The 72,089-nt window shown below is 47.2% G+C and overlaps 1 long non-coding RNA gene across 2 annotated transcripts; it reads left to right on the forward strand.

Annotated features, from left to right (window-relative positions):
- Positions 1 to 19,637: 19,637 nt before the first annotated feature.
- Positions 19,638 to 39,803, forward strand: LOC126492383 (uncharacterized). Of its 2 annotated transcripts, none has more exons than XR_007589575.1 (6): positions 19,638 to 19,880; positions 30,887 to 31,153; positions 32,969 to 33,039; positions 34,018 to 34,187; positions 34,286 to 34,334; positions 39,407 to 39,803. It is a non-coding gene; the product is annotated as an uncharacterized lncRNA (long non-coding RNA). The 2 variants fall into 2 exon arrangements; XR_007589576.1 differs by having other exon boundaries at positions 30,887 to 31,015.
- The last annotated feature ends 32,286 nt before the right edge of the window (positions 39,804 to 72,089 follow it).

Here is a 72,089-nt window from a genome sequence, read left to right on the forward strand (position 1 = left end):
ACCCACAGTAGTGACAGATGTACAACTGCCAACTGCGCATCTAAAGGTTCTTAAACGTGTGCATTTTAAATGGGCACTGGCCGATAATCCCGGTAAACGCGGGAGGCTGAGGCAGGAGGATTACGAATTCAAGGCCAACCTGGGCTAAATATTGCAGAAACCAAAATAAACCCAGTTACTCCTGATAACAAGGTGTTCTCATAGACCGACTGAGAGAAGAGGGGCGCGTCTCCTCTTTGAAAATCAAAGATCGAAGCTGCTCCATTCGAGTGCGGATGCCAGCAGCACATGGCGGAGACCTAGCTCCCTGCATCCTCCCAGCTCGCATCCCGGCCTCCCACGCTCCTCCTCGGCTCCGGGACTAGGCCTGCGACAGGTGCCGCCGGCTCTCGGGGAAGACCGGAGCACCCGCAGATCTCCCCCAGGGCTTCCACAGATCCAGGCCCTGCAGACAGCCCTGCAGACAGCCTCGGTAATCCCCAGCCCGCCCACGCCGCCCGAGTCCCCGCCCTGGGCCCACGCAGCGGGGCTCACCCGCCTTCCGGGCGGACGCCAACTCGAGAAAGCGCGAGCGACGAGTGCGCCTGCGCGGCGGAAGCCAGCGCAGCCCCGCCCCCGCCCGGTGCCTGAGCGCCCTCTGCCGGCCGCCAGCGGGACTCGGTGTCCTACTGGGTGCCGGCATCTTTATCCGACCCCACCCAGTTGGCCTTACCCACAGCCTTCTTTATCCGACCCCACCCAGTTGGCCTTACCCACAGCCTTCTTTTCCTCGTCTTCCTTAACCTTGGATACAAGCCCTGGAAGCCAGCTCTTCCTTATATTCCCAAGAGTGGATTGTGCTAGAATATTAGGGGTGCTCAAGATCTTTGTAAAAGCTTCTTGGAGGACTTGTCCCGAACCTCTCGTGTTGATGACCGGAATTATGTTTGGAAGGGAGTCTGCATTTTGAGTCGCTTCATCAAATTACAGTCCCACAACACCTGTCAGAAGAATACATATGACAGTAATAGGCATGCTTCTTTTCAGACTCAGCTATAATTATAATTGAGGGAAAGAATACAGAATCTCAACTCACAGCTACTGCCAGGATCATTCTTTGAAAACGAAATAATGCTGTTTCATTAAATGGGCTCTCCCCACTTGCGCATGTTTAAAGGCAGAATGCTTCTCTGAATTGACTTAAATGCAAGTTTTATATCCTGAAAGAAATAAAGATGAGTCTTTATCGGGAGACAAACGCCCTGTTCAATGAAGCTGCAAGCTTCTCGGGGCTGCTGTCTGAAAGGCAGTGATGGGACCAGTGGATAACATTGCTGCTCTTCACATGTCTCTCTTCTCTGAGACTTTTTAATCCTGTCTGTATGAAAAGCCCGATTTCCTTACACACACTCCTTGTGTAGTTGCTTTAACAAGACAGTTTCTTATAATGTCTCTTTTTCTTCATTTTTAAAAAAGAAAACATGGCTATCTAGCAGCACCCAGAACTCTATTTTCCTTCCTCTTAGGAAGCAGGGGCTATCTGTTAACAGAACTTTTTCTTTTCCCCGTTTCTTTTCTGTAATCCCATTCCACCCCCTACCAGCACCCCTCTTTTTCTCTTTACCTAACACACTACACTGTCTCCAAACCAGTGTGGGAAGATTCCGCCCCTGGAATACCCAGATAATTACCTTCATTTATTTTTCAGTATGTAGACGTGGACCAAATATATCTGAAAGATCCAATTGGGCCCTCCCTCTTATTTATCTATGCATAATCAGGGCACATCATTAGCACAGATCCAATCAATAAATCATTATACTTTTAGAGCCCTCACTAGGAACAATCTGCAGCAACACCATTCTACTCCCGAGTTCAACATTAGGAGCCTTTCACGTTTTTCAGCAATTTCACAGTCTGTTCTCTCATCCCTGCTCTTTTGTTCCTAGATCTCTGTGTTCCTGCTTCAGAAGCCTCATCCTAATACCTAGGGCTCATAAAATATTCAAGAAGCAAGCTGTTAGCTCTACCGCCAAAAGCTCCACCTTCGTGGCTCTTGTGTTACTCCTGTCTTTATAGAGATGCAGCATTTATTGTTCAAAGGAGAAGAAGAAGAAAGAAGAAGAAGAAGAAGAAGAAGAAGAAGAAGAAGAAGAAGAAGAAGAAGAAGAAGAAGAAGAAGAAGAAGAAGANAAGAAGAAGAAGAAGAAGAAGAAGAAGAAGAAGAAGAAGAAGAAGAAGAAGAAGAAGAAGAAGAAGAAGAAGAAGAAGAAGAAGAAGAAGAATTACCACAAGGAGAGGTGTAGACAGCACTCCCTTTATTTTACCAAGTCACAGTGGAAGTTTGGTTTTAAGAATAGTCCAATTGTGATTCTTTTCAACTTGACAGGAACTTTAGATTTCATTTCAATAAAAACTAAAGAATTCTTTGTGTGTGTGTGTGTGTGTGTGTGTGTGTGTGTGTGTTTTTCAAGACAGGTTTTTTCTGTATATCCTTGGCTGTCCTAGGACTCACTTTGTAGACCAGGCAGATCTGCCTGCCTCTGCCTCCCGAGTGCTGAGATTAAAGGTGTGCGCCACCACCACCCGGCTGTAAAACTAAAAAACCCTTACCAGTCCCAAAATTCACTAAAAAGACAGCAGGCCCACAACCTAATGAAAACTCAACCATTCATATGCCATTTTCTTCTACACTGAAATTTCAGCAGCTGTGTGCCCTCATGTCAAGTTGTGTGATATTTACAGGTAAACAGAACTTTAAAGACCTTTTGCTTAAGAAATTTATCACTCAAAGGTTTGCTGTATATACAGGAAATTCTTCTCACTGGGGAATTCATCAACTTCCCTAAGAAATACATGGCCACATTCTCTTGCTTTCTGAGATGTCTTTTAGCCTGACAGAGCCAAATTTGTAACACTCTGTAGAGAAAGGGGCAAGAGCCCTGGGGCTTTCAGTTTTAATTGACCTCTGAATTTTAAAAATCACGTTTATTTGCTTATTATTATGTGTGTACGTGCCGTAGAGTGTGTACGTGCCGTAGAGTGTGTACATGGTGTGGTGTGTGTACATGGTGTGGTGTGTGTATATGCTGTAGAGTATGTATGTGCCGTAGAGTGTGTACATGGTGTGGTGTGTATTGCTGTGGTGTGTGTATGTTGCCGCAGTGTGTGTATGTGCTGTAGTGTGTGTACGTGCTGTGGTGTGTGTACGTGCTGTAGAGTGTGTTCATGCCGTAGAGTGTGTACATGCCATAGTGTGTGTACGTGCTGTGGTGTGTACGTGCTGTAGTGTGTAAACGTGCTGTAGTGTGTGTATGTGCCGTAGTGTGTGTACGTACTGTGGTGTATATACGTGCTATAGTGTGTACATGCTGTTGTGTGTGTACATGCTGTGGTGTGGGGTCAGAAGACAACTAAGGGAGTCGGTTGTCTTCCACCATGTGGGTCCAGAAAGTCAAACTCAGGTCATCAGGCTTGACAGCAAGTTCCTTTACCCACTGAGCCAGATTCCTAGCCCCATTTCCAGATTTCAAAGAGAAATGATACATTTGCATGCTTTGATTAAATCATGTTATTGTCTCAAAGGTTGACCATGTAAATAATTCAAATTAATTCATAAATATACAATGGGTTTAATAAGCATGATAAAGACTTCGAAGAAAATACTTAGGGCCTTCAATCTGCCCTTGCTCCCAGTCCCCCCAGCTCAGATTTCTCTGAGCACACAGGATGAAGACTACCTTAGTGTTCTCTTTTATTCAAAATATGCAAAATTGCTATTTACCAGTTTGCAATTTGCATGACTCAAATTCTGCCAGAACACGGGGTGAGGGGCACAGGGTGACAGGTGAGTATGCCAAAAGAGATCACCAAGACAAAAATGGAAAAATCCAGTGTACAGATCTTTGCCACCCTGGGTGTTGCAGAACACAGCCCTGGCTGACAAGAGAGGTTTGTTAGTAAGACAATGGAAACATTGGGTGTGAAAGGTTACATGAGTGCTCACACGTCTAGTGTCTTTTCTTCTGTAATTACTGGGTGGGAAAGGGGGATGAGCAGAGATGCAGGATTTTTATAAAAAAGGAGTATAAAAGAGAAAGGCAGAGCCATGACTAGTCCCAGAATACTCTACAGGATGGAGACTAGTCTTTTAGGACTTTGGTCTTGTGTGACTTTCTACAGCACCATAAATCCAACCTGCCTGGCTAGAACACATCATTCTCCACCTCTCTGGTGTGTTCTCTAGTAATTTATTGACAGTAGCTACATGCGAAACCACATAGATAATTAGACACAAGCCATCTCTGGAGCTGAGTCTCCACTTTTTTGTCTGTTGAAAACATGTCTCACAATTTAAGACTGTAATTAACATATACACCCATATCCACAATTTTCATATAAATTACATTTGCAATGGAACTTTTCATAAAAAGATTAAGTGTAGCCAGACATGGAGATGAGTGACTACGAAGCCAGCACTAGGGTGGGGTGAAACAGAATCATGAGTTTGAGACAATCCTAGACTAAACAGCAAGACTTCACTAAAGCTACTGGTCCGGCCATGATGGTACACACCTTTACTCCCAGAACTCAGGAGGCAGAAGCAGGGGGAGCTCTGTGAGCTCAAGAGCAGCTTGGTTCAGTTCGAGTTGCAGGACATGAAGAATCTTAAAATGGCCACAGATAAGAATTCAATGCCAGGGGCCTGGAGAGATGGCTCAGCAGTTAAGAGCTCTGGTTGCTCTTCCAAAAGACTTGGGGTTCAATTCCCAGCACCCACACGGCGGCTCACAACTGTCTGTAACTCCAGTGCCAGGGGATTCAACACCCTCACACAGACATACATGCAGGCAAAACACCAATGCACATAAACAAAAATAAAAATAGGGCTGGAGAGATGGCTCAGCAGTTAAAATCTAGGCTCGCAACCAAAATAAAAATAAATAAATCATTTAAAAAGAATAAAAAGAGTTCAATGCCACCGAAATGAAGGAAATAATTATTAAATAGGATTAGTTGAAGAAAGAAGGAAAAAGGAAGACAAGAAGGAGGAGGAGAGAGAGACCTAGGGGCAGGAGAAGGGAGGTAACCTTGTCAATACTGTCCCTAAGAGAAAGGGCTGGTCAAGTTAAGTACAGTTGCCAAGGGAAGGGGGGGAGGGGCTGGTCATTAATGAGGGGGACCATTCTTTTGTATAGACAGGAAACAGGGTGCTCTGGTCAATCAAGCGTGTAGTTCATAGTTAACTGTCCACATTGGCAAACACATGCTGATACCCTTCTCAGGCAAACTATCATTAGAGCCCAACTCATCACAGAGACAACTGCATCCCTTTCATCTGGGCTCTCTTCTGCTCCCCGCTGCCACTCCACCCCCATTTTGTAGTTTGAGGCAGCTCAAATCTTGCCTTTATCCTGTGATAGACCCTTTACTGGGTCCTCAGGAATTCTCTGAAAACAGAGGTCAAACTCCTGGCTGCGGGGGGGGGGGGGGGGGGGGGGGGGGGGGGTGTTCCTGCAGGGTTTGAACTTCAAACTTTCAGTTCCTCTTTCTGGCCCCTTGCCACAGCCCTGTGACTTTTCAGACTTTCGAATGTACCCTGACCCTTCTGCCATTCAGCCTATTTCCCTCCCCACAAATGTATCTTCCTCCCCTTCCCTGACATCCACACTCCCACGCAGGAGCAGAGAAACTAGCCCGTCCCTGCCTCCATGGCTGGAGGCAGACTTTATGACGATACATAGGTCAGTGTGGAATCTCCCAGAAATAGTTGACACAAGGATGTGAGAACACACAGGCTATCTAGACAGGGATCTAGAAGATACTCAGTAAGGGAGTGGAGACACGAGGTTAGGCGAAAGCAGTCCATACAGGGTTCTGCCAAGCAAGGCAACACCACGCCAGACTTCACTCCTCCCTCTGGGAGTCAAAGTGGGTGGTGCCCTGAAGCATTTGTAGGACCGTCCCTTTTAGTTACTGGTTGGATGATGCTCTCAGGGCACTGACTCCCTGGTAGGGTTAGCCTGCCATGTTCTCAAGCAGAGACGCAGTTGCTTGGGGCAGCGGGAAATCAGTCAAATATGGTAGAAGGTAAGGTTCAGAGAATGGGGCAAGGTCACTGGTGATTCTGCTAGTCAGTTGACTGTTGAGTCATAAGTGTACATGCATAAGTCTGTCCATTTATGTGCCTGTACAGATTTAGTGCATGCACGTGTACACAGATGTGTGTTTGTGTGACTATATCGGGTCATATCCACCTCCCGACTGCAGCTCTGTGAAAACAGAGCTGAGCAGCAGGGTCCCTGTCAGTGTCGTGCCACACTGAAAGCTCCCTCCCCACACCCTCAGCCCTCTGCCTCACTCTGATTGAATCTATCCTCCTCCTCCAATCTGCCCCAAGCAGATTAATGTTGAGAAAATTACACAACGGAGCTGATGGGTCTGACTTTAAATGCATCCTGGATACTTCCCGGGAAGAAAATGACTGCTTTTCAGAGCTCCCACACGCCACCTCCACCCTCACACCCCGCTAACTGCCCGTGGGAAAGGTCAACACCACCAGATGAGAGCATCCCTCAGAGTTCTCAGCCTGTCTCCTCTCCCCATTACAATGAGGCATATTGCTGTGTGCCTTTGACGACTCATCCCCCCCTGTACTTCTCTCGGCTCTCTCCCTTGAGAGTTGCGGAAGTCTCTGCTGCTAGTTACTTCTGCTTCATCCCTAATTCATCTCCACACCGCCGCTTGCTCATCCTAAGCAACACACTGAAGAGGTCTAGAGCTATACTTCTCAAAGAGTGACCTGCGGAGCAGCGGTGTGAGCCTCGCTGGGAGCCTGTTGGAGATGCGGGCTCTCCACCCAGACAGCAGTGGAATCCGAGCCCACATTTAACAAGATCCCCGATGATGCTCACCAGGCTTGTGAATGTTTGATGCCTACTAAACCAGGGGCTCCATTTAAACACAAATGAACCAAACGTCAGACAACTTTCTGTGGTCCCGTTCCCCACCACACTGATTTCTTTCTCTACTCTCTCCTGGAGCTATTCAAAACATGTATACAGAGGCCCTGACAGATACCAACCTGTCTTCTAGGTTCTGAGGAGGCAGAGTAAATAAAGCATATGTGGGGGGCTGGAGAGATGACTCAGTGATTAAGAGCACCTGCTGTTCTTACTGAGGACCACAGTTCAGTACCCAGAACCCACTTTGGGCAGCTCACAACTGCCTGTAACTCCTGCTCCAGGGAACCCAATGCCCTCTTCTGGCCTGCAAGAGCAAATGCGTCCACCAAAAACATACATCAACACAGACACACATACATACACATAATAAAAAATCCTTTTAAGAATGAAAAATATATTTGGTTTCTAGCCATAAACAAAGGACATTGAGCCTATAATTAGTGATCCTAGAGAAGCTAAATAAGGAGAACCCAAAGAAAAACATATAAGCATCCTCCTGAATATTAACCTCCATCAGGCGATGAAAGGAGACAGAGACAGAGACCCACATTGGAGCACTGGACTGAAATCTCAAGGTCCAAATCAGGAGCAGAAGGAGAGAGAGCACGAGCAAGGAACTCAGGACCGCGAGGGGTGCACCCACACACTGAGACAATGGGGATGTTCTATCGGGAACTCACCAAGGCCAGCTGGCCTGGATCTGAAAAAGCCTGGGATAAAACCGGACTCGCTGAACATAGTGGACAATGAGGACTGCTGAGAAGTCAAGAACAATGGCAATGGGTTTTTGATCCTACTGCACGTACTGGCTTTGTGGGAGCCTAGGCAGTTTGGATGCCCACCTTACTAGACCTGGATGGAGGTGGGTGGTCCTTGGACTTCCCACAGGGCAGGGAACCCTGATTGCTCTTTGGACTGACGAGGGAGGGGGACTTAGTTGGGGGAGGGGGAGGGAAAGGGGAGGCGGTGGCGGGGAAGAGACAGAAATCTTTAATAAATAAATAAATTAAAAAAGAAAACAAAAAAAAAGAAAGAAAAAGAATGAAAAATAGGGGCTAAAGAGTTGGCTTGACGGCTAAGAACACTTGCTGCTCTTCCCGAGGACCAGGGTTCCATTCCAAGCATCCACACCACCATCTGTAACTCCAGTCCCAGGGATCTGATGCCCTCTTCCGACCTTCACAGGCACCAGATATGCACGTGGTCCATATGCATGCATGAAGGCAAAACACTGAAATATAAAAAATAAAACAAACATTAAAAAATACAATTAATAAATAAAGCATATGATCAATTTGTATGTTGTATTCCAGGGGCCCAGAAAATGAGAGTGGAAGAAAGAATATGAATGATAAACAACTGATCTACAGTCAGATAAAAGATGGCAGTGTGGGTGAGAGACGGCTCAGAGGGTAAAGGCACTTGTTACTGAAAAAGTGCTTATCATCCAATAGCTACTGTACCATTCTAAGTATTGTGACACTTAGACAGAGACCTAAATGACAAGCAACCACTCCACCCAGAGATGAAGAGCTAGCTCAGGGGGTACAGAGGACCTGAACTGGATCCCAAGCACCCACATTAGAGTTGGAAGAAACAGCCCCCGGCTTGCTGTTCCAGCACAGGCAGGCAGAGACAGGATGTAATCTGGGGCTTGCTGGTTTCCAAGTTTAGCCAAGTTAGTGAGCTCTAGGTTCAATGACAGAGCCAGATTCAAGAAGCAAGGTGAAAAGTGATTGAAGAAGATACCCAACGCCAGCCTCTAGCTTTGACATGCGCACATATGTGCACACACACACAGACACACTCACACACACTGTTACAGCTGTTCACGCCAGCTTACACTGCAGTCAATACCCGTCTCCTGCTCTGAACAAGACTTCCAGTGGCTTCTGTGGTATGGTAGGTCAAGGCCCCCTTTCTGCCCTTAACTTCCTAGACTTTTCAGTAGCCCCTGGGTCATCTGACCAGACTTTCCTTCTAATTGGAAACTAAGTCACCTACTTAACCCTTTCCTTGCCCCTCTCTGACTAAAATGAAATTCGAGGACTTTCCTGGATAAAAGAGGAGAAAGCAGAGATGATCAGGGGAAGAAAATTTTATTCAAACATAAAAATGCCATTCCATTTTCTTAAAAATACATTTTAGTTTCTGTCTTTTGGGTTTTTGTTTGTTTCAGTTTGAGTTCGTTTGGTTGAGACAGGGTCTCATGTAGTCAAGGGTGGTCCTAAACTTAGTATACACTCCTGAGCCTCCTGCCTCCACCTCCCTGGTGCTGGGATTGTAAGCTTTTATCTTGTTTCTTGTTTTATTTTATTTTTTAATTCCTGTATTGGCTCTGGTGTATCTGGAAGTGGGAGCTATTTCTCTGATCCAGGCACAAAGGGCAAAGCTGGCCCCACCTTTTTCTCTCTGCTCAGCTGGGCTTCCTAAGAAGGAACTCAGAGTAGCTGAGCAGGAAGGAAGGCCTGAGGGAGCTAGCTGGCCTCCCACAGCTCAGCCGTAAGAATCCAACTCCCACTTTCCCTTTTCCCTGAAGGGCAGGCTATGCAGCGAGAGCTGTGGGGAGAGCAAAATGACATTTGCTGGAAACCGCAGAACCTTCTAGGGGAGAAGGATGGATGGAGGTTATTATTAGCCAGCTTCTGCTTAGAAAGCCCCAATTCAGACCAGGGAGGTCTTTCAGGATATCAGTATAAATCCCACCACAGCGTGGGCTTCTCGGCTTCCTCAGTGCAGAAGACTGCACGTCCCTTTGGCCTATAAGAAGGGTCAGAACACTTGGGTATTTCTTTTTCATTAGTAAATATTATTAGGGTTCAACAAGAGCATATACCCTACCCACCCACTGAAGCCTCCTGACCACGCTGAAGCTTGATCCCAGCACCCAGCAGTGATGGAGCCATGACTACCAGCGCCCAAACACAGCGTCATGACCACTTGACACATGGACCGTGGAGGTCTCTGGCCCACCGGGTTCCCTCCCAGTCAGCAGCCGGCAATCTGCAGCTCCTGCCTATTTCCATAGCCAAAGACAATAGAAGCATCGGAAGATCTTTGTGATATGTGAAAATCACATGAACTTCACAGCTCAGCGGTCAGCAAGTTTTACCGGGACACAACCAGACCAATTCATTTCCACGTTGTCTACGGCGGCCTTTGTGCTTCCGTGGTGGAGAGGAGCTGCTGTGACGGAGACAACACAGTCTACAAAGGCATTTACTTATTATCGGGCCCTTTATAAATGTTAAGTCATCGATCCTTAGTCTACAGAGAGTGCTGCAATGTTTCAGCCTCACAGCTGGGGCTCAGCAAAGACCAGAGTGGAGCCCTGAGCCCTGTCTCACCCTCACAGCCCTGAGGACAGATTTACCTCAGCCCACTCACCTAACACCCCGTAAACATCCTGTTCCCTCATTTAAATTTCCTGCTGTCCCACCTCTGTGGTTTCTTCCGGTGTTCCTCTCCTCTGTAAACCACACCAAAGGTCTCCTTGTACTTTTATGACAATTTCCCCCAACCTTCAAGCAGGCTGTTCTGAATATCTCTCAACTAGAATTTGTTTACCCGATCTCCTCTCTCTCTCTCTCTCTCTCTCTCTCTCTCTCTCTCTCTCTCTCTCTCTCTGCCACAATTCTTTCAGCTCTGTCTCAGGACACACCAGTTTCCTACTTTGCATTCTAATTATTTATGCACATGTTTTATTCCCCCTCTAGACTATAAACTCCTTGAAAAATGCGTTGGCTCATTACAAAATTAGCATTCTGAGAGCCCTTATTTGCATCACACATAAGATCTCTTGTCTTCGGCAAAAAGGAGTCTACTTATGACACGTATAATTGTCACTTATCACACAAATCAATGATAATGGGGAACCAGGGCAAGGTGGCTAATTAAAACCCACGGCAAATTCTTCAAAAACTCATCTTCGTCCCCCTTCTGTTTCCACCAATACAATACAACCGGTTTATATTACATTCATTTGCCTTCTTTTTTCCTTGCTTTGTAGCTGTGTCATTGCAATGACCATCAGGCAGTTGGTCGTAGCAAAAGTATTGAGAGCGAATAACCCGAAAACTGAAGCCATGGTCAATCTAATGGTAGGAAACTTTTGTAGCATTCTTCCCAAGGAAGCTACAGCTCCTATTCCCAAGAAAGATTGATGCATATACCATCTGGGTTTTTATGATTATTATTATTGTTTGTTTTCCCCAATACTGAGATTGGAACCCAGAGCCTTAGGCCTCCCAGCTGTCTATCACCAAGAGACACTCCCAGTTCTCTGCATGCATTTGGATCTTGGAACAGAAGACGATAAATCTTTAATGTGTCCCTGATATTCTGAGTAATAGGTGAATTTAAAGTAATTTTTTCCAGTTCTCTGCACATATGCTTTATGAGGCAGGTCCTATATAGTCTATGGCCGATATTAATTCCATAAAAAATGATAAGGAAATAAAATAAATATGAAGAACCTTGTTTGCCAAGGCAACATATGTGCTTGGGATGAGCCTTTGTACCCATGACTAGGACACGCAAATACCGTGCTGGGCCCCCTTTCTTAATAGCCTCGTTTCTCACGTGCTCTTCAGAGGGAAAAATGTGACGCTAATTTAAGATGACTTATCCCGCTGAGCGCATAAATAAAAAACAGTTCAGAATCCAGAACACGACAGAGCTCCCCTTTCACGTCTAATTAAGTACTTTTAATTGGCATTTCAATTGGCAGACTGCATATTTGGGGCTGGAGAGATGAAGGCAGAGTAGACCCCTAGTAAGATACAAATGAGGAGATGTGGGGAGTATACAATCGTTTTATCACACGTGATGCAGAAATGCCACATTGGGTGGGGGGGCCAACTCTAATTCTAAGAAGAAGGGATCAGCAGTGAGCGGGCCTGTGCTAGAGGGTCTGACGGTGATTATAAAATGTCATTTAGAAAGATATTTACATTGTTAATTAGGCAATGAAGCTGATAACTGCTACTCTGTAAATTGTGCTAATTACCCAGTGCCTCGGAAGGCTTTCTAATCAGCCAGATCAATGGGCTCCAGGTTTTATGCTAACAATGCAGCCTCATCTTCCCCGAGAAGGGCCTCCTTGCAGCCCCCAGTCTGAGCCCCCACCCACCATCTCGTGCAGCGTTGTCTGTCCAGTGGTAAAACTGACTCCGGTTCCCGCTCAAGGCCCACAGTCAAGGAACCAGGTTTCACCACGTGCTTTATCTCCGGCTGTTGTTCAGGAAAGAGGCCCAAGCCTTTGTGGGCATGAAATTCTCCTGTAGCCACAGTCCTCTTGCTTCTGACAGAAAGGATCACCAGTCCCTGGCCGTGGACCATGAGGGAGCCTGATACGCACCTCTGCACTGACTTGGAGAAAGGCACACCACTTGCTTCAGTGGGCATGTATGTCCGTCAAGACAGAGTATCAGTTTGACTCTCTGGGTGAACTTGGGTTTGTTTTCAGTTAGCCAACTGGTCATCAGTATACACTAGTCTTCTGTCAAAAGAAACACATTTTTGTCTCCAAGCACTTGGTCAACCTCTCTGGTGCTGGACATCATGGAAAAGGATCTGGGGTCAGGGAGATAGCTTAGAAGATAAATTACTTCCCTGGAAAGCATGGGGACCTTAGCTGGGCCCCAGCATCCATATAAAAAGCTGGGTGTGGCGGTGCATGCTTATAATCTCAGTACTGGAGAAACAAAAATGGGTGGGTCTTGGGCTCAGTGGCCAGCTAGTAGAGACTACTTGTTGAGTTTGGGGCCAGTGAGTGACCCAGTCTCAAAAACCAAGGTGGAGCCCAGTGATGGTGGTGATGCACACCTTTAATACCAACATTCAGGAAGCAGAGGCAGGCAGACATCTGTGAGTCTGAGGCTAGCCTGGTTTACAGAGTGAGTTCCAGGATAGCCAAGGGTACACAGAGAAACCCTGTCTCAAGAAGAAGAAGAAGAAGAAGAAGAAGAAGAAGAAGAAAAGGAAATAAAAAGGTGGATGGCAAAGAACAATGCCGAAGATAAACCTATGGCCTCTACTTGCACACACACACACACACACACACGCACACGCACACGCACGCGTGCGCGTACTTGCTTACACTCATATTTGCACATGCACACACACACCCATGCTCTCACACCTTGACAATAAGGGCTCTGTTGTAAGAAGTCATGAAGACAGTCTAATGGAGAGTTTAGCTGCCTCTTGGTCAGCCACAGGAACAAGAAAGCATATGTTGGGGAGACCCAGCCATAGTTCATCTATCTACCTCACTGCATCCTATAATTTCTTTCTTGGTGGGTTTTTTTTTGGGGGGGGGCGTTGTTTTTGCTTTGTGTTTGGTTTGGTTTTGGGAGTATCTCAATGTGTAGCCCCAGGCTGGCCTCGAATTTACAATCCTCCTGCCTCAATCTTCCAAGTGTTAGGATAACAAGCGAGCAACACTACAGCATCTGGCACAACCTAGAATTCCTATCCCCTTCTTCCTCCAGCAACAAAGAAATCACCGGCTGGTAGCAAGATCATTTGATTTGCCTTTCTCCCTCCCTGATAGGTGTCCTGAAAGAGGGACGCCCTCACTCTAAGGTAGAAGGGTAACTCGCAGAGTGTAGAATCAGTCTACAAGTGATGGAGAGTTGACTACAGGCAAAGGCCCATCCATGGCTAGGGGCAAGCTGGAAGTGAAAAGCCACAGTGGGCATGAGAGAGGGCACAGTTAGGGCTGCAAGCTGCGGGACTCCACCTCTGAGCAGCAGAGTGCCTTCAGCTGTGGCAAGGGGCTCCAGACCTTCATTGCTGGCTGCCCATCCCCAGCAGGCAAAGCCTGGGAGTTCAAGGCCAGCTCCTGGGGGGCCGAGGGGGGAGCTTTGGGATGGGGCCAATTTGTAGAGTTGTTCCAGTGCTTTGATGTGTAAACTAATCATCCTTCATTGTGCTCTAATTAAACCTAAGTGGAGCGATGGATTTACTGTCACAGAGGCTAGGGCCCCTCCTGGATGGGGGAGGGGGCAGCATCTGTTGAGAGCCACCAAGCCCCAGGAGTACAGAGAGGGAGGAAATGCCAGGCTTGAATAGGAAATGAAAGGAGTTGGAAGCCCTGTCTGAGTCCAGGATGCTGGAGAAAATGAGACAAACCAACAACCTGAGGAGTTAGGGACTCTCTTCCAGGGTGTGGTCATCCTCAGCATGGAAGTCTAGACATAACAAGCTTGGGTCAAGTGAGCAAACACAAGGTGACTTTACTGTTTGCCATGGCAACATATCTCTCAGGCCAGCTGGCCTGTCACCAACAAAATGTAACCCAGTTTCCCAAGGCAGAATGCAGGATTTTCATCTCTACCTCAAATGACCAGAATGTACATACAGGAGGGCAGTGTCCAGAATCTAAAAACTGTTGGTCTTTGAGATTGGCTTTTTTCTCCCTTTGTCGGCTATCGGTCTCTTTAAACTACAACTTGACTAGAACCATGCAGAGAAGAGTGGTCTTCACGGAAGGAAAGGCAGGGAAACAGCAGAGGTAAACCCAACCTTGTGACTTGTGTCCTGGGCAGTTTGTGGCCACAGGTCCTGCTCTTTCCCGGCTCCAAAGCCCAGGGTTGAGGATGTAGACCCACACTGTGCCATCTTTCGGGATCTCAACCTGAGAATACAGACAGATTTATCTGTGGCCTCAAGGTCATTGGCACAGCCCACTCTGTAGAAAGAGAGTCAGAGTATAACGAACAAGGAAGACTCTCCTCTCCTCCACAGCTGAGCTCACTCGGCAACTGCAGCTTGAACACTAGGTCAGAGGCGTGCCAGGAGAGAAAGGCTGTGTGAGTTACAGCCTCTACCGTGGAAGAACACATAGTGGCAGAGGAAAGATGAACACGAGTGATTTTTCTGATTGCACACATGGCTTTCTTTGTGATCACAGACGCCAAAAATCTGTGGATGCTCCAATCCTTCATATAAAATGACACAGAATTTCCATATAACCCGCACATCTCCTCTAGAAGGCCTTAAGTCATCTCTAGATTGCTTGTAATACCCAGAACAGTGTAAATGCTATGTAAATACTTAATATTATTAGGCAATAGTGTCGAGAGAAATGTGCCCTTCAGCACGGATGTCATTTTTGTTTGAATATTTTCAATCTGTGGTTGGTTGAACTCGAGGATGTGAGCCTGAAGATACAGAGGAGCAACTATAATTCAATAATAGATGTACCTCAGAAAGAGAAGAATAGGTCAAGCGTATCATGAGGAACTGTCTAGACGCCTACCATGTGGCAGTATAGCAAAAGGATGCTAATATTTATTAACAGTCTTTCTAAATGCCAGGCATGATGTACAGGCATTATCTTGGTCAATGCTCACAACCACTCCATAAAGTGAGCATTATTATGCCTCCTTTTTATAAATGACCAAAATGAGATCAAAGTGTCCCTAATAAATAACATATAAAAGTGAGGCAGACATTTCATTTCTGTCTCTGCCCTCCCCATGCCCCATTATCTTCACTCTCTTTCTCTGGTAATAGAAAATTGAGCCTGGGCTTGTTGCCTAGACATACAGCCCTTTCCCAGTTTGGCTTCAGCTTTTGGGGCCACATGCCTAGGGCTTGGTAATGGATTGCCATGGATGTGATTGGGGCAGCTTCCATACACACGCATGCGCACGCGCGCACACACACATACACACACATCAGTTTTTTGAAACAGGGTTTCTCTGTGTATCCTTGGCTGTCCTGGAACTCACTCAGTAGACCAGGCTAGCCTGGAACCAGCACTCCCATCCCCTCTGAGAAAGGGTGTAATGTGCCCTCTGTCCTCAGACTTGTCATACTGTGTGGCCAAGGATAATTTTGAACTCTTGATCCTCCTGCCTCCCCTCTCCTGGTTGTGGGATCATGGGAAGGTAGTGCCACACCCTGCTGTTTTTACCACTCTTTGGTGACAGCAATGCACTATTTGGTTACATCACTGAAACAGTGACTTTTGGTGTGTCGGGCATAAGAGTCAACCAATAAAGAGGACACAGCCAAGTAACGGAAGACTCCCTAGGGGATGAGGGTAGGAGATGTGGGCCTGGAAAGCCAGTTCAGAATTTTTGTTTTGTTTTGTTTTGTTTTGTTTTTTTTGAGACAGGATTTCTCTGTGTAACAACCCGCGCTGTCCTGGAACTCACTCTGTAGACCAGGACGGCCTCAAACTCCCAGAGCTCCACCTGTCTCTGCCTCTGAGTGCTGGGATTAAAGACGTGCACCCCCGCCACCGCCCTGCTGCCAGTTCAGATTTTAACGGTGCAGAGGGAGGTGAGCAGAGGCTGTGCCTTTACCTTAACTGGGTCTGGTTTAGCAACTGGGCTCTCTCTTCTCTTCAAGTCCTAGCCATTCTTATTTATGTATGTATGTGTTTATTTATGTGTGTGTTTATTTACGCATACATTTGTTTATGTGCGCAGGTGCGTCTGCTGGTGCCATCATTCAAAGGCGAGAATAGGGCATTTCGCGCCCTGCGCTCTTCTTCACTCTCCTCCTCGTCCTTAGAGTCGAGGTCTCTCCCTGAACTGATGTTGGCCCAGGAGATGCAGATAGAAAAACTTGCTGGTCATTTCCGGACTCACGTACAGAGCTGGCTACTTATTGTGCCAGCAGGACTGACCAGAGTCAGGCTTTAGAGGAAAGATGGCTGTCAGCACTTCAAACAGAGAAAACAGACCACCTAAGCACCTCCCAATTGCATTTGCCTGGCCTGGCCATGTTTCTCTTGTTTTAAATATTTTAGTTGTGTACAAAATAATGGGTTTCATTATAACATTTTCATAATGCTTATCTTTGTACCTTGCTCAGATCTGTTTTCCACTACCCTCTCGGGTCCCTTCTGTGTCCCTCACTGGTCTTCCTCCTCAGCTCTAAACGGTCTTCCTTCTGTCTTCCTCTCTCTCTCTCTCTCTCTCTCTCTCTCTCTCTCTCTCTCTCTCACACACACACATACACACAACACACACACCCTTACTTACACACACACACACCCTTACTTACACACACACCCTCACACATTTTCATACTCACCCACCCATATGCATGTTCTCACACTCACTCACAAGTGTTCCTTTTCCCTGAAAGCATGTTCTTATCCGTGTCCTCCCTGCGGTGCTAAATGGCATCATGGTACTCAGTTACCAAAACCGAAGGACCCAGGGTACAGCCTCCAGTATCTCCTTCCCTTACACCGTGTTCCGGTAACTCCTGTCCGCTCTCTCCTCAGCCTAGCTCTGAATACAGTCTCTTCTCCCCATCTCACCACCAACCTATTCCAAGCCACCCTAGCCTTCATCTGCTTACTCCTCGGAGTGGCTGGGGTCTCTGCCAGCTTCATCATCACTGGAGAGCTGGCTAAAAATGCAAAAGCTCAGGCTTGGTCCAGCCTTCCAGGTAGGCAAGTCAGAATTTGGCTTTTAACAAGATAACCAATGACCTGTGTGCACACTGATGTCCTAGAACAGGGCCTGGAGGGGTAGCTCAGTAGGTGCTTGCCTAACCCACATGAAGCCCTAGGTTAGACCGCACCCCACTCCCCAGGGGAAAAAACATGTTTGGTAGCACGGAAAAACCAGGTGTTGTAGTATGCTACAAACTCAGAACTGGGGAGGTAGAGTTGGGAGATCAGAAGTTCAAGGTCACATAGTGAGTTTGAGGCCAGTCTGAGATACACAGAGTTCTAGAATATAGTAATGCCTCCCCCCCACGCTGCTCAATAAACCAGTATCCCTCTCCGGTGTTAGTTTGTTCCATTATAGTGGTCTGATCTAAGAATTCCACAACCCTGAAAATGTGTGATTTTTTCATGTTAAACTTTATTCTTGCCCACCATACAGAACTATAGTTCTGCTTGTTTAGAGATTTCTTTTTCCCATAAGACAAAGAGACCATTTGTTCTCTCCATGAGTTGGTAAAGGAGAATATTCTGGGCTACCTCCCTGGATATGAGAGATCATTTTCAGGGTCCTGCACTGGGGAAAGAACCCCTGCTCCAAATCCTGCTTTCAAGCAGACCCAGACCCTGTGCGCCCTCACCATGCCCTGCCCCAGGCAGTCATGAAAACACCTGGCCAGGCCACAGCTGTATTCTGGAAAAGTCTCCCAGTCCCCATCTTGAGTCTGGTCAGCAATAAAAGCCATGAGGTCTTGCTGCTGGCCTTATTAATCCCTTTTGTATCAAACTCAAACATATAGCTCTGTTCAATCTAGTTTTGTTAAGCTTTCTGATTTTACTATGAAAGTCGTGTCTGTATGTTTGTGGTAGAGCAGAGGTATGTAAAAGCAAAGGAGGCCCACTGGCCAACTTACCTTGTTTCTGGACATCAATAAAACCTGAAGTAGGGCAAAGTGTAGTTCAGCAGCAGGGGGCTTGTCTAACATGCTAAAGGTCTTGGGTTGAGTTTCCAGCAGAGCGAAACCAAAGAAGGGCTATAAGAGTCTATCCCAACCTCCTTCCCTCTGCACATTTGGGACAAACTCCCAAGCCCAGAGTCCCATGGCCCCAACTCCTTAGATCAGAGCCTCCAGCCTGCACCATCAGCAGCCTGTCAGGAGAAGTAGGCCTCTGTCTTCACAACCCTTCTTTGGTCCTTCAATCTGGCTCAAATGTCTCCTCCCCTGCCCCCTTCCCAAGAGCTCTCAAGTCACTGGGTCACCTGGTGTCTCTTCTGGTTTATTCCACCTGGAAGGATCTCGTTTCTTGTTCTATTGTGTTCTCCTTCTTTGAATGCAGACTCCTGGTAGTGAAATAAATAACCAATGAGTCTCTTTTATCAAAAACTGTGAAACTTGTGTTTAGGACAAGGGATTAAATCCTTTTATGTTTGAATCCTCCACACCCAGGAAAACCTTTGTTTACACAAAAGTCACAATTCTAGTCTAGGAATTTGATAGCCTGGAGCAGGGACCCTTGACCCCTTCCTGCTTCATTTCTAAGGTGCCAATTCTTTCCAGACTAGCCAATCATACAAGACTGTGAGGTTGACTCCTAGCCAATAGAGAAAAAGGTAAAACTGTTATGTGAATTACAATAAAAACCAAATCCCTCCCTGGCTCAGAAGAGTGAGCACACTCAAGTTTGCCTTGTCCAGACAGTCAGTTGGAATGGTGGTCTCTTTCTTTGAGACCCTTCTATCTATCTATCTATCTATCTATCTATCTATCTATCTATCTATCTATCTATCTATTTCAATTTGAGACACAGTTTCTCTGTGTAGCCCTGGCTGTCTTAGCTCTCTCTATAGACCAGGCTAGCCTTGATTTCAAAGTGCCACCTGCCTCTGCCTCCCAAATGCTGGGAATGAAGGCGTGCACCACCACCATCCATTTTACCCCATACTTATCTCTGATGACAGTACAGACCTTGGGACCTCAGGAGTCTTCTTGTTTGAGTAATAAATCATTGTACCCAGGGCTTTGTGCATGCTAGGTGCTCCATCTACCAAGCTATAGTCTCAGCCCACAAGTTCTATTTCTATCAGAAACTGCCTGGAAGCTAAAGCAATAGTAGGCATTCCTTGGACTCATTTCTGCTTGCTCTGGGAAGCCCGGTGATCTGGGAAGTGATTCATTCAGCACTGAGTGACGTCTGGGCTCATTCCTGGCTGTGTTGAGGGTTGGGCAATCTCACTGGGGAAAAACAAACAGCCCAGATCTGGCTTTGTTCTTAATGCTATTCCTCAATGCTGATGACTCCCCTGCTGGTCCAGCCTCAGGGGAAACAGTGGGAAGCTGATTGACAGCCATTAAGAAAATGGAACTGAGTGCCACACAGCAGACGTCAAGGAGGAATCCAAAGCCCAGCATCAGCCCCCAGGAGATTTCCAGCTAGAGAAAGTCTTGCCTAGTGGACATACACTGGCTGCCAGGCTAGGATGTCTTCATCCTCTTCAGTGCTCCAGGATGCAGATGGTAAGTGGGCATTACTGTGGACTGCTTATCGTTAAGATCCACGTTCTCCAGTTTCTTCATATGTAAGGCCAGGGTAACAACTGCTCCCGCCCCCACCAGGCTGTCGTGAAGGGGAGATAGGCGCGTACAAAATACTTAGAACAGTGCCCAGTCTGCGATGTTGGATGGAGTTCCATGGTTATTACCAACAGCTATTTATATGTCATGCAGAAACATTTGTATAAAAACAGCCTTTTGGCTGGGCAGTGGTGGCTCATGCCTTTAATCCCAGCATTTGGGAGGCAGGCAGTAGAAGGTGAGTTCAAGGCCAACCTGACCGTCTATAGAGTGAGTTCTAAGACAGCCAGGGCTACAAAGAGAAATCCTTTCTCAAAAAGCAAAACAAACAAATACATTAAAACAGTCTTTCCCTACAGCCAAGAAATCTTAAACCGAGAGATGCACTTCACAACACCTCTAAAATTCTAAGGGCCATTTGTGAGTTTTAGTTATGAGTACATTCTAAATCACTTTCCAGATGAAATCCAATCTAAGAATCCATTCCTACTACCTACAGTGGTAATTTGTTACTTTGGCTATCAAGCATCCACTTCTATTCCTAATAACCCATCTCCATCTTTGTCTTATTGGTCTTATTCTCAGAGCACTGTCCCCTGTGGTCTGCCCGGCCCCAGCAGTGGTCCCCCCTCCCCCCAATCCTTACCTTGGTGTGTAACCTCTGTGGTTAAAGAAACCCAAACTCCACGAATAGAATCTTCACCTCTCTTTTCTCCCCTGCACCCCACTCCTGTCTTTTCCTCCAAATGCTATTAATACAGCGAGCAGACTCCACAACTGAGAGAATCTCACTTCTCCGAAAATAAAAAGCAAACTAGGCATGGTGATGGATGCCTTTAATCCAGGCCCTTGGGAGGGAGGAAGAGGCAGGAGGATCTCTGTGAGAACAGGTACTCTACACAATGGGACCCCGACGCTGGGGGGGGGACAGGAAGGAAGGAAGGAAGGAAGGAAGGAAGGAAGGAAGGAAGGAAGGAAGAAAGGAAAGAAGGAAGGAAGGAAAAAGGCAATCATGGTCCATAAACAGAATGAAATCGGGATTCCTTCAGCTGCAGCTGGTAGCGTGATCAGAGACCATCTCCTACAGTGGGATTCTGCAGTGAGAGTTCAGACTCTGCTGAATTCCGCTGAAGGACGTGCAGAGTTCCCCAATTTCCTTGACCTTCAGTTTCTTCATATATACACATACAAATGCATACATGTGTATATGCACATATATATAATTTTTCTAAATCAGAACCTCACTCCATAGACCAGGCTAACCTCAGAACTCACAATGCTCCTGCCTCCTAACTCAGCCTCCTAAGGAGCAAGACTTACAGATATGCATATATATATTACACTCATACATGTGTATGTCGCCTGGGTGTCTCTCTGTGTGTGTCTCTGTGTGTGTGTGTTTGTCTCTGCATCTGTGTCAGTGTGTATGTGTGAGTGTGTATATGTGTACTAAAAGACACTTAAGGAATCAGTTTACAGGATGATGGGGTTGGTAAATCTGAAAACTTTTATTTAACACACCCACAAAATATTTGGACAATCACTCCTGAATTAGTGTGTGGTTATGTAACTGGATACAAATACAATTCAGCCATTGGAGAGAGCATAGAATGACTTTACATCCTCGGGGTTAAATGATTTCAACATGTCCAACCTGTGTAGGCTGAGTAGATAGCTGGTGGACTCTATCAGAGAGGCAGGGAAGGACACTGGCGCAAAGCCCAGGCTCTATTCTCGACACTCTGTAAAAGCTAAATGGTGTCATTTAGTCCTAAGAATGAGGTAATATGATTTACATGATGAACTAGAGAGATTACATAATTGCGCACTATTATGGTTTGCATATGAAATGCCCACACCTCACCCCACACCCAACCCCCTCAGGCTCCTGTGCTGAACCCCTGGTCTCCAGCTGGCAGTACTATTTTGAGGGTTATGAGGCAAGGCCACACTGGAGGAACTAGGTCCCAGTGCGTGGGCCTTTGAATGCTACTTGGATTCCTGGGTCTCTCTCTTCCTCATTCTTTGCTTCCAGCCTGCTCACAACAGCCTAGTCACCCACTCGCTCACACTCTGGACTGAAAACACTGGGGAAATAAATCCTTCCTCCATATAGCTGTTTTGTCCCAGCGATGAGAAAAGTAACTAATATGACCAAGGTCACACAGCAAGCACGGAGTGAGCTAGGATCCGCTAGCTGTCCCCTTCTTAACCAGATGGCACCTGAAAGGTCTCCACAGGACACCTTCCAGTACCCTTGACAGCTAGCGCCTTAGATACAAGGTGCCCGGCTTTGTCACTTTAAGGAAAATTCCACCCGATCGCACAAACACCGCCAGATTTAGCTACCAGCATATTTCAGAAAAAATATTTTAGGGTAGAATATCACACCCCCTCCACACTCTGCCCTCCTCTGCCACTGTCTCCCCGGGGTGACAAGAAGCCAACACCTTTCCATCTAAGAAAACTTGGCAGAGGTTCCCTCCCCATATCAGAAAGGCTCTGTTCTGCCCACTGCCACCAGTGAACTTTCCAAAAAAAGGAATGAAGTCGCACGTCATCGGTTGTGGCTTTCCTGCAGTGGGTGATTGTGTAATGTCATAATCCAAAAGGTGGAACCCACTTTCTATTTAAATAAAGACCCGGTAGAAAAAAGGTTAGGGGCTGGAGAGGTGGCTCAGCAGTTAAGAGCGCTGACTTCTCTTACAGAGGACCCAGGTTCAATTCCCTGCACCCATGTGGCAGCTCACAACTACCTGTAACTCCAGTTCCAGGGGACTCAACATCCTCACACAGACATGCATCAGGCAAAATAGCAATGCACATAAAAATAAATATTTTTTTTTAAAAAAAAAAGAATAAAAATTAGAGGGCTGGGTTATGGCTCCATTGGCCCAGTGTTTGACTCACACACACAATGGCCTGAGTCTGATTACCAGCACTACATAGCCAGGCTGTGGTTGTGCAAACCTGTAATGCCCAGCATTTGGGAGTTAGAGGCAAGACAGGAGGACCAGAAATTCAAGGTCACGCTCAGCTACGTAGACTGTTCAAGGGGGCGGACACGGGGTTGAGGAAGAGTTAGACGTAAAAGGAGGCTCCGAGGCCCTGGGCACTTCTCCTGTCTGGAGGTTCCTCCTCCCTTCTGTGCACTTCTCTCTAGGCCCCATTATTACAGAGAAGAGCAAGCATCCAACACGCTTTGGTCACAAGAGGCCATACTTTGGTCAGGCTAGGCTATAAGGAGGCTTCCTGGTATCCACACTCTGGTGTGGGTGGGTTGGGGGTAAGGACCAGGCATGTATAAGAGATGGGCGGGGGTGGAGGGGTGGGAGGGGAATTCTGCTTCCATTATGAACTCAGGATGTGCAGGCAGCTTCCAGACCAATTTTGCAGTTTGCTGGAGTTCTCCTTTGTGGTGGGTATTTTTCTTTTTCAGGAATGTGTTGGAAATCAGGAGTGGGAGGTGTAGGTCGGCAACAGAAGAACACTTGTTAGCACACAGGCTAGGGGTCACGTGCTCTGGGTTGGAGCACTGGCAGGAAGAGGAAGAAGGGAGAGGAGACCAGCAGGTGGGGCAGGGGAACTGCAGAAAAACCAAAGGCTAGAGTTTTAGTAGTGATTGCTTTAATTTGGGTAGAAGACAATGCCAATGCAGCAAGTGCTTCTGGGCACTTCTCCCTGGGGCTCAGGAGGAGCCCGCGGGCCACGCAAGGGGAAATTAAGCAGAACTTGGTGAAGCTTCACACTTTCCTATCTTTTCTTTTTTTAAAGTCATTTTTAAAAAAGATTTACCTCATTATATGTGCATGAGCATTTTGCTTGCGTGTGTGTACAAAGGTGTAACGTGTGTGACTGCTGCCTTTGGAGGTCAGAAGAGGACATCGGATCCTCTGGCATTATAGAGAGTTGTGAGTCACCATGCGGGTGCTGGGAACTGAACCCAGGTCCCTTGCAAGAGCAACAAGTGCTCTTAACCCCTGAGGCATCTCTCCAGCCCCTTGCTCCTCCTTGGTATCAGTTTGTTTCCTCTTTTCCTCAGACACTGAACTCTGGAAGCCACAGACCTAATTTAGGATCTCCTGGATGAACAAACGACTCCTCTGTGTGGAGATTCCTAAAGCCAGGGTCTACTCTCAGATCAGGGGGTGGAGGTTCTTATTCAAGGCAGGCCTGAACCCAGCTCCCGAGGGTTCACTTAATAGAACGCTGCTAGAATGCGCGAAGGAACGGCACCTTCTGGTCCCACCCTGGGGCTTGGCTGCCTCTCTTGTCATTATCTGTCAATGTCAGCATCAAATTAGGGAGAGAAACAAAAGAGGACAAGCCAAGGGCAGGCTTTTCCGGGAGTTGTGCCAAGCTGGTGAGATGAGGCAGCCAGTGCCACGTGCTGGCTGGAGGTCAGGGTTGGGACAAGTGATAGAAGAGGGTGTGGGCAGTGGCAGAGATGACACTCTGAGTCCAGGAACAGGGGTCAGTTGAAGGCAGAGGTCAGAGTTGAAGAGGTAAGTTAGAGCCAGCAGAGCGATCTGTGAGCTGTGGAGGCAGGCCAGTCACAGGGAGACACGGAGCCTGTGAACTTCTACCGGGAGCCAGGGGACTAATGTTAGGTGTGGTTACCAAACTTCTCTGATCTCTATCCCTGGCACCTACTTCAGAGCCCTCTGCATCCTCCTCATGCTTGCTGTGGCTGTGTTCTGAATGACCCATTAAGATACTGCCTGCTCTGTCTTCATTACTTCATTACTGTGATAAGACCATTGCCAAAGCAACTTAGAAAGTGTTTACTTCATTTTACGCCTCCTTCTAACTCCTGTGCATAGAACAGTGCTCAGAGCATTGCAGGCCCTTGGTAAATATGTGTGAGATGAGGAAAGGGAAAGGGGAAAGGAGGTGAAAAGAAAGGAAGAAGACAGGGGAAGAGAAGGAAGGAACCTAGCTGCGTGAAGAGTGAAAGCCGTAATCTCGTGGAGACTGTAGCGAGAAATGAAGGCAAGAAGTCCCCTCGGGCTAGCAAGATGGCTCCTCAAGTAAAGGTGCCGTAAAACTGGTGGTCTGAAGTTAATCCTCTGAACCCACATGGTAGAAAGAGAGAACTTCAACAAGTTGTCCTCTGACTTACACACAAGAGCCATGGGTGCACACACACATAAATAAATAATATAAAGAAGTAATAGCAATAAAAAAGTGTGCCCCCATCTAAAGATATTTATATTAAGCACTGTCTAAACACTATGGCACCAAGCTAAGCTAAGCCAGTCTTGTATGAGCTGCCAATTGGAGACAGCTAATGAGAAATTCCCTGTTCGGCTCACCCCAAGAGCACCACCGTTAAAGGGACTCCAGCTGAGTGAAGAAACGGGGGAGTCAGGGAGAGGCAGCAGGAAGCTAGGAGAAAGTGGAGGCAGCAGGAAACCTGGAGAAAGTGGGGTACACAGGACATGGAAAAGCAGTCAGCATCAACTGCCATTGTCACCGTAGGCCAAGTGCAGGAACTCCAAAGTGCAGGGTTCTTCACTGACGGCTTGAGTAGAGACACTTTGACAGGAAGTGGGGCAAGGGCAGAAGCAAAGGAAGATGAATGAGGGAAAGTGGAGGGGGAGGGCGTGGCGACAGTGGAGGTGATCGTTCTTCCAGGAAGCTCAGGCATGAAGGACAGAAGATACTGAGTTCTAGTGATTTTACACCTGGGTACCCAAAAGAAATGAGTGTCGATGTGCATTCCTGTGCTTACATATAAAAAAGTATAGAAAACTGTTTATCAGAAAATCTCCACAGAAGCTGAGAATCAAAACTACCTGCCTAGTCAATAACAGTAGGATAGATAAATCAGGTGTACAGTCACACATGGTGTGTAGATACATTAGAGTCTTTCCTTTTTCGTTTTTGTTTTGTTTTGTTTGTCTGTTTTTTTTTGTTTTGTTTTGTTTTGTTTTGTTTTGTTTCAGAGACAGGGTTTCTCTGTGTAGCCCTGGTTGTCCTGGAACTCACTCTGTAGACCAGGCTGACCTTAAACTCATGGAGATCCACCTGTGTCTGTCCCCTAAGTGCCGGGATTAAAGATGTGCACCACCACTGCCTGGCATTATATTAGATTCTTTTGCTACATGAAGTTCAAGAAAAGCAAGATTCATCTGGGGCTATGGAACTCAAAGTGATGATTGCCAAAAGAACTGAGAAGAGGCCCGAGGAACTCAGCCAGGGAATCAAAGAGAGTCTAAACTTTGGCATTGGGTGGTGCTCTGTTGACTTAGACATATGTGAAAATTGTGTGTGTGTGTGTGTGTGTGTGTGTGTGCATAAATTACAGATCAAAGCTGGAGACTGGGAATGGAACCCGCTGCAAGGATGCTTGCTTGTTTTGCATGCACGAGGCTATGTTCTATTCCAGCACTGCCAAAACCCAAACAAACTAGAATGGTCAAATAGCACAGCTGTTGGCCGACAGCCACCCAGCTAACAGGAGTTGAGTCTGTTCTGGAGTTAGGGCCACTGAGCTTGGCTCAAAGACAGAGTCTGAGCTGAGAGTACAGCCAAGTGTCCTCCTCTGCTGCCCTTTACAGGGTCCCGGTGGGGATTGTGACCAAAAGTTCCCCAAAGCTCTACCTTCCACCAAGCCTCCCACAAGGCTGACTAACTGGTTAGAACTTCATTTATGATGGAGAGTTTAGAATGTTACAAGTCCAGAACCAAATTATCTTGGACCATCTGTAGTTCTCTTAACAGCCATTTATTGGGGTTGGAGAGATGGCTCAGAGGTTAAGAGCACTGACTGCTCTGCCAGAGGTCCTGAGTTCAGTTCCCAGCAACCACATGGTAGCTCACAACCATCTGTAATGAGATCTGGTGCCCTCTTTATAACAAACAAATAAATCTTTAAGAAAGTATATTTAACAGCCATTCACTGACCCCTCTGTATATGAGTTAATATCTTTGTTATAATTATGTAAATCCTTTGGGATGTACAGACACTTAACTTCGCCAACCAAAAGATTAAGAATGGGTACAGGTAACATCTGAGATTTTCTCACTTTCTGTGAATCACCTACCTAATGCTTCTATCAATGTATCTGCAAAATGCTTAGATTCATGGCTTTCTTTGTTATGTCACTATAAAATCCTCATCAAACTGTGGCTACTTTGGTAGATGGAATTTAGAATGACATAAATCTATGTTCCTGGCCTGTGGTCACTCATATTTGGTTCCAGAATCAACCATCTCTTATCCCCTTTGGAATCAGAGTTCATTCAACATAATCAAGTGAATTCCAGGTGTGAGATTTTAGATTTGTACATACATTATCAGCCGTCTCTATAAGCCTGCGATCCTGTTTAACCTCAACATCTTCCTGGGTTTCTGCCATTTCTGTCCACTGTTAAAATATACCAAAAGCTCTCTGCAAGTCCTTGTTGTGTCCTTCAAGATTAAAAAAAATGTATCAGTCATTAAAGCTCAAGAAGCAGGGAAGAAAATGATGTTTTAAGATCCAAGAAATAAGTCCAAATGTTCAGTTCCGAGTCACCAGGGTGGGCAGTAGAGTCAGTGTCTCTCTTTTTGTCATTCGTCTGCAGGTGCTCTGTGCTCCCAGAAGTCAGACTTGCAAGTGACAGACACCACCTTGCTCCAGGCTGTGTCTATGCATTTGGTAGAAGAAACATTCTAGATTATTCTTGTGTATGTGCGCATGTTCGTGGGTGGATGAATGTGCAAGTACAGGTGGAGGCCAAAGGTCTCAAGGTTTTTATTTATAATTTTTAACTTATATATTATTGGTGTTGGAGAGAAGGCTCAGAAGGGATTTCAACTGCCCAGCACACCCCAATATCCTTTCTTTGTCTCTCCCATAGTAACAGAACTTTCAGCTTAGATACACGGCCTTTCAGAATAAAGACTACATTTCCCAGGCTTCCTTGCACCTCAACGTAATCATGTTTAGATTGAAAAGGATGACAGATGTTAGATTCTGGAAAATTCCTATCCAAGATACCTCATCACTTCTATTTACCTTCTTTCTTTTTCTTTCCTCTCTCCTACGCTCCGGAACATAGAAGTTGCCTTGAACCACAAGGGTGATGACTATCCCCAGGTGTTTGTAGGGCAGTTAATTGAAGAAGGCCTTGGCAGTTGAGGAGCTGACTCAGCACACAAAGTGACTGCAGTGCAAGTGGGAGAGACTGAGTTCAAATCCCCAGAATCCACGAAAGCCTGGTGCCTGGTATGCGCTGGGAGATGGAAATAGACCGTGGGAGGGGGAGACAAGCAGAGCCTGTGGGCTTAGTGGCTAGACCATCTAGCCAAATGACAAGCATCGGGTTCAGTGACAGATCCTGTCTCAAAAAATAAAGTGGAAACTGGTCATAGAGGTGCACGCCTTTAACCCTAGCACTCAGGAGGCAGAGGCAGGCCAATCTCTGTGAGTTTGAGGCCAGCCTGGTCTACAAGAGCTAGTTCCAGCACAGCTAGGGCTGTTACACAGAGAAATCCTGTCTCGAGAAGTAAATAAATAGCCAGGTAGTGGGGGTGCACGTCTTTAATCCCAGCATTTGGGAGGCAGAGGCAGGTGGATCTCTGGGAGTTTGAGGTCATTCTGGTCTACATAGTGAGTTCCAGGCCAGCCAGGACTGTTACACAGAGAAACCCTGCCTCAAAGATAGATAAATAGGTAGGTAGGTAGATAGGTAGGTAGGTAGATAGTGATTGATAGAGTGTTAGGGATGAGAAGGAGTCACAAATTAATAGACCACCAACTCAAAAATAGGTATCTCAGCAAACAGGTGTCTCAGCAAGGAAAACACACTTTTTTTTTTTTTTTTTTTTTTGCAGAAAGGCGCATAGCCGCAACAAGCCAGAGAACAGGTATACGTGGCTACAACAGCCTCTGTCTTTTATCCCTAAGGGAAAGGGAAAGTTGTCTGTTCCTCATTGGCTGAGTGATTTCTGCCAGAGACAGGTAGGAGACACTCATGACCGCCAGCACAGAGCCCTCAGTAATGGGCTGTGCTGGGGAATGTCAAAAGGAAGGAGCTTCTTACATGCAAGGCCTAATGGCCAGCAGTTGGCTTGTCCATTTTGTTTGTTTGAGGCAGGGTCTCAAGTAGCCCAGGCTGGCCTCCAATTCACTGTGTGGCAGAGAATGAACACCTGATCCTCTGCCTCCACTTTTTAAGTGCTAGAATTACAGGTGCAGACCTGGTGATACTCAGCTCTTACAGACTGAGCTCCAAGCTAGTGACGACCCAAGTGCCTGGCTTTAATACAATCCAAAAGGGAGACACCAGCTGAGCTCCAGCTCTGAGCACACAGGTAAATCCAGGGTGCTAGAGTCTGTATATGAAGTGTACTCCATAGGCTTCTATGTTTGAATGCTCGGAACCAAGATGGTGGCACTGTCTTCAGAGCCATGAAACCTTTAGGTGGGGGACACAGAAAACAAATTCTGGCAGGCCATGAACACCCTCTAGCCAGTCATGAAGAGGACCATCGCAAGTCTGAGGTGTGAAAACCTACTGCAGAGCGCCATGGGGCCCAAGAATTCATAGCCTCTAAGTATGCATCACACTAAGCGCTTCACTGGAGTAGAGTATGGGCTTCCTCCCTTTCACAGCCTTCCCGTCACTTTCAGCAAGTCTCTAGCTCAAAGAAGCCTTCTGCTATTTCACAGACCCTGGGCCGTGGCCCCATGCCTGTCAGAGGCAAAATACTGGGGATAGAAGATGGCTGGGTGGGAAAGTGCCTACCAAACGAGCATGAGAGGCTGAGTTCGAATCCCCAGAACCCATGTGAAAACTAGGGTGTGGTGGGGAAAGCCTGTAATTCCACTGCTGCGGGGGAGGGTAGAGGGGGCTCCTTGGTGCTTGCCGGTCAGCTGGTATTGCTAACCGGGTGAACTGCAGGTTCAGTGGAGAGTGATGGAGGAAGGCCTCCGGCATCAATCCCTCATCTCCACACTGATACATGTGCACTCACCCCACGCAGGTTTACATACAGAAATATGAACACGTACATACGTCACACTGCCTGTACACACACACACACACACACACACACACACACACAGGCAAAATCCCACCTTACAGAGAATTGTTACAACCTAATAAGGCCAACCTCCATCAGCATGCAGTGCCCACCCTGGTTCACGTTTGTCTCTGCTGTGCGTGGACGTATGTATTCATTAGGAATTTTTCATTTCATAAGTCAGTGATAGAAATTCAAAGCAGATCCACTACCAAAGGGACTTGTTTTTGTTTGCCCACTGTGTGTCAGGCAACTGGAGAGTTTGGAGGTGCTGTTTGCTTCAGGCAAAGCTTTATCCAGCAACTTGTAGCTTCACCAACAACTCTGTTTCCCTGCTTTGCCTTCCAGTGAAGGGTTCCTCCTTCAGCTCTGCACAGGGGCCCTTCCTCTCTCACTTCTCTACCCTTCAGGCATCTTCCTGACAGCCTCACTGGCCTGGGGAGAAGGGAGTTTCTCTTTCAGGAGTTCCTTCAGGAAGAATGACTTTCTGTGGCCATTTGCCTGCCCCCAGCCAATCTGGGTGGCTGATAGTGAGGTCTGAAGACCAGCAGAAGCTAAGAGCAACATTTCCCCCACACACACCCAGGAGAGCAACACCCTCTCCCAACCAACTACAGAAGTGAGTTCCTCAGAGAAGAACAGGATGCCAGGCAGGGGAGGGGTAAGGGAATGTGGGAGAAGCAAGCAGCAAAGTCAACATCCCCTCATTGTTTCAGCTACCCCACCACCACACCCGCAGGAGCCCCCCAAAGTGACTGAAACCACAGGGGAGCCAGCTTGGCTGCCTTTGGATTCTAGGTGTACCAAGATCTGTTAAGCCCTGCGACTTCATAAACTTGCTCAATCTCTCTGTGCCGTGGTGTTCGTATTTGTTGGTGTGGCGAGGGTGATTAAGCCAGGAGCAAGCTTTGATTCCAGGTATTTCATCTTCCAGGGCTGGAGGAAGCTGGCAACTAAGCAAAGACGGTGCCCAGTGCATTCATGCCTACCAGGACAGGAGGCATCGTGAGAGCCTCAATCAAATGCTCAACCGAGGGTCCCGAGGCCAGTGACGCTGCTACAGGTGCCATGGTGGTCTGTGCTATTTAGGACCGTGCTATCCGAGCCGGTGACTTTTCACGCTTCTCAAACCGTATAAAAATGAAACGTCATTGGCAATCTATACATAGAAAGTTCCCGTTTCCGAGCTCGCGCAAAGAGGGTGGGTGTGCTAAGACATTTACAGAAAGCTGATGGATGTGGAAAGGCTGGGGGGCTGGGGTGGAGCATGTTTGCTTGTTGTTTGAGGGGCTGCTGGGTCCTCCCAGAAGCAGAGCTAGGAGAGACATGAGAATAAGAATAACTGAGATAAACTAGGAAAGGACCACAGCTTTTCCAAAGGAAGAAGGAGGCAGTCGTTCCAAAATAGCAATGCTCCAGTCTGTAAGAACCACCAGGTTTTCAGAAAAAAAATGAAACAGCACAATAAAGCTGGCCTCCAGGTGGGCTTCAAGGACCAGAGACGGCCATGTGGGGTCCGCCTTTCCTAGCTGCCCCCTCGCTGCCCTTTCCCTGTATTGTGGGTATAGGGAGACTGCGGGTCTGTGTTCTCTGTGCAGGGATATTTAGACATGCAAATGAGTGAGCCTGTTAATGAGCTGAGGGTGATTAGGCTGCAGGGAACAGCCGGCCTGAGCGAACAATAGGTGAAAGAACCAGGTGTCTCCAATCTTCACCTCCAGCCCCCTGCCTCAGGCCTCCAACAGGCAGGGCAGGCTATGCCAGTGTCTGAATCCACCGGGGGTGGGGTGAGAAACAGCAGCTTCAGAGAAGATCTGGGTCTGGTCAGGGACCTGCCACAGTCTTTTGATTTCTCCAGCGCCCCAAAAGGGCTGTTGGGGAGCCATTGAAGCACATAGCTTCCCCGGTGGGTGGTATTGGGCAAACGCCCTGCAACTGGGACAGAAGTGGGACCCTGTGGAGGGCTCAGGTCCCCTCCCCCAACCTTTCTAGGCTGTGATTGGGAACTTCAGGAACTAGAAATCCAGGGGAAGGATCTGTGAGGGAAAACAGAAGGTAGTGGTATCCGCTTTTTTGTTTGTATTTTCAAAAAAGGGTTTCTCTGTGTGGCCATAGCCACCTGGAACTCACTCTGTAGACCAGTCTGGCTTCAAACTCACCAGAGATCCTCCTGCCTCTGGCTCTTGAGTACTGGGATTAAAGGCATCTGTGGTTGTAGGAAGAGAAACACCGTATTACTAGAAAAGGCACAGACCTTTGGTTTTACAGACCTGAGTTTGTTGAGCCAAATCTGTCAGATGCCTTGTGTCCATGAAAGCTAGTTGATGGGGTGCCCACTGCCGTGCCAGCCTTCCCCTTTTGATAGATTATGAGACTTGGCCCGCGGCGTATTACTTTCTCATCAACTGGAGGGTTACCGGCCACAGGAAGTCCTTACAACAGACTCACTACCAGTCTAAACCAGATTGAGAAAGTACTCTCTGAGTTGTTCCGAGGTAGTACAAAGCAACCCCAGGCTTTCTCCTTTTCCCACTCTTCTCTTCCCACCCGTTTCCTGGTCCTTGGGACGTCTAGATGGAAAGCATGACTTTGGGGATAGGGAGGTAGTTCAGACAGTGGAGAGTCTGCCAAGTGTGAACCAAGGTCCATCTCAGCATGGCATAAAGTGGGCATGGTAGAGCATGTTAAACAAACGAGGAGGGCACGGCAGGTTGGTGCTGAAGGAGCTGGTGTACATTACCTTCCAGGAAGAAGCTTTATTAGGAGAAAGAGCCCTGAGGCCGCAATCAAGCTCTGTTGAGAGAACCTTAGAAAGGGACAGAGCCTTGTACCAGAGGCAGCATGAGGAGTCTTAAAGGGAAGGAGAGGCTGCCCTTTCAAGCCAGGAGGGACGCATCATTAAGAGGGATAGCTGAAAGTAAGGGCAAGAAAGATTTAGAGCCGAGAGCCAGGTGGTCGGGGAAGGACCAGAGAGAAATCCCACAGAGGAACATATCTGACTTTTATATCTTTCCAGGAGGTGGCAGAAAGTTTCTAGCCGTGTGATTTAGCCTGAGGCTGATGTGGCAAGGAGTATGCAGGAGACAGGTATTGACTCGGACCCTAAATTTGAGGCTGCGAGGCCTCAGCATGGTATTTTCATTTGGGGGGTGTGTGGTCCAATTTTTTTTAAGCCTTGAGATCTGGCCACTTAGAATGAGCAGCGCCTGAGAGAGGCAGTTCTATGATCTAAGCACACGCCTGTGCTCCTAGCTCTCAGAAGGCAAAGGATGAAAAAAGATCAAGGTTGGGGCTGGCAAGATGGCTTGGTGACTCAGAGCTCTTAATGCTCTTTTAGAGGACCTGGGCTCAGTTCCCAGCACCACACAGTGGCTCACAACTGTCTGGAACTCCAGTTCCAGGGGTCCCTACGTCTTTTCGTGACCTTTGACGGTGCTGCACGCATGATTGCAAGAAAGTGTACTCAGACATGCACTCATATAAAAAAAAATTTAAGAGTTGAAGGTATCTTTGGCTACATAGTGAACTTGAGGCCAGCATGAGCTACATGAGACTTTGTCACATGTACAACAGAGAAAATGACAAAAATCTCATACCCCCTCAAAAAAAAAAGTGAGCCATCTTTTCTGTTGGCATATGTATGGATTCCCATGAAAAGCTTAAAAGTCTTAAAAGACCACAAATCTGTATCAAGTCCCCTAAAATCCCCCATGGTTTGTGGCTGGACCACTTCAGACTCAGGTCGTGGACCTAACCTTCTATTAAGGGCATCAGACTCTGCACTGTATCACCTGGCATCATCCAGTCTGCCCATAAATAATGATGCCATGCTAACGAGATTTGGTGGTAATTCAGCAGCAGAGGAGTGTGGGTGTGTGTGCAGATCACACACACAGAGAACGGTATTGAAAAGCAGGAGTAATAATTAGAGTTTAATAAATGGCAATTTGCTCCTTGACACTACGCGTGTCGGGAGCTGGGGAGTGTAATAAAGGGGTCCCTTCAGGAAGGTGGAAGGCAGCACGTTTGCCATGATGGCTTCATTCTCATCCTCTGATTTCTCAGGATTGAAATTAATTCTCATCTACCTACGGACCCTCTTTTCAGAGGATAACTCCTGAGGAATGTCAAAAGACACCATCTGATAAGAATTATTAGAATTATTGAGCACTGGGACCAACTTTTATCTGGAGTTACAGGATGTACAAGTCCCAGCTCCAGGGAGACAAAATGAGGTAAAGAGTACAAACAATTATCTGGGTCATTCAAGGGAAGAATAGCTCTTGCTCGAGTGAGTGTTTGACTCATCGGAATAATTGTTCTCATCGTTTAGGTATGGTGGTGAGGCCCCAGGAAGGAGATCTGTCAGCAAAGAATGGAAGGTGAGCATGTGCAGAGACAGGACAGGAAGGCTGCAGAAGCATCCCCTCCACAGCTGTAAGGTGGCAGGCATAGGCTGGCCAGGCATGAACAGGGGTTGGGGGAATTACCCTTGGAGACCCAAAAGACCAAGCAATGCTAACAAACACAGAAAACCGAGGCCCATGGAGCCAGAGATACAATCTGAAGACTGCCGAGCTCTGGTGAGTGGAGCTGGAAAGATGGAAGAATCAAGCCAAGAAGAAGGAAAAGGTGTGTGCACATGTTTGTGTGTGCACATTTCGTATGTAGTATGGAAATGAAAGCTCCCCCACCCCTCCTCTCACCCCCCCCCCTTCCTCCCAAGCTCCAGCTCACAACCACCTGCAAGTCCAGCTCCAGGGAGAATCTGATGCTCCTGGCCTCTGTGGGCACCTGCACTACCTCCCACCCACACATAATTAAAAAGATTTTCTTTTTAAAGATAGTTGCTTTAGGACTGGGCTGTAGTCTGACTAGTAGAATGCTTACTTAGTAACCATAAAGCTTAGTAACCACAAAGCGTTGGGTCCCAGCACTACAGAAGCCAGATGTGGTGGTGGATGGTAGAGGCAAGACAATCAGAAGTTCAAGGTTGTCTTTGGCGTTATTAATTAATAGGTGCATTCATTTTTTTAGATACAAATTTCTCTTGGAGGATATTATGGATTTCATATGAAATGCCCCCCACAAAGTCTCATGTATTGAAGGCTTGGTACACAGGATCACCAGCTCCAAATCCCAGTTCCATTTTCTAAGCTGTGTTTCTTTAAAGGAAATTCCTTCGGTCTTCTGAATCTTCATTTTCTCCTCTTGAATCAAGGACAACATCTTCCTATCATAAGACCCGTTTGACTCTTTTTTTTGTTGTTTGTTTGTTTGTTTGTTTTTCGAGACAGGGTTTCTCCGTAGCTTTTGGTTCCTGTCCTGGAACTAGCTCTTGTAGACCAGGCTGGCCTCGAACTCCCAGAGATCCGCCTGCCTCTGCCTCCCAAGTGCTGGGATTAAAGGCGGATGACTCTTATACAATACAACTCACACACGTGAGCAGGAGCTGTTGCTCAGTGTAGAATACCTGCCTAGGAGTCACAAGGCCCTGGGTTAGAGTCCCAGCACCGCCCAAACCCACCAATCCAGACCCCTATACTTTAAGTGTACATCTCCAGTCTCAGCACTTGAGAACAAGCGGCAGAAGGATTACTAGGAGCTCAAGGACAGCCTGGGTTACATAGACCCTGTCTCGAAAAACACCAACGCTCAGGCAAGGTTGTGGAAGAGGGACCAGAACGAAGATAAGGACCAGAGGATGGGGCGGAGTGCTGTGAATCCCTGTCTTTAGGATGCATGGCTGCTTTGTGCATGAACTCATAGCAGCCGTGGCCAGCATAAGGTTACATCAACATTCCGTTTTGCATGGCAGGCTGGGGGGCAGGGAAGGGACACCTCAAGACTCATGAGCCCCCACACATCCCTGGGGAAAAACAGGCAGTTATTGGTTGCTGAGGGAGAGAGTCATGCTCAGTGTTAGAGCCACTGCTAAGTCACCTTTGCTCAAGAAAATAACCCTAACCCATGTGTACTTAGGCAACTTTAACTAAATGCAGCAGGCTAGGCATAAACAAGAGATGTAAAAGAGGAAGAGACTTGTGGGAGGGAAAAGGTAACAGGAGATCATGGGGAGGCTGGGGAGATGACTCAGTGAGTTGGGGTGCTTGCCACCAAGCCTGGCAACCTGAGTTGGATCCTCAGGACCCATGTGGTTAGAAAGAGAAGCAATGCCTGAAGGTTGTATTCACACCTTCACATGTGTGCCATCTCACACACACACACACACACACACTAAATAAGTAACTAAATAAAAATTTAAGTGCTGGGACTATGATCAAACTATATTTCATGTTTATGAAATTATGAAAGAATATATAAATTAACAACAGCACCAGCAAGGACAATAAGAACAAACCACTGTAGTATAAAGCAGGGGCTCAGATCCACAAATGTTCACTGAGGAATGAATGAGAGAAGCCTGGCTGTCTCCTTGCAGATGAATGGCCCAGAGCTAAGAGGCCTTGAGTGCACGGTACAGGGACAAGACAGACCGTCGCAAACCGGGGTTTGTCAGTGGAGCACAGCCTGCTGCCTTATTTATGCGCCAGGTTTTCATCATTCGCTCTCCACACTTAGGGGATTAATTCCCGGGACGTGCAGTCAGTAACACACCAGCCAGCCAGGCAACAGATAAGAGCAGCCAGGGTTGTAATTCCTGCCCCATTGACAGGCCTTCAACACACAGAGGAAGAATGGAGCAGCTGAAAGCTTCTTTCAAAGTCAGTAACAATGCTACAAGTGACTGTGTGTGTGTGTGTGTGTGTGTGTGTGTGTGTGTGTGTGTGTGTGAAGGGGGGGAGGCGAGGTGGGCAGGAAAGGGTGAGCGGTCAGCCCTGCTCTTTGTGCCAGCAGAGACCACAGGGCCCGACAGACGGTCGGCTAAGCCCCTGCTTAGATTTTAGGGAAATGATGAAAGTTTTTCAGTTTCGAAAACAAGAATAAAAGAGCCTCTATGCCCCCTTTGTGTACAAAGCCTTCTTTAGAACCTTTCCATTTTTAAGGTGAACATGATCAAGGTATATTATATGCACATATGGAAATGAGGCCCATTACTTTGTGCAATTAATATATGCTTTAAAAAAAAGGATTCCTTCATTACGGAAATAGCAATTTTATTGATGAATATAATTGCCAAGGAACACTGGAATCTGAAAGGACATGAAATGCTAAAATGAGTCTCAGCCTGATTCACCAACTCACCCCAAACCTTCCCTTCTGCCTCTTTTTGTTCTTATACCTGTAAAAATCTTTCTGTGATTTCTGAATAATTAAATAGGGTGGATCCAGGCAGTATTGTAGCAAATGGTGACTGCCCCTCTCTTGTTCTCTTTGAGGGCACTCAATGAACCATTATTCCTAAAACATAAAATACAAGAGAATTGTTGTGTTGGATGGGCTGGGGAAATGGCTCAGCTGGTAGAGTATTTGCCTTGTATGTACAAGGACCTGGGTTCGAATCCTCAGAGTCCATGTAAAAGCCAGGCGCAGTAACCACCCTTTCAGTGCTCCTGCCAGGAGATGGGTGACAGAGACAAGAGAAACCCCCCAAACTGAAGGGCCAGCGAGCCAGGAGTACACTGCGGTGAGCAGAGAGACTCTTCCTTAAACAGGGAGGTCGTGCTCTGACCTGCACACCCATGCCCATGTGCATACACACAAGCATGTGCACACGTGTACATCATATTTATTCTAATTCCACTACTTAGGTATATTCCCAAAAGAACTGAAAACCAGTCTTAAGCCATTCCATGCACAGGGATACAGGGATATTTATTACACCATTATTCTCTCTCTCTCTCTCTCTCTCTCTCTCTCTCTCTCTCTCTCTCTCTCTCTCTCTCTCTCTCNCCTGCCCTGGAACTAGCTCTTGTAGACCAGGCTGGCCTCGAACTCACAGAGATCCACCTGCCTCTGCCTCCTGAGTGCTGGGATTAAAGGTGTGCGTCATCACCGCCCGGCCTGCACCATTATTCTCTACCCTAAATGGATATATGCAAATGGATAAACAAATTGTGGTATAGCTATACTGTGGGATATTATTCTGCCATAAAAATGAAGGATATATTGGTACCTGCTACCACATGTGTGCACCTTGAAGAGACGATACTGAGAGAACCCAGACACAAAGATTATATGTGGTGTGATTCCTTTTACACAGAATAACCCAGGATAGGTTAATTCATAGGCACAGAATGAAGATTGGCAGTTGCCAGGGCTGGAGAGAAAAAGAAAGTTTCATATTGAGTACAGGGTTTCATTTTGGAATCACGGAAGTGTTTTGGAACTAAATTGGAGTGGCAGTTGTACAACATTATATCTAGGACACACTCTGGAGTCATCCACTTTAAGATACCCCTTTCACTAGCAGTGTGGCTCAGTGGTAAAGACCTTGCAGGGTATCACCAATGCAAAACAACAAACAAACAAAAAAGTGGTTGTGTTTTGTTTTAAAGACAGGGCTTACTGTGTAGCTCTGACTGGAACTCACTATGTAGACCAGGCTGGCCTCAAACTCACAGATATCCCCCTGCCTCTGCTTCCCAAGTGCTGGGACTACAGGCATGAACCATGCCTGGATCAAAAAAAATATTTAAGGTTAATTTTATGATGTGAATTCTACATTGATATATTATCTTTAAAATTGTGTTAATTGGAGCCAGCAATATGGCTTCGAAGGCACCTGCTGCCAAGCCTGATAATCTGAGTTCAAATCCCAGGACTCACACATTGGAAGGAGAGAACCTACTCCCCCAGGTTGTCCTTTGACCTTCTTACAAGAATCTTGGCACACACACATGAACATAAAATAAGTTTGTGTTTAAAAAAGATGTTTAACTGTGTTAATATAATTATTTCAGGATGATACAAATGAAAAAGAAAATTCCAACCCCGTAGATAGCTGGAGACTCCTCTTTTTTCTAATTGATTTTTATTGAGGAGATTCCTCTTTTAGCTGACGCTTAGTTCTCCTCATAGGCAATCGTTAGAAAATCTGTGTATTTGTTCAGAGAGAATTTAGTCTATGATATGTATGTACATATGTGTTTCTACATATATTAAGTAGAAGCATAGATGTACAATGTTCTTTTACAGAGAATGTTTCTCATGGCTCAGGCAGGTCTTGCACTACTGACCCATCTTATAAGTATTAGGATCACCAGCATGCACCACTATGCCTAGTTTATCCCATGCTGGGGCTGGAACCCAGGGCTGTGCATGAGCAAGCAGTCTGCCCTGAGCTACAGCCTCCTCTCTGCTGTTTTAAAACTACAGTTTTGTGCCCTCACCCAGATCTAGTTGATCAGAGCTTTGGGGGCGGGGCCCAGGAATGTGTTCTGAGGCTTACCCAGGACTGTGCTGTGCAAAACAAGTGGTTGGCATGGAATGGGCTGCCCGGTGGCTGGTGGTTTCCCACGTTCATGAGTTCCCTGGACCTCCTGCCTTGCAGGGCTTGAAGGTAACAAATCTTAATGGGATGGAAGAATGGGCCAGCTCATGAATGCAGAAAAACTGACTGGAAAAGCCAGACTCTTCACCACATTGCCACATGGTCCAAAACTTGTCACACGTGAGAAGTGAGTGTTAGCAACAAGGACATGTGTACCTGCTGGCAAGTTCCTGGGAAACTACATCTGGTCTGAAGATGAGAAAGGACACAAGCTGAGGGAACAGCACATCCTAGACACTCAATGCCCACACCAGGACTCCACTGGCCTTGACCTGTAGCAGAACCCTGCTGCCTCCTAATGTGAGGCTCTCCTCGCTTCTCAAGACCTGCTCTTGTGGAAGCTGCGTCAACTGTGTAAGTTTTCTGTCTTGCCCCTTCTCTATTGGGGTACCTACCCACACCATCAGTGTATTAGATTTGGGAATCCGTGGAACTCAGTTTGAATACCAGGATTTCCTCTTATTAAAGCTGAGGTTTCAGACTTGAGAAGCATCATTTCTGTGCCCCAAGTATATGTGGCCCTCTCGGCTCAGAGCTCAGTCCCTGCAGGTTCCCTCCTTCCCTCCTGCCAGGCAACAAGCAGTCTCTGTTCCGGTCACATTCCGGGTCTCAGGGTTATCTCCGGTCACAGTTCTGGACCTGGGGTGACTTCATCCTTTCTCTCCTCAGGGCCTCCATCCCCTCTGCCCTCAATCCACACAGGCATATGATCGGGTCCTGGCCCCAGACACAGGGTGGCTATGAAAAGGACATTGTATCTGAGCCCAGAGCTCCAGGGGTCAGATTTCTACCTCCCACAAACACTAATCAGGTCTGCAGAGTCACATGAGGTCCTGTGACCCCAGCCCAGATGGTCTCATGTCTCCCTGCAGGTTGGACGATGCTGGGGCACACTTCCGACTACCAGTTTCAGGCTCCCCAGGGTGACAGTCCCTGGGCAAGTTGGGAAGTACATGAATGCATGGATCAAATCTTCTTACCCCAATCATGCATATCATTTCAGAGACTCTTTTTCCCCTGTTTATAGTCTCAGACAGGGTCCCCTTCTACTGTGGAGTTGAGCTGGTCTTGCTAGAGCATGCACGTTGCGCTAAGTGGATTATATATGAGCAGCCTTGTTTCATACCGACAGTCTTGGGAGGTGAGTGCTGTTTCTAACCCCATACTGCAGACCACAGCGACAATGACCATTGATAGACAGAACGGGGCAAATGCTATTCTCCATGCCTAGGGTCATCGGTTCATTTTCCTGTCACCGTGCCTTCCATGGTGCAGATGTTCTCATCATTGCCCACTAAATGGGACTCAGAAATGTAGGGAAAGTGGCCCAGGTCACCCAGACAGCAAATGGCAGAAGTTAGTATTTCAGTCTGGCCATTCTGGCTCCTGGGACTCCCGGCCGTACTGCTCCACAGTCCCTTGTGTTTCTTGAGGCAGTCTCCGGTGTCACCTTAGCACACACAGCTTGTATTACAAATCAATGAGTTGTGAGTCAGAAGGGCCCTGGCTCCGCCATGGAGGTCCCCAAGTGCTGAAGGACGGACCATGATGATTGATTTCTAGGCTGAGCCTTTAAATGTCAGAGTGTGCGTGACCACATCAAACCTTGGGTCCAGAAATAAAATGCAGAGGGAAAGGACATTCTAGTGTGTGAGATAAGGAGGTGGAAGAGGCAGTCAGAACAGCTGACAACGTGGGCTGCACACGTGAGGAATGTATGGATTTCCTGGGAAGGCAGTGGGGGATGGGAGCGGGGTGAGAACAGAACACCTGACCTTGAGCAGCTGTGAAGCCATACAGGGTGTGACCTTGGCCAGGGAGAAATGGGTGGTAACCTGATTAGGTCTCTGTCTGTATTGATTGGTCCTGTTCGGATCAGCTCATTAGATCAGCCTGACTACTGAGCCCTTCTCAGAGCTCTCAGAGCTCACCCAGACCCCCTCCTGCATGGCTCCATGGGCCTGCCCACTCCAGTCATTACGTGTCCTAGGAGCTAGGATACCCATGATAGACAGAAACTTCCTCCTATCACGTAGTCTAGAAGGAGGTTGACAGGATAAGGGAGGACACGAGAGATAGACCTAAGGGGAATTACAGATGTAGTGTGTGCAGTAAGGACAGAAAATGAGATCATGGGAGAGACTTGTAGGGAGGGGGTGAGGGAAGGAAGCCCAGGAGGGCATCTCCGAGGATATGACATTTTAGAAGCTTTCTCAGTAATGGGGAAAAGGGACTGATCTGTCTGAGAACTGAGGGGACAGCTTTCAAGACGGCACAGCAGCCACAAGGGCCCTGTGCTCCGAACAGGCTCGGCCTCTGGGACTGTAAGAAGGGCTATGTGGCTCAACAGAGGAGAGGAGATGCAATGGGCCCCTCACCACTGTCCCCCTGGGGTGGCTGTCCTGAATGAACAGCCCAGGTTGACCAACAGGATTTGACACTGGTCTGTCTTTTCCCCCTATCCCTCTCACAATTCTAGACTCAGCTTTGGGTTATGCTTCCATGGCCCCACAGTCTGGGTGGAAGGTTCAAACTGTGTAACTCTTACCCAGCCATGCCTTGGAAGCAGAGCCAGGGTGGAAGATTAGAGCAAGAGCCTGGAGGCTGGAGGCACTTTCTGATCCTCAGAAATCATCCACCCCACCTTTCTCCCCTAGCCTACCTCAAGTTCACCTCTACCCCAGCCCACCATGAGCTTGACCCACTCTGCCCTGGATTCAGCCCTGGGCCTCCACTCTAGCTGATCTAACACTGCCTAATCCACATTTTCTCCCTCATACCACAACGGCCTTGGAGAACAAGAGTTCAAATGTGGCTTCTGCCATGACCGGCCCTGAGCTTTGGCAAGGCATTTCACTTTTCAAGATCACAGCTTCCTTTGATACCTAAAACTGTAATTCCAAAGCTCAAGTTTATCAGGGAGGGATTTCAGGAAGTCCCATGGTGGTGGTTTGAGTAAGAATGACCCCCATAGGTTCTCAGCAGTGGCACAATTCAAAAAGATTAGGAAACGTGGCCTTCTTGGAGTAGGGGCGGCCTTATTGGGGTAGATGTGGCCTGGCTGGAGGAAGTGTGTCACTGGTGGGGTAAGATTTGGAGTTTCAGAAACCTATGCCAGGTGCAGCAGCTCTCGGTGCCACTATGCTCACCACCATGAGGATAATGAACTGAGCCTCTAGAACTGTACACAAGCCCCAGCTAAATGCTTTCCTTGGTGTCTCTGCCCTGCAATGGAACCCTGAGACATCCAGTATCCAGTGGAGAAATGAGGAAAAGGAGAGAACCCATACAGACCTCGTTAGCTGCAATGGGTCACACAGTGGCTTTGGGGGCTGAAGAGGGCACAGCTTCTTGGCCTGTCTGAACACTACAATGCCTGGACATGTGACATCTGTGCACAAGCAAATCTGAGAGTGGGAATTTAGTTGGTGGAGAGGTAGCCTGACAACTGGATTCTTCTTATGATTCCGGGGTGGTGATGGTGTGTGTGTTGGGGTGGGGGTGGGGGTCCATATAATCTGCCCAATGGGAAACTGCTGGTTTAAAACACAGAGCTGCCCCAGGCAGAGGTGACAGCCTAGAGTCTTTATCCACACCTAGACTATCTTTGTTACTTTCTAGCTGCCTCTTCTCTTCTCCTCTTCCTCCTTTCCTTTTTCTTGCTTCTCTTCCCCACCCTCAGACAAGGTCTCATATAGCCCAGGCTGGCCCCAGACTTGCTATAAATCTAAGAAGGCCTTTGAATCCTGATCCTCCTGTCTTTACCTCCCAGAGTTGCTAAGGTTACAAGTGTACAATACCATACCCAGTTTTCGCTGTGCTGGGGATCAAACTCAGGGGTTCAGACACAGGCAAATACTCTGCCAAATGAGCTATATTCCAGCTCTTTAATTGCTTTTCAGAGTGGTTCTCACATGTTCCCTTGATCCGAAACCACAACAACAACTCCCCTCAAGCTTGCCACTGCCTGCAGTCTTGGATGTTTTGAGGACACTATGAGAAGAACGTTAGTTTCCACTGCATCTTCCTCCCTTTTTTCTTCCTTTTTGAGACAGGGTCTCCCTATGTATCTCTAGCTGTCCTAGGACTCACTCTGTAAACCAGGCTGGCCTCGAACTCACAGAGATCTGCTTGCTTCTGCCTCCCGAGTGCTGGGATCAGAGGCATGAACCCCAATGCCCAGCTTACACATCTCTAAGACAGGGGAACCGGTTTATAAATTTGCGTAAGGATTAGCGTACCACAGGCGTGGCACAAATGATGCTTTTATGGGCTTTGTCATAGCTTATGGCTCTGTCTCATTAGCACCCAGCCACAGGTTTTGAACACCTCGAGGGCCCAATAAAACAGCATCCTCTGAAGCAACAATGCTGGAAGTGTGGGACTCAAAGGGGCTGCCTGGATACAGTCCCTCACACTTGTCATTCCTCAGGCTGGGCAATTATACCTTCCCTGGTGATCTGGTTATTTTTAACCTCAGCTGCACACTGGAATCATCTGGGGACTTTAAAAGAAAACATGCATGCCTGGGCCCCATGGGTAGGGATTTCTGATTTCATTGGTCTGGGCAGTGCCTAGACACTTGGGGTTTGAATAGTTCTCTAGGGATTTTAACACTGCAGACTTGGTGATTAATTAAGGATACAGGGCCAGGCAGAGGGATGCAGGATGAGCAGGAACAAGGTGGTGTCGTCCTTCCCCTGTCAATCCTCCCTCTGATGTGTCCCTTTGGCCTCAGAGACTTTGGTCTTCGGGAAAAGGCAGGCTGGAGGTCTGGGTGGTGGGAGTCTTGGGGATCCCCTCTACAGAGCTGTTATCCTAGGCGCCTTTTCACACACTCTGAAAGGTGACCCCCTCCCCACAAGACCCAGCTTGCATTGTCCTGGGACTCACACTAGCTCACTGAATGTCCTGACACCTGGCTTCAGGTGAGTCTCAGGGATACTGAGAGATCTCCCCAGTGGACGATGGTTCACCCCTATGCCGCAAAGTCAGGATAGCAGTCTGTGTCTTTGAGGCAGGCTCAGGAGAGTGCTCACAATAGATTCTCTGGAAAATCTTGCTTGAGATGAGTAGGGATAAAAATGGTCAGTTGGAGCTTTGCTGTGTTACTTAGGCTGACTGCACGCTCCCAGACTCACGTGATCCTCCTGCTTGGGATAACCCGGACTGTGCGTGTGCACTCCTGTACCTGCTAATATCCTATGTAAACGAGGACTCATCTGCTGAGTACAGTGGTGCACACCCCTAACGCCAGCATTCAGGAGGCAGAGGCAGGGGTAACTCTGGGGTTCTGAGGCAGCCGGGTCTACAAAAAGACAGCCAGGATTACATAGAGAGAACAAACAAATTAATAAGGACTCTAAATTATTGGGCTGAGAAGCATCTCAGACTCTTCTTGATGTTCCAGATAGATGTTGTACACGAGATAACAATGGAAATAGTAGTTTATATGGGACCAAGGGGATAGCTCAGTTAGTAGAGTGCCTATCCTACTATGAAGGAAATCCTGGGTTTGATTCCCAGCCCTGCCTAATCAGAGAGTGCTGGTGTACAACTACAATCCCAAAACTTGGAAGGTGGTGTCAAGGGGCAAAAATTCTAGGTCCATCCTGGTCTTCATAGCAAACTTGAGGAGCCCAGTCTGGGTTACATGAAATCTTGTCCAGAAATGAAAGACTCTCGGCAGCTGTGGGAGGACCTTCGACTGTGAGGTGTCACCAGAGAGGACTGCTCAGACATCGGCTTAAGCCAATAGAAACTATTAGCCGGCCAGCAACTTCTCACTGGGTGTTCGGGATCCCAGGATAGCCCAGTTGACACACTTCAGTTAATAAGAACAGTTAGCCAGAAGCAGAACTACAGAAGCCAAGAAGCAAGGATAGTACATTTAAAGACTTTACCAGGACCATCATGGACTTCGATGGATTAGGCTTTGTTTTCATGTTTGCAGGTGGTGCTGCCTACACGCTAAGTTTTACAGCCTGGTTTTACTTCCATCATGGAGTCAGTTGTGCTAAGGTCTCGGGGCCTACTGACGTCTTTGTCTCTGTTACATCAAATCCCCACGACACCCCTGTGAGACACATAGGGGCAACCTGGGGAAACTGAGGTCTAAGAGGCCAGGATTGCACCCCAAGATGTCCATTGGGCTTTATCCGCTTAACCATCGTGTCCATTTTATCTTCCTGACTAAAGAGCCCAGAGGACAATCCTTACCAATCACACAGGGGCTCCCCTGCTCTCACAGGCGGTAATGGGAACTCAGGGCCATCAAGTTAGGGCCCACTGGCTGCAGAATGGGTTTTCCCAGCTGGTGCCTAGTGGCAGTCCCAGAATGGCCTGATATTCCCTCTAGGGAGTCTTGCCATGCCCGAGTTTCTGTTCTGTTTTTAACCAGGGTTGTGGGGGCGCCAGGAAGTCTATACTTTGCTGGGGTGAGCACAGCCTAGGCTGTGTCTGAGTCTCCGCAGCTCCCTGGAATCCTCTGGCCAGATACATGGTACTCAGCCCTCTTTCTCCATTTGAGAAAGTCCAAGACAACCTCTGCGCTCTGGGAAATACAGTCGCCAACCCAAGGACTTGGCATGAACAGAGCTATGCTGAATTAGTTGTACATCCTTAGTACTGTCAGGGAGGGGCTGGGAAGCAGCAACAGCCTCCAAGCCTAGACAACTGAAAAGTGGAGGAAGGATGACGGCCCCCAGCACTAGATGCTCCACACAGCTTGTGAGAAAGAATTCCTATCGTCAGCGGGAGGAAAATAGCCTCAGCACCCACTAGGCACCCTCTACAGCCTCAGCCAGCGCCTCCATTCTTCAGCAGCCCCCAGCCTGGGGCTCTGAACAGGGAGCCTCCAGGTGCAGCTGTCCCTATTTGCAGGAGTCGGGACACAGTCTGGATAATAAATCTGAGCTTGCGTGTGTGTGTGTGTGTGTGTGTGTGTGTGTGTGTGTGTGTGTGTGTGGCCAGCTCCTACTGAGCACTGAGGTTGAATTACAAAGAAATCTGAAGTCCCTGCCTCTAGACTGAACTCCCACCTCCCAGTGGGAGAAGCTATAAAGAGTTTCCACACTGGTCATTGTTAGGTATGAAGGGAAGCCCCAAGGCTTTGACCTGGCACTAGGGCACAGTCTTGACTCAGCTCCCACAGGCAGAAACTTTCGGCCATTCCTCAGGAACCTGTGAAACCTTCTCTCTGCCAGGAAGAGCCGCTTCCTTGTCTCTGGTCCCTCTGGCAGAAGAGGCATCCAGCTCCCTATTGACAGGGGACCTATGGTGCACACAAAGCCAATGCCAGCCTGAAGACTCCTCCAGTCCCTATTCATGGTTCTTGTTTTGTATCTCAAAACCCACGCTAGCATCTAGGCCCTTCTCACCTCCTCCTCAACCCTAAACTGAGGCTGCTCCAGTTCGCGGGCTTCCCTCCCCCGGCTCCTCATCCTTCTTATAAACCCCATTATTTCCCCACACCCTGCTTCACTAGCCCTTGTCATATCTGGGCTGCCTCTTTTGCTTTCTGCTCTGAACTCTTCCAGATGCCTCTGGGTGCTCTCTATCTTACCCACAATAAAAACCTTCCTTTAACCATGGAGTGGCCATATCAGTGGTTTTTATTTTTGTCTTCCTTCTTTCCTTCCTTCCTTCCTTCCTTCCTTCCTTCCTTCCTTCCTTCCTTCCTTCCTTCCTTCTTTCTTTCTTTCTTTCTTTCTTTCTTTCTTTCTTTCTTTCTTTCTTTCTTTCTTTCTTTCTTAATTTGGTTTTTCAAGACAGTGTTTCTCTTCGTAGCCCTGGCTGTCCTGGAACTCACTCCGTAAACCAGGCTGGCCTTGAACTCACAGAGACCCGCCAGCCTCTGCCTTCTGAGTGCTGGGATTAAAGGCGTGCACCACCACCGCCCAGCCTCAATGGTGTCTTTACCATGCCCTTGATTACATTATCACATCTATGCATGTGTAAAAGCTGGAAGACACCTTCACATGTTGCCACTCAGGTGCCATTCACTTATTCTGTGACAGGTCTGTCATTGGTCTGGGGCTTACTGATCAAGCGAGGCTGGCTGATCAGGCTGGTCCCTGGCATCCTCTCACCCCAGTACTGTGGTTGTAGACTCAAGTCCTCACGGTTGGCTTTTCCATTGGCATTAGGGATCCAAATGTTTGCAACAATCTCTTTATCCACTGAGCCATCTCCTTGGTCCCTGGTGTTGTTTGTTTTGTCATTTTATTTATGAGACACCGTGTTTCTATGTATCCCAGGATGGTCTTGAGCTTGTTGTGTAGCTCAAGTTGGCTTCAAACTCACAGTAATCCTCCTGCCTCAGTTTCTCACAACGGTGAGATTTTAAAAATATGTCATCGCACTTGGCTTTTTGTTATATAGGTTCTAGACATAGAACTCAGGTCCTCACGATCATAAGGAGGACACTGGGGGCTGGAAAGTTGACTGAGCAGTTAAGAGCACTGGCTGCTCTTCCAGAGGTTCTGAGTTCAATTCTCAGCACTCACCTGGCGGTTCACAACCATCAATAACTGTTGTCACTTCTGGTGAGCATATAAAACACCCACATATGCATGTGCAGCCATCACCTCTGTCCATCTCCTCCACTTCTCCTTAGTCACAAACTGAAATTGTGCTCACTGAACACATGCCTCTCCCAGTTTCTGATTACCAGTGGGCAGTGTTCTCTTAAATAACAGACAATCAAGGGTTACAGAAATAACTCAGTAGAGTGTGTGCCCAGCATGCACAATGCCCTGGATTCAACTCCCAGTTCCCATCAAACATCTGTAGTCTCAGCATGCTGGAAGTGGAGGCAGGAGGATCAAGAGTTCAGTGGCATCGTCAACTACAAGAAAGTTATAGGCCAGCTGGGTGGTTGTGGCACATGCTTTTAATCCCAGCACTTGGGAAGCAGAGGCAGGTGGATCTCTGTGAGTTCATTGCCAGCCTGGTGTACAGAGTGAGTTCCAAGACAGCTGGGTCTACACAGAGAAACCCTGTCTTGAAAAATCTAAAATAAATAAGTAAATAATAAATAAAAAGTTGTTGTGTGCCATCTGGGATCCATGAGACCTGTCTCAAAAAAGTGAAGAACAAGAACTAGGGAGATGGCTTAAAAGGTAAGATCACTTGTTATGCAAACATGAAGGCTTGAGTTTGGATCCTTGCATACATATTAAAATTTAAAAAAAAAAAAGAAGATGGACAGGACCGCTCCTACCTGTAACTCCAGGGCTATGGAGGGCAGCAATAAAAAGATCACTGGCCTTGCTGGCTGATCACCAGCCATGCTCCAGGTTCAAGAAGAGACCCTACCTGAAAGGCAGAGAGATAGAGGATACCCAATGTCCTCCTCTGGTCTCTATGTGCATGCATGTGCATTTACACACATACACACACATGAATGCAGAGGCTCTTCGAGAAGAGTCCACAGAACAGCTTTATGGGAAGAGGAGGACTGTTTCCGCCAGTCAAGGTGAGTACCTAACTAACCTTGTAGAACCGAGATTTAATCATTCTGTTTTCTAATGACTGTAGGAAAAAGCTCAACCTGTGAATTATTTACCAGGATGAAGATGATTATCTGTTCCCTTTATATATAGGATGGAAGCAGCATCTGTGGCTGTTAGCAGAGAAGTCAGAGAAAAATTGTGGGAAGGCATTAAGAGCAAGACTATTCAGATTTAGATCTAAGAATAGTCATGTGGGTGTGTATCTCCATTTAAAGCGATCATTGGTTTATCTGCTTCGGATTTATATACTTTTCAGTATGCACATTACACCCTCAACCAAAGCACATTTGATCAATCAATTGATTAATTAATTTCATTTTATTTGATATTTTGAGACAAGGTCTTATGTAGCCCAGGATAACCCCGAATTCACTGTATAGCCAAGGATGACCTTGAACTTTTGATCCAAGTACTGGGTAGCAGGCATGTGCCACCACCTTGGTGTTGTGCTATGCAGGGTATAGTAGCCAAGGCCTTGTGCATGTGAGATGGGCACTCTACCACTGAGCTATACCCCAGCTCAATCATACTGTTTTAGACAGGGAGTGAAGATTTGGCGGGATGGTTCAGCGGGTAAGACTCTTATCTCCTAAGCGAGAGGACCTGAATTTGAATACTCAGAATCGACGTAAAGCAGGACATGGTAGCACATGTCTGTGATCCCAGTGTTCTACAGTGATATGGGAGGCAGTGGCAGGAGAATCCCAGGATATTCACAGGCTAGCTGGCCCGGCATATGCAGTGTCTAACAAGAGACCTGTCAAACAGGTAGGTTAAGAATGACACGCAATGCATGCCTGCATGTACACACGCACGTGCGCGCGCGCGCGCACACACACACACACACACGCACACACACCACAATTAAAAATACGGTGGTCAGCATTTGAGGCAAAGAAGGGTCGCATCCTCCTCTGCCAGGCCTTTACAGAAGTCTGAACTTGGCAGTGCCATTTTTGCCATCATGAAGTCCCACCAGGTCAGGCACTACCTGTGCATCCCTCTGTTAAGGTGTGCGGAGTGTCTGCTATAAGCCACGCTCTGTGAACCACCTGGGGAGCAGAGGCCTCTGACGTCGTGGAGCTGCTTCAGCCATCGCTCTCTCCCTGGTCCATCTTGCCTCCATGGCTACAGCCTGCAGGTGAAAGTCACTTCCTCCTGCGTCCTCCTCAGCAGAGGATATCCCAACGGTGCTCCTGGGTGCCCTGCGAGGCTCCAGCTGACCGTCACTGCTCTCTGTCAGGTTTCCTTCAAACCTTCTGCCCCGCGTTAGCTGAACACTGACTGGGTGGCACCGCACTGCAGTTTATCGGCCGCATTTCTCGGACTCAGAAGCTCTTGCTGTGTTCATCTTTGTATCAGCGCTATCTGCTGGGTACCAGCTATGTACACAGCAGTGTCTGCCACATGGTAGGCACACAGTTCACGGAATGGACGTGTAAGTTTGAAGTGGGTCAGTGAATAGAGGAGCAGTTAGTTCAGAGTGGTTAAGGGACAGGCCGAGGGACAAACAGCAACGACCACATTGCAAGAGATGATTGTCGCCGGACTTGGGCCCACCCATCTCTTACCTTGGCAGGCAACAAGCCACACTGTAAAACTTCTTACCTGTCTCTTAGAAGTTGATTTACATCAGCCATCAGACAGCAAAAATATGGGCCTTCAAACTTTTATTGCCTTTTTATTATTCCCAGTGACACACAGAAATATCATTCAAAACATTAGCCATTACTTTGGAAGGTGTGTGTTTGAAGAGCTTGGGGAGGGTGTGTTCCAGGGTAGCAAGTCGGGGTGTTTTCTGCCAGTGGGCCCAGGGCCTTCCGTGGGACTTGGAGCTGATTCAAAAGTAGAATTGATCTTTCAAGCCTCATTTTCATCTCCATCAGCACCCTCATTCCCAGCCGGTTCCCATCCATTTATAATTGATGCACTTGATTTCAGGGGATTAATCTCTGCCTCATTCAATGGGGGTGGAGCAGGCAGATTCTTTTCTTGTTTCTAACTGGAGCTGGCTCATGTGTATTTCCATAGATCACACTCTGCTTCACTCCCAGAGAATTGCTTCTTTAAAGATTCATTTCAAAGGTACTGTCGCTTTCTACTAAGTCTGTAGAAATGGGTGTGATGGTGTGTGTGTGTGTGTGTGTGTGTGTGTGTGTGTGTGTGTGAATGTGTGATGGCGGGTGGGTGTGTGATGGTGGGTGTGATCGTGTGATGGTGTGTATGATGGTGTTTGTGATGGTGTGTGTGTGTGTGTAGGGACTTCAGTTTATGCAGGATGTGGACTTGACCTCAGCCTACCCAAGAGGAGACCAGATGATCTCCTCTTGCCTGGTAGAAATGGCCAACCACTTTAGGATAGGGATACTGAGAAAAGGCCCAGAGTCTCACCTGGCACCAAAATGAGTGCCACTGACTTTCAACCTAAAAGTAGTTCCCAATACCCTAGCTCCTAGCTGCACCCTACCACCCCCACAATGTAACATCATTGGTCCCTGGAAGCATACTTGGTAGACTATAGCCAAAGGAATGTTTGAGCCTCTCCCCTAACCCTAGGACATTCCCATAATGTCAGATCTTATTACTCCACCTCTTCTCTGTGTTTTGCCCACTGCCCTCAGGGAATAACTCACCAACTCTGAAGTCCCAGAATTCCAAGAACAACTTTGAAAACCTCTGAGATGGCTCAGTGGGGGAAGGTGGTTGCACCAAGACTGGTGACCTGAGTTCGAGTCCCTGGCCCCGTATGGTGGAAGGAGACAACTGACTCCAGCAAAGCTTTCCTGACCTCTGTATGCATGCGGTGGCATCTGCACACACATACTAGATTCATCAATAAACTTAATTTAAATAACTTTTTAAAGAATAATCTAGCCAGGCGGTGGTGGTGCACGCCTTTAATTCCAGCACTTGGTAGACAGAGGCAGGTGAATCTCTGTGAGTTTGAAGCCAGCATGATCTACAGAGTGAGTTCCAGGACAGCCATGGCTGTTTCACAGAGAAATCCTGTCTCGAAAAATCAATAAGCAAACAAACAAAAACAATGTTGGCATCACTGAATTCTTCCTCATCCCACTAAAGGCCTCTTCTTCAGAGGACTCACACTTTTTCTGTGCCCTGGGAACTGGAGCTCTAGAAGCTGGGCCACAGCCTTCCTTCTGTAAGTTCTTACCACTGGGTCATAGTAGCAGATTGTATTGTCCAAAATGGCTAAAACTAATGCTCCCATCTCCCATATGCTCACACGGTGGCACTGCCCATCCTGCAGTGGCAGATGTGGCCTATCTTTCTTCTACTTGAATCTAGGCCAACTTGTGACTACGATGGAAGGAAAGCTTTTGCTTGCCCTTAGTCTTCAGAAACTTGATGTGGGATTCCCCTCTGTATGCTATGAATATGTTTTATTACCATTGGTTAATAAAGAAGCTGCTTTGGCCTATGGCAGGACAGAATAAAGCCAGGCGGGAAAGCCAAACAGAGATATGTGGAGAGAGTAAGTAAAGTCAAAGAGACGCTGTGTAGCTGCCAGAGGGGAAAGATGCTGGAAACTTACAGGTAGGCCACAGTCTCATGGTGATACATAGAATGATAGAGATGGGTTAATTTAAGATGTAAGAGCTAGCTAAAAATATGCCTGTGCCATTGGCCGAACAGTATTGTAATTATTATAGTTTTTTTAAAGATTTATTTATTATGCATACAACATTCTGCCTTCACATGTGCCCACACGCTAGAAGAGGGCTCCAGATCTCATCACAGATGGTTGTGAGCCACCATGTGGTTGCTGGGAATTGAACTCAGGACCTCTGGAAGAGCAGACAGTGCTCTTAACCACTGAGCCATCTCTCCAGCTCCTTATTATAGTTTTTGTGTGATTATTTGGGTCTGGGTGGCCAGGAAACAAGAAAGTAGTTTCTGCTTACAGAAACTCTTATTCTTGGAGCCCAGTTGCTATGCACTCACAGACAGGCTGTTATGATCTGCTGGCCTGTCCTATCAACTGGGTGGGTACCCTGTCCCTTTAAGAGACAAGCCTTGCCCACTCCCAACCATACCCTTCCACCTAGGCAAGAGGATCTCCCACCTCCATCAGCCTGCACTCTCTCTCTTTTGCTCTTTCTCTTCTTATCTTTCTCCTGACGAGGTAACTTCTGCTTTCTCTCCCCACTTTCTACCCCCTCCCCTCTCTCTCTGCCTCTCTCTCTTCTTTCCCCTTCTCTCCTTTTCTCTTCCCTCCATAGCCCACTAAATAAACTCTATACCCAAACTCTCTCTGCATGGCATATCTGTCTGCCTCTTACCTGCTGCAGTCTCCCACCTGCCAAGGTGACACACCAAGGCCCCAGGTGGCCCACTGCAGCCCCTCATGGGACTGATACCCCCTACTATATCTTTAAAAAACAATAACAGAGGTTACACGACAGGCTCAAGCCAATAGCCAGCTACAATGTCAGTCACACATGTGAAGAAGGCTTTGAAAAAGTCCAGCTCCAGCAAACATCTGGACACAACTGGCCAAAATGAGATCCACTTTATCTACCACATTTAACCGGTCACACGGGTGACAATCCAATGACTGTTTCATACGCACCTGAACAAGAGGAGACAAACCTGAGCCTCTGGCAGCATTTCCACCTGCCTCCCCAGAGTCACACAAAATTGAGTGCTGGCAACTCTAGTCCCGCCTGCATCCCTCCACAAACATCTGGATAGGAGGAGGTAAATAGGAAAGATGAGATATTCATTGTGTGCCTGCTACATGGAGAGCAGGTGTCTTCTAAGTCTGGAGACAGCCGTAGAACCTGAAGTCTAGAGAAGTTCTGTGGCTTGGCCAAAACCACATAGCTGGTAAGTATGCTGTTTATTAATGAGGCTGAAAGAGCAGCCTATGTGTGAAGCAGGTTTAGAGGTCTGAGATGCTCAACCACTGCTGAATAGACAGAAGAAAAGGTGAAGGTAACCGACTGCTTCCCCGCACACAGCACTCCTCCTCTTCTTCCTGGTTTATTTATTCTTTTTTTTTTTTTTTTTGATTTTTCAAAACAGGGTTTCTCCGTAGATTTTGGTTCCTGTCCTGGAACTAGCTCTTCTAGACCAGGCTGGCCTCTAACTCCCAGAGATCTGCCTGCCTCTGCCTCTGCCTCCTGAGTGCTGGGATTAAAGGTGTGTGCCACCACCGCCCAGCCCTGGTTTATTTTTTAAGACAAGGTTTTGCTATGTAGCTTGGCCTGGCCTAAAACTCATGAGCCTCCAGCCTTGGCCTCCCTAGTGTAAGAATTATTGGCTCCCACCCCTACCTAGTTAATGGTGCTTCGTGTCTGTTTACAAGACATTGAACTTCAGACATTTAGTACAGGCCCAAATTCATCTCTGAGCCCAAGCCTGCTCCCTACCACAGCCTGAGCTCAGACCAAGCAGTCAAGAGGATCACACTCCCGCTTACTCAATGTGACCTTGACTACCACTGAACTCCACTTCTGCCTAGTACCACCGGAACTGGGTACCCCTGTGACACCGAAGTGACACCGTCTGGGTTCAGAGCCCAGTTCTTAACACCACTAGGACCGCTAACAAATAAGCTAATCCGTCCTTGACTTGGTTTCCCCATTGTCAAAGAAGATAATGAGAAGACCCCTCACTACACACATGAAGCATTCAGAGAATTCAGCGAATCCGAACACAGGAAAGCTCATGGCATTGGAAGTTGGCCATTGGTGCTACCGGCTTGAGCACATCATGGTCTAAGCCCACAGCCTTCACACCCTGAAAGAGCCTTTGTATAGCTCATAGCATCGTGCTCTGCAACCCACACTTGACGGCCTGTTCATCTCCAGTGTGTTTTGAAATTGACCACAGAGTCTCTTTGCCAACTCATCAGCTGGCCTCTTCCCTGCTCTTTCTACGTGGTATAAACTGCTTCATCACCTTCAGGCCTCACTTCGATCCCTTAGAGCATTTTTTTAACTTGCCTGTGTCTGGACTACTAAGACTCCTCCTCCCATTAGGATGAGAGGGGACTCTAGAGCCAGAGAGTGAATTGCCATTCACTGGATTCTAGCCATCCAATCTCTAGTGGCCTTTGCTTTCCCTCTGACATATCCATTCTAGATTGTGTGATAACTGGAATCCCTCCCCAGCCCAGAGTTTAGCCACAGAACCACCTGGCATAGCAACAATTCTAGGTCCCAAGAAGTGAAGGTTAAGGTTTACTGCAGAGAGGTGGTTTTCTCCCTCCAGTACACTGACTGTTGAAAGCAAAGTTCAAGACAACTTGGCCCAAGCTACAGAAGAAAATGTATTCTGTATGATGTCTCTTGATCCCTTCAGCCCACACATTCAGTAGACAACAAGATAACTATATTGTCTTAGGTTGTTGGGGCAGCTACAGCAACACACCAGAGACTAGGAAGCTTATAAACAACAGAAATTTATTTCTCATGACTCTAGAGTCTAAGAGGTCCAAGATTAACAAAATTGTTAACTTAATCTGTCTCCTGGTGCTTACATGTCACCTTCTTTCACTCTGTCCTCATGTGGAGAGCAGGTAAGGGCTCTCTCAAGCCTCTTTATAAGGACTCTAATCTCATTCATGAAGCTTTTATCCCCATTACTAATGGCCTCCCCAAACACCCACCTAATGATATCATCACCTTGGGGGGTCGGATTCCAACATGTGAATCTGGAAGTAGGGGACACACTTGCTTACAACAGACCACAGCAATCCATCTACCTGCCCATCTACCTTCTGTTTCTGTCTTTCTTCTCACCATGTGGGTCCTGGTGATTGAAATGGGTCATCAGGCTTGGTAGGAAGAACTTTTACCCTCTAAACCAACTCGATAGCCCTGAGAACATATAGAAATATCAGGAAGTCTGTGTTCCTACAGGACTGTCTGTGGCACACTCACTAACTGGAATCACAAGACCATGAGAAGAGTTTTCCTGCCCCACAGTCACCCTCAAATAAACATACTGAGGCTTATAGTAATTATATATGCTCAATCATTAGCTCAGGCTTATTACTAACAAGCTCTTACATTTTAAGTTAACCCATACTTCTTATATACGCTTTGCCACATGGCAGTACCTTTATTAACATGAGACATTCATCTCCTGCTCCTTATGCATTGGGCTGGCAACTCCAGGCTCTGCCCTTCTTCCCATCATTCTCAGTTTGGCTTTCCCACCTAACTTTATCCAGTTCAGCTATTGCCCAGTTGGCTTCTTTATTAACTAATGAGGATAATATATATTCACAGTGTACAGAAAGACTATATCACAAGACACACTAGAGTTGAAGAGCTAAAGGAAGATCACAAACAGCTGGGTTCAAAACCAAACATCTTGGCACCGATATCTGAGCACCCTGGTTGGTTGTATACATTTGGAATAGAAGGAAGGCCTGGGACAGTGTTTCATAGAGTGTGCTCTGAATACTCCGTCTAAGAAACGTTACATCAGAAAAGGCTCTCACAGCCCAATAAGTGAGAAACATGCAAGTGTGAATACAACCAACACAAAACCATCCTTACTCAGAATGTTAGGAGATTTGCTGTTGTTGTTTTGAGCCACAGTCTCACTATGCAGTCCTGGATGGCCTGGAACTTGCTGTGTAGACCAGTCTGACTTTGAACTCAAATGTCTATGCCTCCCAAAGTTATTAAAAGCTTGTGTCACCACACTCTGCTTGAGACTTTTCAAAATTATTATTATCACTATTTTTGGTAACTTGATTGCACCGTTTTTGAAGTGTGAACTTTATAGATGACACCATCAAGTGTCAATGTCAAAAGGTTGGACACCGCTGCATCCCTTTCTAGAGGTTGGACACCCCGGCATCCCTGTCTAAAGGTTGGACACTGCTACATCCCTGTCTAGAGGTTAGACATCCCTGCATTCCTGTCTAAAGGTTGGACACCCCTGCATCCCTGTCTAGAGGTTAGACATCCCTGCATCCCTGTCTAGAGGTTAGACACCCCTGCATCCCTGTCTAGAGGTTAGACATCCCTGTATCCCTGTCTAAAGTTGGACACCCCTGCATCCCTGTCTAAAGGTTGGACACCCCTGCATCCCTGTCTAAAAAGTTTACAGTGTTCTTCCGTGAAGTATGGACTTGAGATCTGTTGCCAAATAAATAGGCTTTGTTTTATTTAACTCAATGTTTCTCAGGTTTATTTAATCCCAGACCCTTTTATAAACTGGAAGAAGGCAGACAGGCAGTTTCTGGGGCTGCTCAACCTGAGACAGTAGCCATTTCTGGTCCAATGACAGCAATGGTCTGGAGAATAGACTTTGAGAACACTGTTTAAAATCTTTACTCTCCTCAGATTACCAATCTTCCTTACCACCGTAGGGTATCACCAAGGCTGGGAGCACAAGTGGCCTGGGTCCACGAAGAAGAGTTTACTGGAGATACCCTCTGGAGCCAGTTGCCTATCCATAATGAGTTGATGATCTTAAGCCTTCAGACACTTCCTGCTTCCCTGACTTGTGGTAACCCTACTAAAGAAGCCACAGCAGCCTGCCTGCCTGCTTCCGGCTAGATAAGACCCACTGAACTGAGAGAGTGAGAGCCATAGACACAGGCTTGGCTGGAAGAGAGGTACCTAGGGCAGTGTTTAGCAGGGTTACATTCTTGGGAATCAGCTTTGTGGAGAGAAGGCATCCGACAGCTTGCAAGGCGGAGAAACAAACAGTTCTCAGCACGAAACGCCTTCACAAGTGCACGGCGTGTGAAAGAATCCACCGGTCTCAACACCACTGCACCCACCCAGGTGACACCTAAAGCAGCAGCCGCAGCCACCACCACCGCCACCGCCTCCACCCCCAACAGCCAAAGTCATGTGAGAGGCAGCAGACTTTGCCTGTCATCACTGCAAACAGAATCAGCATAACTAGAACATTTTGTCCAACACAGAGGCCCGAATGAGAGAACAAAAAGATAGGAACAAATAGAAGAGGCCCAGACTGGGCCAAGTCAGGTTGGAGGGACCTGTGCTCTGTAACCTTTTGTGACAGGAGCTCTCTCAGGCCAGCCATCTTCTTTGTGAAGGACCTGGGCTAGAGCTGTCCACAGCCAACCGCATATGTGTGTGCATGCTTGGATAGGGTTGCATGCCTGCAGTCTCAGTGCCCTGGGGGGCCGGGGGACAGAGGCAGAATGAGACCAACCTGAGCTACACAGAGACACTGAGCTACACAGAGCCTCACTGGCTCAAAGTTAAACAGGCTTTAAAGTGTGTAAGGGCACTTGTTGCCAATTCTGGAGACTTGAGTTCTACTCCCAGCCCCACATGGTGGGAGGAGTGGATAACTTCCACAAGTTAGACCCTGATCCCCCTCACCTTGGCAGGAGTTCTTACATACACAAAGTAAATAAATGTTAAAAAGGGGCTGGAGAGATGGCTCAGAGGTTGGGAGCATTGCCTGCTCTTCCAAAGGTCCTGAGTTCAGTTCCCAGCAACCACATGGTGGCTCACAACCATCTGTAATGGAGTCTGGTGCCCTCTTCTGACCTGCAGGCGTACACACAGACAGAATATTGTATACGTAATAAATAAATATTTTTAAAAAATGTTAAAAAAAAATTAAGTTCCAACTGTTGTCAGGTGTGGTGGTTCATGCCTTTAAACCCAGCAGTCAAAAGGCAAAGGCAGGCAGGTCTCTATGAATTTATTTAGTTATATCATTATAATCAGAAAGTTTTTCTCAGCTGGGCGGTGGTGATGCACACCTTTAATCCCAGCACTGAGGAGGCAGAGGCAAGTGGATCTTTATGAGTTCAAGAACAGCCTTGTCTACAGAACAAGTTCTAGAACAGGCTCCAAAGCTACACAGAGAAACCCTGTCTCGAAACAAATTTTTTTCTCAAACAAACAAAAAGGACAGTTGTTTAACCATCCACCACCACAAAACAGAAAACCAGCAACATGAATGAGTACTCACAGAAAGGAACTAACAATGGCCAGTTTTAGATTACATGTGTACTTTGGTAGATATGTAAGCAGCAAAGAGAAGTCAAAAAACACAAGAAAAAGTCAAACTGGAAGGGGTCAGAGAAACACTCCTGTTTTGCATGATTGATTATTAATACCGGCATCAATGACTCTTATCTTACTGGCCATTACCGACCAGGAATAGGCACACACCCCACCCCCACCCCGCCGACAACACACATACACACACACACACACACACACACACACACACTAAGGTCTTTAGCACCTCCCTGTAAAATACTAGGTGTCACTTCCCTCACACTTCTTTTTGGGTTGATTTTGTTGAGACAGGGTTTCTCTGTGTAGCCCTGACTGCCCTGGAACTCACAGCCCAGGCTGACCTTGAGCTCAGAGAACCTCCCGCTTCTGCTTCTGCCTCTGCCTCTCCAGTGCTGGGATTAAAGAAGTGCACCTCTATATCCGACTCCCTTCATATTTATTCAAAAGACCCTAATTACAATACAATTTTATTTTTCTGCAAATCTTCTTTTTCCTGGTACACTAGGAAATAGAACGAGTGGCTTTATTGTTTTGTTTTGTTTGTGTGTGTATGTGTGTGTGTGTGATATCTTTGGAGCAATTAATCAAAAATCACATTGAAGGCTGCTGTTCATTTTTCATCACATCTCATTTCTGCCAAGAGCTTGGAACGTTCAGCTTCAGCTTCATGTTTCTTGAGGGAAGCTGGGGAGGCTGGAAGCTGGGGAAACATAAAGCCCGGCAATGCTGAGGAATACCTCAGTGTGGGTGTGTGTATGAGTGGGGAGGGGAATCAAGGGCACAAGAAAGGCCAGGAAGGATTGGGGTCCTATCACTCCAGTCCAGCGCTGATGCTACTCACCCCAGCTGCAGCCCCTCCCGTCTGATTCTGTGAAAGGTTCCACCACCCGCCCCTGGCCCCAGCCACAGATGTCACTTACCAGGCATTGAGCCGCCTTCATTACCACCACATTTGCAGTGTCCAGCAGGCTCTTGTCAAGGCCATTTTCTCTCCTCCAGCCCCTGTTAGCAACTCAGTTCAGACTGCCGCTCCTGGCTTAAGGGGCTCAGAAGTGCCTTCCTCCTGCCGGTCTTCCTCCCTCTAGCTCTCTCACTATAGCATGAATGATCCTTCAGAAAGAATGGATAGGATCACATCAGCACTCTGCTTAAAACCCCCGCAAGAAGCCGGGCGGTGGTGGTGCCCACCTTTAATCCTAGTGCTTGGGAGGCAGAAGCAGGAGGATCCCTTGAGTTCGAGGCCAACCTGGTCTACAAGGTGAGTACCAGGCCAGCCAGAGCTGTCATATAGAAAAACCCTGTCTCAAAATACTAAGCCAAAATTAAATCACAACAACAACAACAACAAAAATCAGAAACTGCCTGTTCGTGTGACTAGAATACATTTATAGTGTATTATTTTTATTTATTTTTATTGAGATGTGGTCTCGTTTAGCTCAGGCTGGTCTTGAACTCCCTCTGTAGCTGATAACTGCCTAGAAAGCCTGCTCTTCCTCCCTCCGCCTCGTGGCGATGGGATTGCAGGTGTGTACCATCATACTCAGTTTAGGCCATGTTCTTTTGTCATTTTTATATTTCAGGTGGTTTCAATTTTTTTGATACATGAACTATGCAGCTCAGACTGGCCTGAAGTTCATGATCCTCCTGCCTCAGCCTCCAGAACGCTGGGATTACTGGCGCGCACCATGCACCTAGATAAAAGTCTAACACTGACATCAGGCCTCCAGGCACTTCATGGTGGTGCCCCAGGTCACCAGCCCAGCTCCTCCTCACTCTCTCTTGACAAGAATGAGACTCCTAGAACCATCCACCCCCTTCTCTCATAGCTCTGGCCTTCACAATATTTCCAGACTTCTACAGCAATTTTCCACGTTCTTTCTCCTGGCTATTCATTCTAAATCCTGTTCATCCTCTAAGGTTCAACTCAGCATAACATCCTCTGGAAACAGGTCAGGCAAGATGGCTTAGTGGGTAAAGGCTTTTGCCACCAAGCCTGAAAACCCGAGTTTGACCTCCAGGCCCTGTGTGTGTGTGTGTGTGTGTGTGTGTGTGTGTGTGTGTGTGGGGAGAGAGAGAGAGAGAGAGAGAGAGAGAGAGAGAGAGAACTACAACAATGAGTTGATCTCTTGCCCCCATGAACGCAACGACATGGCCCTCACAAACAAACAGATAATAAGTACTTTAAAAGAACTTGGAACCCATGAACTTAGGTTGTGAAAACTAGTAACAACAGGTTGAGTAGCTCAGTAGCAGGTTGCTTGCCTAGCATGGGCAAGTCTTGGTTCGGATGGATACTGCAGTAAAAGAAAAAGAAGAAAAAAGCACATGTGTGAGTAACATCCATGGAAAATAATGGGACAACTTATTTAAGCTGATTTGACCCGGGATTTCTCTGATTTCAGTTCATCTGCAGCAAAAAAGAATGTTCCACTTCAGAGCCGAGTCGGGGTCACAGGCCAGGATAAGTGGGGCATCTGCAGTGAGCTCTGAATGCAGGTAGGAAGCCCCTGTGCAGACTGCGACGATTTAAACAGCCCCTGCTGTGTTCACAGCGCAGGAGAACACAGACACAAGCATGAGCCCTGGGGACAGAGAGACTGCCGGCAGCTTCCCACTCCAGCACCATTTTTGTAAAGCCTCATGGATGGAGGTGAAGCCTTCGAGGGGACCGATTGATGAGAACTCTTCCTAACTACCTCTGTGTGAGCAGGCCTGGAGTAGTAAAGAGAGTTCTGAATATTAAAGCTGACACTCATCGCCTGCAGCGGGGGGCAAGAACAATGTATGCGCTACCACAGACGAGGACAATTCAAACTGCCTTCCTCTGAAAAGAACATCAAACTTGAAGATGCATCAGAAGCACCTTGAACATCACCAGAAGCATCAGAGACACATTCATTGCAGGGCCCTGTCCCCGGAGGCCCAGACTCAGTAGTCCACAGTAAGCCAGAGTTGCATCTGTACAGAGTTTAAGGTGATGTTGTGTCTGCTGGTACAGGGATGACATTGTAAGAGGCATTGGCCTAGGGGATCCACACTCGGCCCAATAACTCAGCCTTATAGCTAACGATGTCGATGTCACGTACGGAAGTGGAGCAGGCCTTCAGAGCTCACTGGGTATTAACATGCAGGTCTGTTGAGCTCGTTTGCTTTGAAAGGTGGAGCTGGGCACAACAGCCCTTGTCAGTAAAGTGCTTCTGACAGCCACAGGAGCCAGCTGCTGCATTTTCAGAAAATTTGCAAGCTGTTTTGTTGGTAGTGGAGACAGAGTATGGGTAAGTAGATCAAATTGGCTAGACTCTTCATGCCCCTGCCTCTGCTTCCCGAGTGCTGGGGTTATGGGCCCGCCCCACACTGGTTAACTGTTATTAAACACCTTTTTTTTTTTTTTTTTATTTTCTCCCAGCACTAAGGCTTGAACTCCAGGCTTCTTAAATGCTAAATAAGTGTTCTACTACTGAACATTCTGGGATTAGACTCATCCATCCATGGCACAAGCACTTTGCCAGTTGACCCAGATTTGTGTGTGTATGCATGTGTGCATGCACATGCACATACATGCGTGTGTGATTTTTGTCCAATCGTGATTGAATTAAAACCAGTTTAATTCAAACAATTTAGCAACAGGCAAGAGAAGTACTGAAAGATTCAATCGTGGAATTTACAATTAAGTAAGGCAATTTTATTTCTTTCTTTAAAAAGCTGTATACTTTAATTTTTCTTTTTAAATATGTGTGTGCGTGCGTGCGTGTGTGTGTGTGTATGTGTGTGTGTGGTCTACATGTAGATATATGCACATGAATACAAGTGCACAGGAAGGCCAGAGGCATCCCGTCTCCCTGGAGCTGCAGTTACAGGAAGTTACAAACTGCCCAGTCCCGGGGACGGAATTCTGGTCCTTTGGAAGAACAGCATGAACTCTTAACCACTAACCTGACTTTCCAGCCCCTGTAATTTTCTTTCTCTTTGTATATTGTGCATATATATTCGTAAACTCAGACCACTGCAACAAAATACCATAGATTGGGAACCTTAAACAACAGAAAATTACTTAATTTTAGAAGCTACAAATCAAGATCAAGGCTCTAGTTAATTTGGTTTCTAGTAAAGCCGTTCTTCTTGGCCCGATGGGCCACCTTCTCTCTGTCCTCACACAGCCTTTTCCTCCTAGTGTCTTTCTATGACATCACTAGTTTCTGTTGGATCAGGGCTTCATCCTAATTGCCTCATATAACCTTAATTGTTTCCTTAAGCCTCAGAGTACAGAGCACTGGGACCTAGGGCTCCATGTAAAAACTAGGGGAGGGGCACGAATATTTAGTCAATAGCAAGTGTTTATATATACATAGACATGAATTTTATGTTATTCTAGAAAGCTAGTGTTTTTAAGCACTTTTTAAGTTGCTAATTTTTATTTCTGTGTGTGCACTTGCCCCCTCTTAGTGTGGTGTGTGTGTGTGTCTGTGTGTGTGTGTGTGTCTGTGTATGATTGTGGATAGAGCAGAGGTCAACATCATGTATCTTCCTCTATTGCTCTCCAAGTTAGTTATTTGTAGCAAGTTCTCTCACTGAACCCAGAGTTTTCTGCTTTGACCAGATTGACTGGCCAGTAAGCCCTAGGGATCCTCCTGTGCCCCTTCAGCACTGGGGTTTCAGGCAGACACCACCATGTCTGTTACTTAATGTGGCTATCGGGGGATTTGAACTCGGGTCCTCATGTTTACTCATCAGTACTTTACTCACCAGAGCATCGTCCCAGTCTTTAGAGCCAGTTTTTAAACCTTGCCTTCACCATCTCTCTGCTCTTTACATTCTGAACAGGCAAGTCTGGCTGAAGATTTGGGCCGAGTCTTGCCTGAAGCGAGCACAACTGGTCCAGAACTCTTTACAGAATTCTGTCCTAATGGACAGATTTCTCTTGAATGTGATTTCTGTAGCACTTGTAGAAAATGGCCTTAAGCGGGTTTCTGGCTCTTTACTTCTGCCAGGTAACGTGGTGTTCCTCCCTAGGCAAAGAGACCCAGGGACACACTCTTCCCAATAGTTCACCGTGTTCTCTTCTCTTACAAGGTTACCATGGCACAAACAGCAGGCATGATGAAGCCAGGTGAGTGGTAACAGCACACAGAGGGGCAGCCCAGAGACAGCCACTGGTGACAGTGTGGGCAACACAGAGCCTCATGCTCGGGGAGCAGAGTCTTTCCGGAGCCACAGAGACTGGCCCATTCACCCTTGAGAACTCCCTGAAATACCAGAGAAGGGAGGCCCAGGCCTGCAGTTGCCCAGAAAGGGCTGTCCTGCAGCTGCCTGCTGCTCTGATGATGGATGAGATCTCATCTGTACCTCATCTGCCAAATGCCATCTTCCTTCTTCGATGAAGATGCCCAGCTTAGGAAGGGCGATGGCACAGCCAAAGGGATCAGCCACGTGACAAATGCCCAGGGGTATTGTATAATGGAGGAAGGGGTTATTTCTGGATTACAGTTTTGAGGGCTTCAGCCCGTCATTTTGGGGCGAGCACGACAGAGCAGAGCAGTTCATACCGGTGGCCAGGAGCAGACCGGGAGAAAGGAAGCCTGTTGCTAACAGACCTTCTCCTTACTTCCCATCTGTACTCCCAGGCTCTGGGCTGCCCACACTCAGGGTGGGTCTGCCCGCTTAGTGAGTTCTCTCTAGTGACATCGTCACAGACATACCCAGAGGCATGCTTTCCTGAAATGGGTGGTTTGGTTCTCAATTTGACCAGGTTGCCAATCAATATCAATCATCACAAGTCTACCCCATGACTCCAACACCCAACTAGGTCTTCTTAATCATCATTTTCCACCTGGGTCCTCAAAAGGCTCAAGCTTGTTTACTTCGTAATGCAAGATATAATCAGCTCATCTTCAAGGGTTCTGGTGCTCTTAACAGTTTTAATGCTATTTAAAGATTCAAGCTCCAAGTCTTCTCTGAGACTCAAGCAAAAGTATTTTCTGTGTGAACCTGTAAAATAGTTAAGTCTTGCTTCTAATATACGGTGACACACATTCCTATCCCTGAAGGGAGAAACAGGAGCTTAGGAAGGAAGGGTGAGATCAAAGCAAGACCAAAACCCAGCAAGGAAGACCTCAAATGCTGTAGCTCTATGCCTGGCATCTGGGTACATGGTGTCCTGACACGACCTCCAATAAGCTTCGGCAGCTCTGCCTATTCAGACTCTCTAGTTGCTGTCTGCGTGGCCTCTGTCCTATGTTTGCAGGTTCTGTGAAAATGCTATCCTTCCTCTCCTGGGGTCTCTATGGCTTGACCTTCACAGCACTGATTCCTCAGGGGCTGCCTGCAGGGACTCAGGCTCTGTCACACACTGCCTGGCTTCCTAGGTCTTTCCTTTGAAATCCAACTGGAAGCCTCAGAGACCCTGGAACTCTCGCAATCTGTCCGCCAAATCAGCATCACACTGATGATGTTTCCAGGACCACATGGAAGATCTGCTCCAGCTGTAGCTGCACTCTCTTGGCCCATGGCTTCAGGTCGGGTCCTAACCCTAACCCTAACCTCTGAGTGCTGCCTACATGAGTGCACACATGGGAAGCTTTACTCAGCAGGCAGCTCAGACAGAGACAAGTCCCCGGGTGACTGTCAAAATTAGTTACTTTGAGCCGGGCAGTGGTGTTGCACACCTTTAATCCCAGCACTCAGGAGGCAGAGGCGGGCGGATCTCTGTGAGTTTGAGGCCAGCCTGATCTACAAGAGCTAGTTCCAGGACAGGCTCCAAAGTTACACTGAGAAACCCTGTCTCGAAAAAACAAAAACAAACAAACAAACAAAATTAGTTACTTTTCTCACGACTATGACAAAATTCCTGACAGAGGCTACTTTTTTAGGAAAGAAGGTTTACTTTGGCTTCTGGTTTCCAAGTGGGGAGTACTCCATCAGGGAAGGAAAAGAATGGCAGAACTATGAGGCACGTGGTCCCACCGCAGCCATACTCAGGGAACAGACAGCAAATCGAAAATGGGCGTGGCCTATAAAACCTCAAAGCCAATCTTTAGTGACCCAATTCCTCCAGGTGGTTTCAAAAGGCTCCACAACCTTCCAAAGTTCAGCCAGCTGGGGATAAAGTATCCAAACACATGAGCCTTTGCCGGGCATTTCACTATGTCCACCGCAGAGGATCTGATTTATCCCCCTTTAGCCTGTGATAGTGGAGCCTTGCTGCTTCGGGGTGTCCTTGGGGTGTCCTCAAAGTACGTTTCTCCTTTAAGAGAGCAGAGGTCTGAGCTCCTGGTCCAGGAGGAAGAGGAGCTGGTGGGTCTGTGAATCAGCACGAGTGCTTCTCCCATGTCTCACACAGGTCTGAGGAAGACAGTTCAGAGAGGTGGTGCCCCAGCAGGCTGGCCATCCTTGGTAATTCTGAACCCCCATGTTCATTCATTTCTGTCTGGCACCCCAACTGAGCGTTTTTATTAACACGTGCACAGGCTTGCAGCCAGAACTGGCTCCATATATGAACACTGCCATTTATTAGCTTCGATATTGAGCAGGTCGATTAAGTGGGAATGATAATGTACTGAGAATTGTATGGGAGTTAGGGTGTTTTTTTGTTGCTAGAAGTGAATACAAACTATAGCGGTTCCTTTTCTCGTGGTTGTCACGAAATAGTTGACAAAAGCTGCTTAAGGCAGGACCAGCTAGCGCATGAAAGAGAATTTGCTGGCTGAGAACTGGGTAGTCATGCATCGCATCCTGGGACAGGTCTTGCTGTCTTTGGGTATGGCAGCATCTAGGGAACTAAACAAAGTCCTCAGGACCTGTCATCACTCCCTCTGCCTCTAGACTCCACTTCCTCTGTGTTGGCCCCCTGTCAGATGGGCATCTGCAGAGGGTGGGAGGATGGCTGCCCAAACTTCAGTCGTACATATGGCCAGACTCCCACTCCACAGTAAGGAAAACAACACTCCTCCCAATAACACCCACACGGACCCACGTGGGTCACATGTTAGATGCTGAACCAGTTCCGGTGGTGAACACAAGCACTAAGGGCCCCATCTGGGTCACTTGCACATAGGAGAAGGCCTGACCCAGAGCACAGGGACCACAGATGTACCAGAAGTGGCTTCCTGTTGAGAGATAAAGAGGTGATTACTGAATGCAGCAAGGAATGCCTGCTCTACCCACTTGTGCCAGGCTCTCTCAGTTCCGGTTTTGCTTTTTTGGCCTCTAAACTCTCACAGGTGCGGAGCTGGTGCAGTGAGATGGCTCAGCGGCTAGGAGTACTTCCTGTTCTTGCCGAGGACCCAGGTGCGGTTCCCAGCATCCACACCAGGCAGCCCACAGCTGCCCGTAACTACAACTCCAGGGGATAAAACACTCTTCTGGCCCCCTTCGCACACCTACATGCATGTGGTGTGCAGAAACTTACAAAAGTACACACACATACACATTAGTGTTATCTGCTATAGCTACCATTTCTGGAGGTGGTGGTACAGGCCTTCAATCCCAGCACTCTGGAGGCCGAGTCAGGAGGAGTCTCAGTTCAAGGGTAGCCTGGCTACCTATCAAGATCCTCTCATCACTCTCCCTCCAGAAAGAACAGCTAGAAGAGGGCTAAACGATTTGTGGGGTCTCATTTAATTATGTCTGTCAGAAAATCACTGGAATAGACAACAGAAACGGTCTTGTGCACAATACCCAGCACGTAATAGGTAATAAATGTTTAAGTAAGTTTTATCTGCATCAGCCACTAATCTCCTGCAGGATTAAGCATGTAGCAGATACTGATCTTAAAAGATGAATAATTACTTCGTACGAAGTATTTCTGCATTTAATTACTTCACCTAGTTACACAAAGGGTTTGGTACAACATCCAGGACATTCATTCAACAATACAGCAAAATATAAACAGAAAAATACAACCAGGACCAAGGAAAAACATAAGTTAGAATAGATTAATGAGACATGTAGAAAAAGAAAATGCATTCGTGGAGATTATGGGATTCATTGGTGAATTTGGCTTTGAGTTTCCTGGCAACAGAAAAGGGGAAGCTGTAAAAATTTCACATTTCAACAGTATGGGAGGAAAATTATTGCTTGTGGAAACTAATTCAATACATTGACTTTTGGATAAATACTTATGGGGTGGAATGGGGGTGAGCTGGAGAAGGAGAACAAGACCAGGTACTAAAGAGCTTATCTTGAGCTGGGCAGTGGTGGCCTACGCTTTTAATACCAGCATGTGGGAGGCAGACGCAGGAGAATCTCTGTGAGTTCAAGTCCAACCTGGTCTACAGAGTGAGTTTCAGGACTGGCTTCACAACTACTCTAAAAGCCAAAAAAAAAAAAAAAACAAAAACAAAAAAAACCCCAAAACTTATCTCTTATCTGGGGGACTGGAGAGATGGCTCAGACAGAGGTTAAGAGCAGCGGCTGCTCTTCCAAAGGTCCTGAGTTCAATTCCCAGCAACCACGTGCTGACTCACAATGATCTGTCATGAGATTTGAGATTTGGTGCCAGAGCACTGTATACATAATAAATAAATAAATCTTTAAGAAAAAATTCACTATTAAAAAAAAAGATCTTATCTGGAGAAAGAACAGCTGAGCAGGAAGTACCTGGACACTTGGGAGGGACTCAAGGGGACAGGCTCCTGGGTTTGTCCCTGTGAAGAGGCTTGACTTGATCTCTGAAATTCCCAGGTGCTGGCCCCGAGGCCTGAGTCAGGGATTAAGAAGATTTCCTCGGGCCTCACGCCAAGGTAGAACTCTTCCTCTAGGCCCTGAGGTCAGGAAAGAGTTAAGTGCGGTGACCTAAATCACGCTGAAAATTACTCTTTAATCCCGGCTTTCAAGGCTTGCCCAGGGAGCCATCTGCTGCCCCACCCCCACCCCAGGCGCCAGGGATTACTCCCACCTGCCTCACTGCGCTTGCTTTCCAGGGGCCCAGTTCTGATCCTGTCCCTCCAGACAGTAATAATCTGGAGGATGACAGTTTCATCTGTGGAGTGGAGGGGGGTGGGGCGGCATAGGTTTTTACACGAGACGAGGCTTAGTCCTCCAGCTCAAACAAAATGGGAAACAGTCTGAAAGATGAGACTCTTAGGAGAGGGGGGTTATGATGACCAGACCCCGCAGCCTTGGGGACACCCTGCCATCTGCTGTGGGTATCTCTGGGGTAGTGTGGCACTGAGTTTTTAGTTAGACTCCAGTATTTGAGGGCCCCAAAGTTCCAGAAGTGAATAGTGGCTGGGGTGTAGCTTAGTTGACAGAGAGCTTGCCTAGGATTCAGAAGTCCCTGGTTCCACCCCTGGCCCCACTTAAACCAGGTGTGCTGGAATAAGCCTGTAACCCTTCCGCTGGAGAGAAAGAGGCCAGAGGATGTGAAATTCAAGGTCATCTTTGGCTACAAAGAAGTTTTGAGTCCAGCCTGGGCTACAAACCCCATCAAAAAGAGTGATACACCTAAGCAAACCGAACAAAAATCCCTAAACTCCACTGGACCAAGACCCACAGATAAGCCCTAACTGCCCAGTCATTGAGCACCTATGTAAAGTAATTCCTATCAGTGACCTGTTGGCCCCTTTGTACCCTAAGGACTTCAGTAATCAATGGAGCAGAAAGAGGAGTTGTTGAGGAGCCAGAATGATGTGTGCTGTGATGGGGTCTTAGAGCTGACATTTAGGAAATAATAGCACCAGGTAGACTGGTGAGACAGGCCATTCCAGGGAAGCGCAGCGGCCTAAGACAGGACAGAGACACAAACGGATGGTGAAAGCGAAAGCGTCAATGGCAGGTGAGGCTCTGAAGACGACTGGCCCAGCAATGATCCCTGAAATCAAGACTACACACATCCTTCCACCCAGAAATCCCACTTGCAAGAATTTATCTCACAAATACACACCCACACGGGCACAATGACGCACAGACAATGCTATTCAATGCGGCATTGTCTGCGATGGCAAAAGGTTGGGAATGACCTAAATGTCCACAACAGGAGCTGGCTCCGGGAATGATAGTGTACCCACACAAAAAGCACTCTGCCATAGGAAAGGGAATAAAGGGGTTCTTTATGCTCCGCTATGAAACAACTCCAAGAGCATTGTTAGGTGACAGAAAAGCGAAGGAATCATTCAAGGGCCTGTGTGGTCCTGGCTTGATTGGTTTTTTTGTTGCTGCTGTTGTTGGTTTTGTTTTGTTTTATTCAAACTGGTGATGAGTGGGTAGTCAGGGAGAGGGGGATAGGAATATCCTCCTGGGACCTTTCAAACTATGTGGAATATGGGTAGTCTGTACACGGGGTGGGGGCTGACGTGAGGCTGAAAGGCACATCGCTGCCTAAGCTTGAGCCTCAGCACCACAAACACTATGAACAATTCACGACAACAGCAGCAGGAATAAACTGGTGAGAGGTATGGGGGCAAGGGAGGAAATGGTTAGCCTTTCGTGGGGAGAGGGCAGTGAGGGAGAACATCCTCTCCTGGAGACAATAGATGCCGCATTCCAAGGGTGTCTGGGAGCTTGCCAGATGAGGGGATGGATGAATGAGAAGTCCAGCACTGTTTGTTAGAGGAGACATAAAATCAGCCAAAGCAGAGGAATCTAGCATATTTGCCTAAAAACAGCCTGTTCATACTGCAAACGTGACACTGAGCTGTGGTCTTATGCATAGAATTTCCAACTTCTTTTTTTTTTGTTTTGTTTTGTTTTGTTTTTTTGAGACAGGGTTTCTCTGTGGCTTTGGAGCCTGTCCTGGAACTAGCTCTGTAGACCAGGCTGGTCTCGAACTCCCAGAGATCCGCCTGCCTCTGCCTCCCAAGTGCTGGTATTAAAGGCGTGCGCCACCATCACCCAGCAGAATTTCCAACTTCTTAACTCCCTCACTATGAAAGGATTTAATCACTGCCCCCACACCACACACAGAGCTGAATGGCACACCTGTCTGCTTGTACTTAGACACAATCTCTAAGAGTACACACATGCAGCTGCCAAAATCAACCAGGAAAGTGGACTCGGATCTGAAGGATGGATTGATTGGCAAGGACACTCGACCATTTTCTTCCTCCCCACTTCCTCTCTTTATAAGATAGGGCCTTCTACACTTGTTTTTGTTGTTGTTTGTTTGTTTACTTTGTTTTTCAAGATGCGGTTTCTCTGTGTAGAAACAGCTTTGGCTATCCTGGAACTTGTTTCGTAGACCAGGCTGTTCTTGGACTCACAGAGATCCACTTGCTGGGATTAAAGGTTTGCACCACCTTCTCCCACCATCACCTTTTTTAAATTTTATTTTTAGTGTGTGTGTGTGTGTGTGTGTGTGTGTGTGTGTGTGTGCATGCAAGTACCCACAGAAGCTAAGAGAGGGAGTCAGATCCCTTGGAGCCAGAGTTACAAGCGTTTATGAGCCACTTGATGTGTGTGCTGAACTTGCCTGGATCTCACCAGAGAGCAGCAAGTACTCAGAACTCCTAACGATCTAACGATCTCTCCAGTCAAAAGATGGGGTCTTGCTACCAGCCCCGACTGGCTTTGGATTCTCTCCACTCCTGCCTCAGCCTTCTAAGTTCTGGGTTCACAGCAAGTACCACTGCATCCAGCTGTTGGTGGTTTTTTTTTTTTTTGTACCTGTGTGATTTGGACTTGAAGAACTATATTATTAGTTTTTTACAAGTTAGCGTAGCCTTGCATGATGCATGGCGCATATCTTATACAGGACTATCCTCCTAGCCAAAATTCCCCCAATGTCCCGAGTTTAGTTGTGCTGGTTTCCCGGCTAGGTATTCCCAACTAGGTTGGTTTACTACATATTGAAATTTCTTCGTAGAAGGAGGGCTGGGGAAGGTCTTCACCGAGGGTCCACCCCTCCCAACAAGTTGCATGCAATTCTGCCCTAGTTGCCTGTAGACCCAAGGAAGGGCCAGGGTATGTCAGCTGGAAAAGACTAAGGAAGAGTCCCCATCCATGCTGGGAGCAGACCTTCCAGGATGGCTAATTTAAGGCCACCCACATCTCTACCTGTAACCCCTCACCTCTGCTCTATAAATAAGCCTAATAAACTCATTGGTTCCCCAGTGAAGTCTGGTGGAATTCAGTTTGTCTTTGAGATGTTAGGAGGACCTTTAGGAAGGTTGTTTAGATCTCCCCTAGGGAAGGAATTTTAGCAACACACCTATGATTCTAGTACTTGGGAGGTAGGGG

Source organism: Alexandromys fortis, unplaced genomic scaffold, assembly GCF_014885135.2.
Source record: "Alexandromys fortis isolate MF-2015 unplaced genomic scaffold, M_Fortis_MF-2015_v1.1 scaffold_80, whole genome shotgun sequence".
In the NCBI taxonomy this organism is placed as follows: Eukaryota; Metazoa; Chordata; class Mammalia; order Rodentia; family Cricetidae; genus Alexandromys; species Alexandromys fortis.